Source organism: Cupressus sempervirens, chromosome 10 (assembly GCF_028749045.1).
Source record: "Cupressus sempervirens isolate cs-2001-9-10 chromosome 10, ASM2874904v1, whole genome shotgun sequence".
Taxonomy (NCBI): Eukaryota; Viridiplantae; Streptophyta; class Pinopsida; order Cupressales; family Cupressaceae; genus Cupressus; species Cupressus sempervirens.
The window spans coordinates 356157098-356229186 of record NC_143127.1 but is presented as its reverse complement, the minus strand read 5'-3'; the positions used below and the strand labels follow the sequence as shown (position 1 = coordinate 356229186).

The 72089-nt window shown below is 33.6% G+C and overlaps 6 pseudogenes; all 6 read right to left on the bottom strand.

The window, feature by feature from the left end:
• Window positions 1–697, bottom strand: part of LOC149534076 (subtilisin-like protease 4 pseudogene) — a 2193-nt pseudogene extending 1496 nt beyond the window's left edge.
• A 4123-nt stretch (window positions 698–4820) lies between these two features.
• On the bottom strand, window positions 4821–7130 carry LOC149534075 (subtilisin-like protease pseudogene; annotated as a pseudogene).
• An 18691-nt stretch (window positions 7131–25821) lies between these two features.
• On the bottom strand, window positions 25822–28014 carry LOC149534074 (subtilisin-like protease 4 pseudogene; annotated as a pseudogene).
• A 4122-nt stretch (window positions 28015–32136) lies between these two features.
• LOC149534073 (subtilisin-like protease pseudogene) lies at window positions 32137–34446 on the bottom strand (annotated as a pseudogene).
• Window positions 34447–53137: 18691 nt separating this feature from the next.
• LOC149534072 (subtilisin-like protease 4 pseudogene) lies at window positions 53138–55330 on the bottom strand (annotated as a pseudogene).
• A 4122-nt stretch (window positions 55331–59452) lies between these two features.
• Window positions 59453–61762, bottom strand: LOC149534071 (subtilisin-like protease pseudogene; annotated as a pseudogene).
• Window positions 61763–72089: the final 10327 nt, after the last annotated feature.

Genomic DNA, 72089 nt, shown 5'->3' with positions numbered 1-72089 from the left:
CAAAGAGTCCAGCCCTTGCAACAGGGCTCCTAGCCACAGTGGAGGCAGTATGAGTGCGGTGTCCCACTGAGTCTCTCATCGTTCCTTCCCTCGTGAAATTTCTCACCCTGATCAGATTGTTGTTGCAACTTGACTTATATAAATCAAGCAAAGTCTGGCAGATTCCTTTCCAGCGAGAAGGCACGGCATCGATGTTGGTGTCTGGCTTGAACGAAGGGCTCTCCGGCCACACACCCGTGTCTAGTAATCCAATTATGATGCCCTTGCTCATGTTAGAGCTTTTCCACATGCCATGGCTTGGTTCGAGGCCCATAAACCTGGCAGAATATGTTGTCTACAAGTGCACCACCTTATCAGGAGTCGCGTGCACAAAACTTGGGATCTTTCTCATCACCTCAAGTTTTGATCTTGTTAACCACGCAGCAAATCCAGTCATGACATTCTCATACACATGCACTAGATTTGCATCTCCATTTGCTGCTTTTGCTTTGTGTAGGAACGACGAATACCACATTTTCAGCTCGTCAAGGCTCTGTGGGCTTTCTTCTGGTTGCGCCACACGGATGATATAGATCTGTGACTCTTCGCTTGCCTCTACGAGAACATCTGGGTGGTACATAGTTATCATGATCGCCATGGATACAAAGAATAACTTCATCACGTATTCAGAAAATGATCTTCTTGCCAAAATGCCCATGTTTGCTAGGATCGGGAGAAATTAACTGGAAAGTATAAGATTCCAAGGTGAACCTCTGGTATTTTTCTGCAAAATAAACTAGAATTGTAGCCATAACACACTAGCCTTGTCTAGGTCATCGACTTCCAGTTTGGGCTACGACTTTTGGTTGGCAGATTATTGGCTACTAAAGTATCTTCTCTTTTCTTCATGTACATTTATTGGCAGATTAAAAACATTCAGAGTGGCACAAAGCATATTTAAGAAGCTGGGAATAGTTTATTATTATTATATTTATATTTTGTAAATACAATTTACATAGTAAAGATGTAGAGATTTCGATTTTATTCAAAAATTAGTATTAAATTTTTATTTTTTTAAAAGGCCTATAGTGAAAAAAAAGAAAATAATTGCTCTTATACTTTATTGTATGATGAATGATAATGTGATCAAGTATGCTTCTTAATAATTTATAATTGCCTCTTAATATGACACAAATAAGTTGAATAGGAAAAATATGTATTTTTCAAATTAGTTATATGTAATAAATTTACATGTTTAATGTTTTGAATATCTTAGATATTATATAATTAATCATATATATTAATTTAGATAATATATAATCTAGTAACAATGAGTATCACACATAAAAGAAATCTATTGAAATTTATTGAATATAAACATCTTAATTAGAATATTATATTATTATTATTATTACTATATATATTATAATATTACTTATAGTATTATTATTATTGCAAACATTATATTATAATTACTATATTAATATTATTATATTCATAATCTAGTATCAATAAATTCATCATCATTAATATGGTAATAAATCTTAAGGTTTGAAATAGACCTTTTGAACATGACAGTATTCATTTTAAATTAAATGACTTGATAAGTTTCTGATTAGGGAGGAAATAAATGTTCAAGGCACCTTGAAATCCTTTTACAATCAAGTTGTGACCTCAAGATTTGGAATCCTATTAAAACGAATAGATAAATAGATAAAACCATTGGGTTTCAATATTGCATCCAAAACCATCATTATGAATTGCCACAAAAGATTAATCATCAAAATGCTACGTGAAACTATGGCATTTTGAATAGCTCCCCAAACCAACATGGGTTTAACTAGGATCCCACAACAAGATTAGGTTTTAATGGCCCATAAAACCATTACAAGGTTTTGAAAAGTTCATGAAACTTTCACTATGAGCCTCATGAGATTAATAAAATAATATTAAAAAATAACAAAAATTAGATTTTGATTTATTAAGGGATCCAAAACTATATTGGGGTTTTCAAAGTTACCACAAGCCATCAAGTTGGGTTTTGAAATGGCTCCCAAAATTAATCTAAAGTCTAGATCAAAGTTGATCATCCAAAATGTCTACAACTTTCCCAACAAACCCTTATCCACATGTATAGGATTGGATCCCAAATTAATATACGGACTAAAAAAAATCACTAGAAGGGAGAATATAATTTTTTTCCACCTAGCATTCCAATAGTTGTGTGGTGCAATGAGTATCCGAGGGTACTCTTGTTGGAGGTAAACTAGATCCTTGTAGATAACCACATAGTGGAAATACAATTCAAAAGCAAGATATGTTACAAATCATAACACTTTATTCATAAATACAATTGTTTACATGCAATATGCCTAGCTATAAGGCCTTTCGAGTTAGGGCCAAATACAACAACAATTAAAAAATAGTTTTGCAAGATCCCACAAGATCCAACTCACAGTCGTAATACTAGCTAGTCTAGTTCCACACTCTATTAGGAAACCCAAAGGAAATATCAACTTGTGCTCGCAAGCCCACCAAGAAATCTCCTAGTTCAGCAAGCCTCAACTACTAGCCCTTCAAGGTTTGCTCATAAAATTCATCCTCTTTTTCAAGCTGGATGAATATACCACACTACCTTAAGACTCCAAAAACCACCCCTTACTTATACCCAACTAAGCCACAAGTTATCCTATCCCATTAAAAATTAAAATAAACCCTAATATTAAATATTTTTATAAGCCACAATTCTGCTAAATTATTAGAAGATTATTAGTACAATATTAGTACAATCTTGTACTAATATTAACTTCTTCTTTTCACTTCTAATTTATCAGTACAATCTTCTAATAAATTTGGATTCTCACAGGTATCTGCTAAATTATTTTTATAAGCCACAATTCTGCTAATTTATTAACCAATTGAAAGCCTCTCTTGCATAGGTTATTGATACTATGTATTTTATTCTAAACCATTATTGCATAGAAGATTCCAATTTTTTGAGTTAAACCTTTAAACCAACAAGAATCCTAAAAGGTAGGGTCATAACTCAAAAGGAGTTATGAAATGCTAGAGTAAATAGAAAAACAACCATAAGGATTAAATAACCAAACATGAGAGGTGAAGTCATCCATTTTGATCCTCCAAGAATAAAGCTCCACCTAGATCTTCAACATGTTGGGATTGATGCACATAAGGTTCACCCATTAACCATTAATCTATTAATCAAAAACTATACTAGCATAAAAATGCTTGCAATAATTAAGCAGATCTGAATCGTCAAATCCTTCCATCAAGAAACTTTCTCTAAGCCAAGAATCTTCAAAGAATCTAATCCATTTGCAATAATCGGCTACATTAGCATAAAGTTTTAATTAAGGCTAGGGTTGATGTCAATTGAGTTTATGTTAAAAAATACATTAAGTTCAAGTTATTATTCAAGATAGGGTTTAGTTATGGTTAGGATTGATGTTTTGGTTAACTTATTATTAGCATTCAATTATGGCTATATTAGGGTTATATTTAAGATAAGGTTATGCATAAGATTAATACTACCTTATCATTAAAGATATTATTTTAGGTCAATACTTGAAGTTAATGTTAAGGATGATATTGTCAACTAAACTATTAACATGATTGAATTATAATTTAGCTAGACATCTAATAGTAGTTATAATAAAAAAGTATATCTAGCCTTAAATAAAACCTACAACTAAATTGAGTTTAAATTATAATAATTAATTGCAAAGCATTATTTTCCCTTTTATGCCCATTTTGGCTTAAAGGGTTGGCTATCCTTTTGCCTCATTTTAGTTATTTATGTGATTATTTTAATAATATATACATAAACATATAATCAATTATATAACTCCATTATATTTTAATAAAATAAACTAAAATTGTAAACAAATAATTGTTGATAATTAATAGATTTTTCTTTTGAATAATTGATTTTGTAAATAAATTACTTTTTATATCGACTATTTTTAATACCATTTTAAGGACATGCAAAAGTCAATAAGAATTTTATGATTAATCTAAGACAATCTAAAATTGGATAAATAAATTTGAAAAAATAAAATTAATGATATTTTAAAGGAATAGAAGACTATGATTTTTAATTAATGTTACTATTCTAAAATTATTCTTTTGACTTAAATCTCATTTAAGCTCCTATTTGAGTCCATATAGCAATTTACTTAATCATAATTATAACTATAAACTATACCTAACATTAATTGTAAATTTTGAGGGTAATAACAGAAGTATTAATACAAATAACTGAAATAATAACTAAGAGTGTCACTTTTATAATAAAATCCGTTTTCCCAAAACCGATTGATTAAGACAACAAAATATTCTAATGTGTGGAGAACTTTCCTATGATTTATAATCATATTCCTAAAATTAAAACAATAATATGATATTTTTCTTATTGTAGTCAAACTCTCTATAAATTAGAACAATTTATGTTACATGTTAGAAATATCTAAATATGTTGTTGATCTTGCAAATAAAATTACATTTTCAATTTATGAAATATTTTTTTATATGCTCATATATTTATTCTAAAATAATATTTTTAATAATAATTCCGTTAATTGAAATTTGTTTAAAATTTGTACCTTTTATTTAAGAATGGAATTGTAACATCTAATATATTAGCTAGCATGCTAATATGTTTGAATTAGATATAACAATTGACCTTTTGAATTGGATGGCTTGTTTTTATTGCTGACAGAAAAAACTGAGCCAGTCACGAGCTGGTCCTGAATTCGATTACATAAATGGATATGGACATGAGACCTCCTGACTCAAAAATGGTTATTGTCATCGCATGTAATTTAGCTTGTGTCCCAGATGACGGAAACAGGGCTTCTTACGCTGTAACCATGAGCGCCGCTTGAAACCCACGTAATTGAGCCTTGCGAGAACCTTGATCTCATAGGATTAGTTTTGTTTGCTGAAAATGTGACGCTATAACTCTTCTTCTCCATCACTGCCCCAAACGATAAAGACGTTGGATTCACAATCATGTCAACCCCTCTGGGAGGAACAATGTTCACGGTGTACATGGATTGGGCAGTCCCGACATTCGTTACGGTTCTTGTCAAGGTGACAGAATAATTTAGGTTATTGAAAACCAGAGAGAAGGATGGATAATTGAGATTACCCGGAAGAGTGCTACTTTCATTATTGGAAGGGCACGCAATATTCTTGCTTAAGATGACCTGAATCTGCGATTCTGTGTAGTTCAGCCCACAGAGATAAGGAACATAATCTTTGGCGCTAAGGTCATATATAAGACCCGGATCGGCAGCTCTTTCGGGGTTTATATGTCCAGCGCCCGTAGCAAATATATCTGCCGGTGCGAAATTGTTTCCACCGTCAAGAATCGGCCCGCCATTCTTATCGAGGTGCTCTGCAGTTGTAATAAGCGCAGACTTAATGGCCGCGGGAGTCCATTCCGGGTGAACGGCTTTGAGCAGAGCAGCAACCCCGCTGACATGCGGAGTGGCCATTGACGTGCCGTACAAGATGTTGAACATCACTCTTCTGTCATCTTCACTGCTATCATGAGGATCTGGACTGAGATCCGAAGGCCAAGCTGCTATGACGGCAAATCCAGGGGCGATCAGGTCGGGTTTCAGAATTTCGGGGCTGACCGTGTTGGGCCCGCGGGATGAAAATGAGGCCACTGCGGGCGCCGAGATATTGTTGGCGTCGCCGAAGACAGTGCCTTGGAACTCAATAGCCGCCGTGGGGGTATTTGTACAATTCATATAGGCTGCCAGGGCAAGTGCTGCCTTATTACCAAGCGTTGTTGACGGCAAGACAGGAGCGTACAATCGAATTTCCTCGTCATCGTTAACGAATATCACGCCCGCCCCTCCGGCCTCTCGAACGGCTTGACCCTGCTCCACTAGATCGCCAGGTCCGCCTCTTATGCACACCACGAGCTTTCCTTTTACTACATCTCGGTTGAGAAATTGACCCCCACAGGTATCTACCTGAACAAGGCTCAGTTCATTGGTCTGGTCGTGGCCCATGCCGTTGAAGAGTGACTCGCCGTACAGAACTGTTCCGTCTCCGAGCTTGAGATTCGCGACGAAATGTCTGTCCATGGAACTCGCGCCGACGGTCATGATCCAAGGCGCGCCGTTGTAAAGATACGACGGCTCCGTCGGCCCCTCGTTTCCTGCTGCGCAGCTCACAAAGATGCCCCTTTCCATCGCTCGGAAGGCCCCGATGGCGATCTCGTCCTCGTAAAACGGAATAGCGCCGCTGCCGAGAGAGAGCGAGAGCACGTCCACGCCCTCAGATATGGCGGCGTCCATCGCCGCCAGAACATCTGATGTCCTACATCCCCCCTCCTTGCAAACCTTGTAAACGGCGATGTGAGCACCCGGCGCCATTCCCTGCGCGGTTCCTTGAGAACTGCCAAAGAGTCCCGCATTTGCAACGAGGCTCCCCGCGGCAGTGGATGCAGTGTGAGTGCCGTGTCCGTCCAAGTCCCTCGCCGTCTTATCCTCGGTGTAAATTCTCGCTCCGATGAGTTTGTTGTTGCAACTGGACGCATTGAAATCTGTTGTGGTCTCGCAGACTCCTTTCCACCGAGAAGGGACAGCACCGGTATTGAGGTCTGGCTGAAACGAAGGGCTCTCCGGCCACACGCCACTGTCCAGCACGCCAATTATGGTGCCCTTGCCCGCGTTAGATCTCGGCCAGAGTCCCTTGCTTGAATCCAGGCCCAGAAACTTTGCAGAATATGTTGTCTGCAAGTGCAGCATTCTATCAGGATACGCATCCACGAAACCTGGGATCTCTCGCATCGCCTCAATTTCTGATTTTGTTAGTCGGGCGGAAAATCCAGTCATGACATTCTCATACGCGTGCAGTAGATTTTGACTAGAACTTCCTCCTCGCTCTTCTTCCGCTGCTTCTTTGGGCAAAAACGATGAATACCACATCCTCAGCTCCTCAACGCTATGTGGACTTATGTCCGGCTGCTCCACACGAACGATATAGATCCGCGATTCCTCGCTTTCCTCTGCAAAAACATCTGGATCGGACATAAGTATTACGGTCGCTATTATCACGAACAGGAGCTTCTTCATCTGTCCATTAAACGATCTTCTCGCCAGAATGCCCATCTTAGATGATGCCCAGAGATATTCAACCCAATGGATAACAATGCGATCTAGGTCTCTGTTAGTTATGCACCTCAAAAGCTTCCAGCGGTGTAAAATGCCAAATGTTTGAATCAGTAATCTTGTTATAACACACCAACCTTCCTATGGGCATCCCCTCACAGTTTGGGCTACGATATTAGCTGGCTTCGTAACAAGTTTTACTGATTCTCTCGCCATACATGTCCCTGACCAATTTTCTTTGCCAACTTTCCTAACTTTACAGTACCTATTATCTCTGCATTAAAACGCGCCATTTTACGAGATCGTCTTATCTTTCGTTTTTGCGTTTTTGTTATTCCCACAATATCCTAGAATTCGTGGAATGTCCTCTTTTTCTGATATTTTCTTCGTTTTCGATTTAACAACATTGTTCTTCTAATACTTTGGAATATATTTATTCTTCCCTTATTTAGAGATATATTTGAAGGGAAATAAAAAATATTCTATTCAAATAAATTTTTGGAATTGAGAACAAATACGTAAGAAATGTATAAAAATCTCTGCAATAGCTGTCTTCTTAACAAGTTCGATTGATCCTCTTCCTTCTGTTTTAGAAAATTGTTATTATACAAATATCGCAGAATTAGTGGAATTATTATCCAAATATCTTAGAGGTAAATAAAAAACTATCATAATGAATTATATCAATCAAAAAAATCATAATGAAATAAATTTTTAGAATTGTTTACAAATATGTAAATTTTTGGAGTTGTTTACAAATATGCATGTAAGGAATTTAGATTAATTAATGAAACAATTAAGTATATATGTTTTAAAATTAAAAACACGTCATAATTTTTGTATTATTTCAGAATTTTTTAACATTTTTCTTTTTTAAGATTTATATTTGCAGAGAAATAAAAATTATATTGAAATAAATCGCAAAAATTGAGAACAAATATGTCACATGATCAAATAAATAATGAAATCAATAGATACATGTTTTAAAATTAAAAAAAACATCATAATTTTTTGTATTAATTAGTTTTTAAACATTTTCCCTTTTTAAGACAAATTGACAAATTGACCTTAATGTCAACAATCTCCCCATTTGGCATTAGTGACAAGAACACTTATCAAACCAAAATGTAAATTCTTGAAATTATAAGTCAAAAACTTCATTTATCAACATTTCGTGTCTTCAACTCGATTTTGACTTCATGTTGATGTAGCTCAGTAAATTACGATATTTTTATATTTTTTCAAAATTTCATATTTCTTGCTTATTTGTACATTACTATACTACTCCCCCATACATATATCTCTCCTATACATATATCTAGAGTATGATAATCTTCTCTATATACATATATATACTTCTCCCCCTTTACCAATAATATCCTCCCCCATTTTGACATAAATGCCAAAGGTGTACAAAATCTACAAGTTCATAGAAAAATGTGACAAGAAATCAGAATGTACTTTCAGAATTAGTACCATAGTATTGTTCAAATTCTCTTGCAATACCTTAATTGCATGGTTAAGATTGTAATATAATCTTAATCATAACTATAATCCTAATCTTAATAAGAACCCTAATCTTAATCATAATCCTAGAATTTATAGCATGGTAAAGATTGTAAGGTATATATCATGGTTAAGGTTAGTGTAAAGGATTAAGAAAATATTAGTGCAAGGCTTGATTGAATAATTGAGGTTAGTGTTTAGGTTCGAAAAGTGATGGATTTTGGTTAGGGTTCAAGGTTAAGGTTATGGTTTGAATCATGCTTAGCTCTAGGGTTAGGGTTAGATTTTTTTTATTAGTGATTGAACTATAGCATTAATCCCAAGATCGTGATATTAATACTAACCCTAATCCTAGATGCTAAATCCTATGGTTCTAACCCTAACCCTAAACATTTAATAATATTCATATGCCAACCTATACCCTAATACTAATATTGACAACCCTAGATCTAAAATACTAAAGTCTAATCCTAGTCCTAATCATATTGATTGAACACTAATCCTTATTACTTAATCATAACCTAGATGTTAAATGTTAATTATAACATTATTCCAAAATTCTAACCCTTATAAAGAATCTAACCTAACATAATATTATAATCCTAAAATATAAATTTTAGATGCTAATCTAAATCCTAATTCTAAAATTTAAACCAATAAACCTAAATACTAAGGTAAACCATAATCATAAATGTTCAATCCTAATACTAAATGGCCAACCTAATCTTATATTCTAATAATCTAAATGCTAAATCACAATCCTAATTGTAACCTAGTACTAATTATTATATGAATCCATATCTTAAACCTAATCTTAATGATAACTATAAATATGTACTATGTCGAACTCTAATCCTTATTCTAAACCATAATCCTAAGCCTTGAGAAATTCTAACCCCATTCCTAAATCCTAAGTGTTATGTTTATTGTTCTAGGGCCATATAGTTAAGGAAAGGCTTAAAATTATCATTGGGGTCAGAATTTATGTTAGACTTATAGTTATGATTAAAAATATGATTAAATTTAGAATTGTGATTAGGGCTTAGATATAGCTAGCATTATGGCGGGGATTATTTTTATGACTAATGCTTAGGGTTGGACTTAGGATTATGTTTAGGGATAAGGTTTAAGATGACGGTTAATATGTTGGTTAATGCTAGGGTTTATATCATGGTTAGCATTTGGCTTATTAATAAGGTTAGAGATAGACATGTGGGTAGGGTTAGTGCTTAGGGTAAGGATTATGGTTAAAAATGGGGTTTACGTCATGGTTAGGGATAAAGTGAGTATTAAGGTTAGCGAAGGATTAAATTTTTGGTTAGGAATTATGATTTGGGTTTTAGGGTATGTGTCATAGTTAGAGATAGGGTTTGGGATATTTTGGTTAGAAGTTTAATAATTATCAATAGGGTTAGGGTTTTTGGTTAGAAGTATAATCAAGGTTAATGTTTTAATTAATGATCTTTTAGGGTATTTGTGTGAATTGTACTTTAGGTTAGAGTTAGGGTTGGGTTTTGATAACATGTCATGTTAGATTTGGTGCTATTCATAAGGTTAGAATTATGATTAAGGTTAGGGCTATGGTTAGGGTTCTCATTACACTTTGATTAAGGTTGGGGGAATATAATCAAGAAATTTTAATTCCTTACTATTGATTTATTTATTGATTTGTAATGTAAGGATATAGATATATTTTCCCCTTTACATGTGAACCATATTGATTCACATTAAAATAGCTCATAAAAGATTATCGATAATAGAAAATGATTTTATTTTTTCAAAATTTTGTAAAACAAATAATTTTGGTAACTAATTTTTTAAAGAATAATAAATATATTTTTAACAATAATACTATTATGATTAAAAAAATGAAAAAAAAAAAATATTAATTTATTTAAGAGTTTTTAAGTCTAAAGAAATTTAGAAACATTTTAATTTTTTTTGTATACTTTTCTAAATATTTTATAGATTTATCCAAAATCAGATGTAGAGAGATATTATTTTCCATTATTTTAGAAGCATCCAACTTCTATGTTTTGATGTTTTAAATTAAGAATAAAAATATGTCCACTTCGCACTATTTAGAAACATATAATTTCTGTAGTTTGATATTTTGAATGTAGAACAAAATTATTTTCTTGTAGAAAAGTACAAAATAAAATAGAAACATTCTAAATAAAAATCAGAGTTTTAAAATAATTTTGCATGTTTAAAGTCATGCTTTTATATTATTTTACTAAAGTTGTTATATATTTCTTGATATTCAGACAAATTATATATTCTTAATATAAAACACCAATTTTAAGAATATGCTCAACATGAAATCACCATCCAAAGAAATAAATTATTGCAAAGTGTTATAATAAAAGCACATTAGAATTTGATTTAAGTAAAAAAATTCAATAATTGTGGTTCCATAGTACAACTCATATGGAACATTTATAACAGAAGGAAGCTAAAATGAGAACCCGAGAAAGCTAAGGTTTTTAATAATGAACTATAGAATACTTAGAGATTTACTACATGCAAATCATTTTAAAATGATTTAAAAAGTTAAGTTACCTTAATAAAACCTTTCAAATTTTGTTGCATACAGATCATTTAAAATCATACAAAGCATAGTTTTTCAAATATATATAAATTGACCACAACCAAAAAGAGACCAAATAAACACTAGCCAACAACAAAAACCATGAACTAGTAGCAAAGCACCACACTAACAATCCCAGCAACCAATCTAAACCATCAACTACCAACTCGCAAACACAATCCAACACCATCAGTTTCAAGCACACTAAACATAGGGACCTAATACACACCAGCTCAAGTCAACATAACAAAGGCCAACCAATTACTTTTGTGTCTCCTTGAGATGATCCATCACGTATAACTTGGGGGGATGAAAAGGCCTCGTCTCATTCAACCCATGGGAGGCCTCTTGATTATTTTATTCCTTTTAAGAAGTCTCCTCCTTGCACTTCCTCTTTGAAGATCTTTCCTCAAGATGGGCCTTCAAATTGTTGATGTATTCCTCCACTTTGGCTTGCACTAAATTGTTTTGGGAAACAAACTTGTTCATTTATTCCCCAAGGTTATCCTTAGCATTTTTAATAGCTACCAAGGCACTTAGCATTTCATTTGTTTCTTCCTTTGAGAGAGCTTTATTAGAACACTTGTTTCTCTTATTAATTCTCTCCCTTATCAAAATGGATGAAAATATCCAATAATGTTGATTTCTAGTTACAAAAATCATGACCAAAGTATGTCAAGCTTCAAAATCTAAATTATTTTTTAGGTTTTTACTTAAAACTCATATGGGTAACATAACATAATGCTAACCTCTATTACTATAAAACCATCCAATTTTTTTCATAATAAAGATAGTCATTAACTATATTCTATTCACACTTTTTTAACTGTTAATTGTTTATTCTAATCATTGTTGTCAACCTATGGTGCACATTGATAATTTTATGAGTTTCATAAATGTGTAGTTAATATTGTTATTCTTATCGATCCTCTATGTACACAAAATGTTCTTAGTATATGGGAAGTTGAAATATGTAAGAAAAACTATTTGATGTTTGATATGGTAGAATGTGTATTTGGACTCCTATATTTGATGATACAATGCTATACTAATGTCTTGTGGTGATGGTAAGTCATTCTACATGTAATATATTAGAAAGGTGTCAAGCATAGGAAGCTAGTAGATGTAGGAAATAGCATCAAAATTCCTTATTATAGATTCCTTTATATTTCTTAGGATAAGAAATTGGTGAATTATGGTTTAGGTGTTATTATAAATGATTTGTGAATGTCGACTATCCTAGTTTTTAGCCCATCAAAGTTTGGTGATTAAAGTTACAATTTTATATTTGTTTTTGAATAATTTGCGTTTTATTAGTAATTTTTAAATTTATTAATGCTATGGCTCATTGTTAAAAATGTTGTGGACTAGTCAATAGAATGCTTCATGTTGATGTTTCTATATGTATAATTAATATTCAATCTTTCGATTTGGGATTTAGATTTTTGGTACGAGGTAAAATAGATCAACATGAGAGGAAATTGAAATGAATATTATAAGGAATGGTACTATATGTGTTCAATTTTTTCTTGCCTTATTTTGATATGTTTGTATAGCTAGAAGTAGAAGAATGAGCATTTACTCGAGTATTTACAAAGTGTCAGGACAGTGTACACTATGGAAGCACAATTAGAAGAGGAGGAAAAATTATAACAAATTTTTTTACTCACCTCAAATCAAAGATGGATGTCTCAAATATTAGTTTATTTAAATAAATTTTAGTATAATGTTCTACTATAAATTCACAACCTCTCAATTATATTAGGACCAAAATCCTTACAACATCTAGGTGATCTTGTGATTTTGTAAAATAACTTATCCAAACTTAAACATATTTGATTTTCAATTTATTAATAACAATATCGCAAAGTCAAAGGAGACCCTCCCTAAGTATTTTAATCTTCGAACAAAATCTAAAACTCCAAGTTGTAGGAAAAAGCAAAGGCAAGCTTTTGATTGTAGAGTTGAGTGAAGCAAAATAGAGGCTATGGAAAGGGGAAAAAAAGAGAATGTCCAAATTACAAAGAAATAATGACTAATTCTAAAGTTGCAAGTGAAGAAGAGGTGAATAGTCTAGAAATAGAGGAGGATGGTGAGAGCAATTACTTTGGTGGGTCGGTTGAGAAAATGTTCCAACCACTAAGAATATGACCTTCCCCTATTTTAATCCATTCAGAGGAAGTTAAAGAAAGTATGCAGACAAGTGAAGATGAGAATGCCAAGTGAAGATTTCTGGGAAGATTGTACTGATAAATTAGAAGTGAAAAGAAGAAGTTTATCCAAATTTACCATTTCCCAAATTATCCTTTTTCAATTAAAGTTGGGAATAGATATTATAGATATAGAGGAGGCTGAGATAGACATTTCAACTTTCGAAGAAATTGAACTTGCAAACCTTGTCATAGATTGGGATTCTATGGAAGAAGATGATATTCTTCAAAAACCAACTAATGTGATTGAAAAGACAAAGTCTTGGTTGAAATTGAAAAAGGGAACCTGTGCTAGCGTCAGGGTTGATTTTTTTTCTAATATTGGTTTCCCTACTACAGGTAGTAGAAGGTCATCAAGAATTTCTAAGAAAAAGTTTCACAATCATCCCCTTGTGCAAAAAACCTATTCCAGTAGAAAGACCAAAATGTTAACTCCATCAAGCCCTCACCAAGTTATTCAAGTTGACAATGAGAAAGAAAAAGATCAACGTGAAGAACTCATTGATAATAGCCAGAGGGTTCAAATGATTGTGGGTTCATCTCCTCCAAGGCTACAGACTGTAACTACTTTGGAAGGGGTTGTTGGATCACAACAGGATGTTGTATCTCCTAACTAGCTTGTGGCCTCGATGAATAGGGAAACAAGTTTAGTTCTACTATCTTTTCTTGTTGATGATATTGTGAGTAAGTACACTAATAAGGCTTCCAAACCCAAAATGACCAAAAACATTACTCGGATAACTTTTGATAGTGCAACTAGGAGGAGCATTGCTGAGGTAGCTACTTATAATCATAAAGAGGGAGCTAAAAAATTGCATTTGAGAAATTTTGAAGTTACGCACATAGATTTAGAGGTAATGAACTATGAGACAAAGGAACACTGGAGAGAGGTGTTCACAAAATAAATTGTGTTGCAATCACAAAAAGAAGGAATTGAGAAGAAAAGGCTAAAAGCCAAAAATAATGCAATGGCTGAATATATAAACTCATTGAAGGAACAAAGTTTAGTTCTTGGTAATCAATCACAAATTACCTTCGATTCCAATGCCCCTGAAAATCAATAGCTATTAGAGGATTTGAAGAAAGGAAAAATGATTATGTTTGTAGTATCTAGTTGGATGAGCCTCGTAATGAGCCAAGTTGCCAAAGTCATGCGAAATTTGCATGAGATTGCTTCCCTAGCAGGGGTTGCTCTTGATGAATCTTATGTTCAATCTGGGACATGGAAAGCATAAGTTGAAAAATTATTAGCCATGGTGTCTCAACTAGTGGAAGTAGAAGAGTTTGGACCAGAGAAATTCCTTGAAGAAAACTCATTGCAACATGTATATGCAAGTCTGATTCAAGTTTTGAGGAAAAACATTGCTAGAGAGAGTCCACCTATACTTCTGGGATTTCAAGGCATTTTTGGAGTAAGTAGGAAAATATTTCTAGTCCATTGGTTCACCTCTACCTAACCTCCTTAAAGAAGGAGGCTTTCATGTAGAGACAATGGTCAAGCAACATGAAGAATGTATGAAGTCTATAAAAGACAAAATTGATCTTACATCGTTTGACTTCTCCAAAGTGGCCAAGAGTGAAGTGATGTTAGGAACCTACACCTTGCAACTACCAAGTTACTTGGACACTATAAATAAAATGAAGCTAGACAAGGATATTTGGAAAAACCACCTTCAAAGCATCAATAATCTGAACACGATCACCATGACTAAATTTATGAATGCATTTAGGATATGGAAGCTAGTGTGTGGGTAGGGTGATGGTGAAGATGTTGAAGACAATGAGGAGGAAACCACTTGACCAATCAATGGCTATTTTATGCTTTTTGTTAAATTTTCTTGAAATTTTTTTTAGTTATGATTTCTATCAGTTAAATTTTGGGTATGTGTACCCTATTTTTAATGTTGGTTTTCATAACTACTTCTAACTATCCAAGAATCAAGTTTTTAGGGAGATTCTTGGATAGCTTTTTATTTAAGTTTAAAACATAGTAGTGCTATGGGTTGGCATTTTTTGATGGATATCATGTTGTGACCAATTTCCTAAAGGCTTTAGTGTTATGAAAATTCTCTAAGTTTCTCTAATATCATATATGAATAGTATTGTTCCTTTTGAAAGGAAATGGTTGAATGTTCAAAGATGTAAGCTTTATATTAGTTCATTATTGATTTTGTATTGAATTAGTATTGAATTATTGAACAATTCATTATTTGCTAGATATTTCTCCCCTCGTGGTGATTGTATTTTAAGTTTGTTTATTTTCTAGAATGTGATTCATAGAGAAACTGTGTGTTCTCTTCTTTGTATGCATTTATTTTTTAGCATATTGTTATTAATTATATTTTTCACCCTATCCAAGAGTATATGGGAAGCCTTATTAATTTCAAGTTAAAAATAATCTTCTTTTGAAAAGTGGTTTTGATTAAAAATCCAATAAGGGAGTTGAACCTTACTTAAATTCAAAGAGGAATTGTGAATGTAAAATTTCCTCAACTATTGGGAAGTTTTATTTGACTTATGAACTTGGGCATAGAATCTTTTATTATTTTTATGTAAATTAAAAGAAAAATTTGTTCACAAAGAAATACGAAGAGATGGACACTACTAATCTATTTGAAAATGGAGACTCCAATGAATTTAATGCAACAATTGTGGATTTAATGGAAAAGAATAGAACTCTAGTTGAAGAGATCATAAATGTTAAAATAGAGCAAGAATCACAAGCCATATTACTATGTGAGGTGACTAAACAAAAAAAGAAAGATATGGAGGAAAAAGTCATGATTGAATATGAAAAAAGAATTTTGACTAGCAGACTTGAAGATAAATCATTAGGGGCAACTAGGATTGCTAACATGCAATTAGAAACTTTGGGTCACATAATGAAGGTAAACCATGAACTGAACGCCAAAGACATTGACATAATAAAAATGAAGTTGTAGAATGAACACTTGAGCAATGATCTGAAAAGGGAAAAGGATTTTTTTGAAAGATTCAATAAACCAAATGAAGCTATCAAATCTAACAATGATACATCTGGACTAAGGTACACAAGTACTAAAGAAGGAGAATCATCCAAAAGTGTTGAAGAAAGAGGTAACAAAGGCAAGAACTCAAAACCTACTTGTCACAATTGTGGTAAGAAAGGACATACTACCAATGTGTGCAGGAGAAAGACTATAAATTAGAATGTTAAGCAGAAGAGCATGGGTCACTACCATAAGTGCAACAAACAAGGTCATCAAGCACATGAATTCAGAACCAAGACCATGGACACTCAAAGATTTGAAGGATACTATTATAACTGTCAAAAAAATGGTCATAGAGCTTTTCAGTGTAGATCCAAACCCATGTGGTCATCAAACAAGAAAATAGAGGTAAAGAACAATGGTAACTCTTATAATTGGGATTATAATACAAGGTATAGTTGTTACTAATGTCAAGAGTATGGACATGTTCATAAGAACTGTATTAAAACACACTTCAAGAGTGACTACAAAAGGTGGTTGAGTCAAACCACATGTTTTTGTTGTTTGAAGACTCGTCACATCAGTCGATATTATCCAACAAGATCAAAGGCACCAAGTTGTGAGTCTACCAAAGGCAAAGGCAAGGCATGCATTGAAAATGTTAGAAATGAGATGAACAAGACATGGAAGAGAAAGGAGGATTACAAAACATAAAGTATAGATGGGATCACTTTGCCCAATGGGTCAGGTGATCACACCTCATCAAACTAAAAAATCAAGAGGTATCTGGGATTGATATTTAAAATGTTATACAATACATTAGTTCCAAGGACCTAACTCTAAAAAGATTACATATGCATGAATAAAGATGTAAAGTGTTATTAGAAATCAAGGAAAAATCTTTAAGTTTTGTCAATTTTTCATGTTACTGCCAAGCATGAAAAGTCTCCTATGGATGATAAGTAAAATATTTGTCAATGTCAAGCTAACAAAATTGGTTGGTTCAGACCGAGCTCATAATGATTGCCGAATGAATGGAAAGACATGTTGATGTCGAGTGAGCCATAAATCATTTGATGTCAAGCTTACAGCTATGTAAGCACTTAACACTAATCATAGTGTTTTTGAGGGATATTATGGTCAATTTCTTCTTATTTAACATCATTTAAATTTTAGAAAGAAAGTGAAGAGCTAAAGGAAATCTGGAGAATACCATCTAAAATGCTTGTAGAAGATTTGAATGACTATTCGACACTATTTCATCATGATTTGTAATGTGTTTATTGTATGCTAAGTTATACAGTTTATAATTTCATAAACCCTAGATTTATGTGATGGTGTCTAGTTCTTCAAAAGAAAAGGGTCTAGAGGGAAAAGAGGTCTTAAATGTTTAGTTAACTAGCAATTCCATTAAATAACCTATTTTCAAGGCTATTGTAGATATGGCATATAAATAGGATTGCTCTGATGCATTGTCTATGATACAACCATGAGTTTTAATGATTCAAGATGTTAGAAATTGTTATACTTATAAGATTGGAAGTATATGTGACATGGAAATTAGAGAAGAGTATGGAAGACTATGTGAAAATGGAGCTTTTAAGGAACAATACAACATTGTTGAGAAGAAAGGGTTAACTCATTTGCTAGATTTCCCAAATGTTTCCAAAACTAAATGGATTAGGATTGTCTTAAGAAAAATTCATGATAGGCCAGTATGGATAGAGAATGGGTCGATTAAAATTTAAAAAAAAAATATTCATGGGGTAACAGGGTATCTGACCCTAGATAAGCCAAAAACTATGAGAAGTGAGTCAAAGGAAGTTATTGAAAAGAACATAGGAACCGTATGGAACAAAAGGGGTATGACCATTGATACAATCACAAATCCCCTAATAGATTTTGTATTGAGGGTAATAGAACATAAGTTTTATTAGTCAAGAAGATTAAATAGTGTACCTTGAATTATAGTGGACATGGCCTAAAAAATTGTCAAGAAAGATCATAATTATGATCCTGTCAAGTTACAGTTACAACAATTAATTGAAAACCTAGGAGCAATAAGGAAAATAAAGAGTTCTCAATACAAATTTGGATATATTTTGATATGTATTCTATTCTATGTGTAGAATACATTTCCAACATTTGGCAAGGTTGAATGGAAGACAAATAGATCAATTGCAATATAGACAGGAGAGTTCATTGAACAATTAGGAAATAACTTTGAGTTAGTAATGGCTAGTTATCTTGAAGATTTCAAACAATCTATGAAGAAGAGATTAATGATTCCAGTCTCATTAGTGGAGAAACATTATGATGATGTTTGCTTCCTGGTTGACACTCATCATTCATATGTACAAGAAACAATTCCTAGAGTGAGATGGCTAAGGTTATTAGGATATGAGATAAATGTTGATGAGGCCTCTATAGAAATCACACCATTACTTGCAGAAGAAGTGAAAAAAGAAGCCAAAACATTTAATAACTATGAATAGGCCAAATCTAAAATCACTATGGACTTGAAGACTACATCTGTAATAAAGAAGAAGAATAAATTGGTGAAGAAACTAAAATAAAAATTTGGTTAAGGAGCTGAGGAAGACGATGAAGAAGAAGAAGAAGAAGAAGAAGAAGATAGATACGTTCAAACACCACTAGCTCTAACAAAAGGTCAAGGAGAGGATTAGCAGGAAGAGGAGATAGAAATTCCAAAAGGTGTGGAGGGAGAAGAAGTCAAGGAAGCACCTAATCCTATTGACAAAAAGAAAAGAAAGGAAAAGACACCTGTAGTGACAAGACCAAAGAAGGTTGCAAAACCTAATCAACCAAAAACAACAACACCTACCACAAGGGCTAGTACAAGAGTAACTACACAGAAGGCTAAAGAGATAGCTAAACCTAAAGAGAAAGAAGGTGGATCACAAAAACGACCAAGAAGAAACTATGTTACTCAGGCTAAATCTGATAAGGAGAAGATTGAATCTGATGACAATAGCCGATTCCAAGAGGTGAGTCATAGTCCCTCCTTGGACTTAGATAAATTATGTGTGAACATTAGAAACAATGCTGACTTGTCAAGTTTCTCTCACATTGATTTTGATAACCTTGGAAAGACTGAGAATATTAAAGTAGAGGAGACAATAAATGCCATGACGGCTACTTTTAAGAAAACTCTTCTAGAAATTTCCAACTCCATCCCTAAGAGTTTATATGATAGAGTTGAGTAGAAATGGCACTATTGTTTAGACATAGAGAAGAAAATTAGGAAGATGAACCTCACTCAAGTTATGCCAAAACTTAGTAATGCAAAAATGTCTAAAGCCATAAATAAATATGCTATGATATTTGTATCTAAGTATAGGTAGGTCATTTAGAATAATATAGAACAAGATAGATGATGTTGTAAAGAAGTCAAAACAAATGTGGAAGATTACATATGGACTAGAAATAGTCAAAGATGATGAACAAGAACCTATTGAGGTAGAAGATGATGAAGAGGATAACAATGAAGAAGGTACATTTCAGGGAGGCACTGATATGAATATAGATGATAAAACAAAAAATAAGCAAGAGAAACAATGAGAACACAATGTACAAGATACAAAAATGCCAAGTGCTAACCCTCCATAAGTGTAAGTACTACAACTATCATAGTGAAGGATGTTTCTGATCCTACTAATGAGAACATCAATCCCCTAATAGAAGAATATTTGAAAAGGACACTTGACTAATCCACGCTACAAGCCAAATTATGTCACAAGGATATATTGGTGAGTGTAGATGAAATTCAGAAGTTAGAATTTATGACTGTAGGAGAGGAAGTTAAAACACAAGACACACCTATAGTCACTCCTCAAGTGATAAGTGTACAACCTTCACTGCACTTAGTTGTATATCAAAGGAAGGATAGAACAAGATGCACTATTAGTACACCCATGGAAAGCACTCTAGTCTCACAAAATGTTCAAGGACCTAAAAAGGACAAGGTTGAGATAGTTGGACAAGATAAGGTGGAAACACCAGTCAATAATGGGACACTAAGTCAAATAGGTCAAATAGATGTGCCTGCACCTCTAGCACAAGTTCAAGGTGCAATTAATATCGAAAAGGTAGAAAAGGACAATCTTGAAGAGACAAATGCATCACCCAAGCCAAAGGAACTCAAAGTACTTTGAGCATTGATAATATTTCCAGAATCAGGAACTCCTTCCAGTCAAACTCTTTAGAGGCTGAGCATAGATGCAATACTTTTGCAATTTTTAGTGGCAAGTCCTAGCTCATCAAAGGCAAAAGAGGTAATAACTTATGGAGATGTTAGTCAAGATGAAGAAATTGGATTACAAAAGTGTGATTATGCAGCAATAACAATTGAGCAGATGGGTATACCTCAAGAGGCCCTAGCAAGAAAGAAACACCAAGAACTGCTCAAAAGGGAGCATACCCAGAAGCAAGCTTTGATTGAGATCAAAGAAATTTTATTAGATGCATTCATTCTACCTACTCAAGATGAAACAAATCCAATCATTGAACAATTGACCAACATAGTTGAAAGAGTAAGTGATACAGACCTAGATACTAATGAAAAATTATTAGAATGGTCTGAGAAGAAGTTTCAAACTAAAGTGAGTGAGAAGATATCTAGTAAAATAGCACTAACACAATTTGCATTGGCTACTAAGATAGAAAGTGTAAATAATGTATTAGAGAACATTTTGTCCTTGTACACCAAATTGTGTAGTCCTACACTCTTCACACAAGAGATAAGGAATCACATCCTGAGCTTAGAAATTCACATGCAGTCATTTGGAGCCAAATTGTTCATGACTCTAGCTCAAAGTGAGAAACATTTCAAGACCCTCTTGCAAACCCAAAGTTAGTTAGCAACACTACAAGCAGATGAAGCCAACATAAGGGCTAAACCAATTAGCATCCAGTCGACATTGACTCCTCACATGGAGATTTTACACAAGGAGCCAGGCTATGCAGAAACACTTACCAAGAAAGACCCCAATATTTCTACATTAGAGGCTTAGTACACCTTGCTACCGAGCTATCCATCCAAATTAAGTCTTTGGAGGTAGCTTGTGATAATTGGGATGTAACTCTTAAAATTATTCTTAAGGTCCATAAATCTTTTTTGGACAAAAACACTATTAGTGTATAACCCGTTGACATCAGTGTCAAAAAGGGGGAGTAAGAGCTGAGGGTGAGCATAAAGAAAGAAATAAAGAGAAGAGCAAGAATTGGGGAGTAAGAGAAAGCAAGCAGAAAATAGAGAAAGAGTATTAGTTGAGGCAAACCTACTTAGCAGGAGAAAGAATTTGAAGATTTTGATATAGAATAAAGTACAAAATAGATCAAACAACTCAAGGGAAGTTATAAGGGTATGTGCAGGATCATGGTGTGCCAAAAAGTGGCAATCTGAAAAATATGTAGTTCTGAAATGCCTCAAAGAATTTCAAAATCTATTCCAACTTTTTTCCCACCCATCCTGATACTAAATGAAAATAGTTAATACCTTTATAATTCCTACTATATCTTTCGATACCAATCTTATATGGTCATCTTTAAAACATCTCAAAAATGTGTTTTTTGCATGTTCTTATGTGTTTTTTACTTCAAGCATGTAGCTGACATCTTTTTTAAACCAAAATTTGATGTAATGAAAAGGGTTTCTTAAGAATGTTCTTAGCTTTTCATAAATGTAAGGTTTGTCAAATTACGAGTTTAGTAAGTAATTATTACTTATTTTCTAATGGAGTTAGCTGCAAAGTGTTGATTGACATACTAGTTGAAAAATAGCTATAACTTTCAAACCTTATAAGTTTGTGAAATCCAAAAGATGCATCACATTCTATGCTTCAACTAGTATAAGAAAAAAAAAAATCTTAATTTTGATTTTTTTTGAACTAGTTAAGGTGGTCAGACACGGGAGTTTTTTAATTCTGAAAATAGTATAGTAGAAAATTCATAATTAATTATTTATTTGGAATAAAAATTCCCAAAAATATGTGTCACATCTAGGCATGAGTCTAATTTTTATATCTAAAATTATATTTAAAAATATTATCATTTCATTATGATTAAGGTGGTCAGACATACACCTACTTTTTATTTTTGCCCTAAAATTTTTGTAGTACTGCATTAAAATCCAAACTTTTGGCCAATCAAATATTTTTTTCTCTAGATAAGGCCTTGTATTTTAGAAACTAGATTCAATTTTCTACAGATTATTTTCTTACAACTTTTTGATATAAAGTCTAGAACCACTTTAAAATTATGTGGCAAGTTGACATAACCCTGATTTGTTGGTTTTTCACTGCCACTTAAGGCCATAGTTCGGTACACCATGATCTTGCACATACCCATAATATTTTGAGGTATAAGTCATGTTGTAAACATTTTGATATTTTGAAAATGTGTGTAGAAGCCGAATAAGAGTTCATTTTATGCTCATAAGAATAAAGAGTATTAATGTATGACCAAGTGTTTTTGACACTCATGTCAAAGGGGGAGATTGTTAATCTTAGATTGGTATTGAATAATGAGTGTCTATAGACTTAATTTATTTACTTACTTCATGCCAAACAAGTAATATATGCCAAGAAAAACATGTAAATTTAGTGCATGTCGAGTAAATAGCGAGTGTCAAGTCGCTCAGGAGCCGAGTAGATAGTATACGCCAAGTGATTCAGGAGCCGAGAAAGAAGTACATGATGAGTAATTCAGATTTTGAGTGATAGCATTGAAGTCATAGTATGTGTCGAGTACTAGGGGTTTCAGATGACACGTAACATAGTTTTTCATAGTTGTTTATATTGGCACAAACAACTATGTCAACCATTTTTGGGCTGACCTAAGTATTGAATTATGATATTTGGTTATAAGGATGAATCTCAATTAGGAATCCCTATGTATTGCATGCACCCAATCAGGTAAAGGGAAGGTTTAAGCTACACTATGGATGAATCACAACTATTGATTCATACGTAACCCTAAGTCACCTAGGTCTTCTTAAGGAGGATGAACCCTAAACTTCATGTGTGTGAGTAGGGGAATGAATGAATAATCAAGGAGAGTTTTGAATGCATAAACCAAGACATTCATGGTGACCAAGGTATTATGATTTGAATTGCAAAATCAATTAAAGGAGAATAGAGAAAGGAAATAGTGAATAATAGAGAAACATCTGATCAAGAAGAACCAAGTACATAGTAGAATAGAGGTGATATATCATCAAGCATCAGAGTGCTAACTACAGGATCATTGCTAAGACATTCTAACAGGTGAATTAGTTAAATCTCTTTATAAAGTAGTCCTAAGAGGCTGTATTGAAATCCTCTAACAAAGTGCTTACATAATTGGGAGTTAAAGTCCTTTAACTAGGAACACTTCTAATAGGGTGTTGAAATCCTTTAACAAGGTAAGACCTAATAGTCTTTGTAAGCCTTTGATAGGGTAGACCTTTCACAAGGTAGATGATGTTTCATGATCAAACATTGTAACCTTCATTAGATACACTTTATTACTACAGTAGTGAAGATTTGTGGGTGTCATCCCCAACCCAATTTTACCCTCTCATTGGAGGGTTTCTAAGTAATCATATCTTGTGTCATGAATGTGTGAATGCTTACTTACATGCTTTAGATATATATTCTTTACATGGTATTTCAATTTACTTATTCTTTACAACTTTTCACTCTTTTGAAGTGAGCCATGTTAGGAGCCAACCCTATTAAAGGCTACAAAATACACTATTAGGTGTGACCTTGTTAAATGATTTGAATGACCCTATTAGGAGTTGCCTAGATAAAGGTATTAAGACACTTCAATCTAGAAATGCCACCTTGCTAGAGGATTTACAAAATGAATGTTAAGTCAACTCTGTTAAGATATTTCTTCACTGCTACAATTGTTAAAGAGTCACAATGATTGACTTGATTAATCAAGCAACTGATTTGTAGATTTAGATCATTTTTTTGGCTTATCCTCTAAGTCCTCCTTGATCAGAATAATCTTTGTAGCTCTTTGGATGTTGTGCTCTTAATTAGATATCCTTCTTTATTCACATCTTAAATTTTTCCACAACTCGACCTTTCATATATATGAAATCCATTGTCAAGTCGGCTCTAATACCTTTAAAAATAAGCAATAGATATCCAGTAAGTTGACTTACATAAACAACACAATAAACAAAACTATTCTATTGTAGGTTAGCTAAAATTAAAATTGGGTCACTCAATTACCACTGAGTTCCTTGGTAACCGACCTTACTTGGCTTACACTGAACCCCTTTGGTAACCAACTTGACTCAGTTAACACTAAAATCCTTCAATGATTGATCTAGCTTAGTTTGCACTTGATCACTTAACTTGGCTTCTTCTGAACTTATGCTTGGCTGATAGTGGAGTCATTAGAGGTCAGTGACTACTAGTAGTGCTCGTTTAGAGTGTAACATTTGTGTAACATCAATGACAATATACAATTTAATAACTATTTTCAACAACATTATCAAGTATAATTTCTCAATGAATTAGATGATATTTTCTCATAGTAATCAACAATAGATTAAGGGACAACTAAAGTTAAGCTCTTGTGTCTATTATATCCTATATCTTGATGACATTTGAGTAGACTAGTAAACAATCTTAAAATAGTTAATAGCATATTTAAAAACATGTAGAGCACCAAGGATATATAAAAACAAATAGTTTTTGCATTCACAAAATGAATATAAGCATTGAAGTGAATGAAAAGTTTCCATTTGTGATAAGGAAAACACACTAGTTTGCATTCTAAACAAAATATAAGAACATTAGTGAAAAGAAAAGAATGTTTCCATTTCCAATAAGCAAAGAAAAGAAATTTGGTTTTTTTATTGGAAAAGGAAGAAATGGACTCTTATAATTTTTGTTATGCATATAATCTTAATACTACATTTGTAAATTTATGAAAAATAATAAATCAATTTTTAAAAAAATTATGAAATATAGTACAAATTAAAATAATTGTCATTTAGTGCGTTGGTGGTGCAAGTACAATGTTTTTATGCCCACTAAATTTTACACATCACACTTTGATAAAGATATATGATCCTATGTTTTATAGTCTAAAACTTGTGTCATAAATCTTAGATCCCAAATTTTTTAACCTCATATGAAATAAATTTAGTGTTAACAAATAAGAAAGAAAGTTACTTAATATTTAGAAAATGAAAATTTTAGATTTCTTCTAAATGTTATCTAAAATATTGATATTCAAAATATACACAATTAATATTTTTTAAAAATTAAAAAATTCACATCGACTATATTTTTGCAAAATTTATCCAATGTTTTAATTGAATCTTAAATAGTTCACTTATATTAATATGAATATGAGACCTCGAATTCGAAGATAGTCATTGACATCACTAATCAGTTTGTCCTCCACGAGACTGCCATAGGGCTTCTTATGCTATAACCATGAGCGCTTGAAACCCACCTAATTGAGCCTTGGGAGAAGCCCGATTTTGAAGGATCAAATGCTTTTGCTACAAATGTGATGCTATAATTCCTTTTCTCCATCGCTGCCCCAAACGATAAGAAAGTTGGATTCACACTCACATCGACTCCCCTGGGCGGATCAATTTTGACGGTGTACTTGGACTCCGCGGCTCCAACATTAGTCACAACTCTTCTCAAGGTGACAGAACTTGTTTCATTTAAAACAAGAGGAAAAGATGGATAATTGAGGTTACCCGAAAGAGTGCTTTCATGATTCGAAGGGCACACAACATTCTTGTTTAGGATCAAGCGAAGTTGGGATTCTGTGTAATTTAGCCCACAAAGATAAGGAATATAATCTTTAGGGCTAAGGTCATAAACAAGGCCTGGATTGGCTGCTCTTTCAGGATTTATGTGCCCAGCACCCATAGCAAAAATATCTGCGGGCATGAAATTCTTTCCACCATCAAGAATTGGCCCGCCCTTCTTATCCAAGTAATCTGCAGTAGTAACAAGTGCGGACTTAATGTCTGTCGGGCTCCATTCCAGGTGAGCATTTTTAAGGAAAGCAGCCACCCTGCTCACATGTGGAGTGGCCATTGATGTACCGTACAAGATATTGAAACTTACTGTTTGCTTATCTTCAGGGAGGCCCGAAGCACTCTGATTTGAAGGCCAAGCTGCAATTATGGCAAATCTAGGAGCTATTACGTCGGGCTTCATACTTTTTGGGCTTATTAGGTTGGGTCCATGCGACAAAAATGATGCCATCATCGACGCTGAAATATTGTTGGCGGCGCCCAAGACAGTGCCCTCGGACTGAATAGCCTCCTTAGGGTTCTTAGTAGAATTTATATAGGCCGCCAAGGCAAGTCCTACCTTAAACCCAAGGGATGTCGATGGCAAAAGCTGAGGGAACAATATGAATTCCTCCCCAGTAAGATTATCATTAACGAATATGACGCCAACACCTCTGGCCTCTCGAGTAGCTTCTCCCTGCTACAATGGAGAACCAAGACTGCCTGGCGAGCACACCACCAGCTTTCCTCTTATAAGACGTGAATCCAGAGAACCATCCTTGCACAAATCCGTCTCCATGAGCCTCAATTCTTTCGTTTGGTGCACCATCATCATACATGGTGCACCGTTAGAGAGATATGAGGGCTCCTACGACCCTTCATTTCCCATCGTGCAACTCACAAAAATGCTCCTTTCCATGGCGTGAAAGGCACTGATTACAAGCTCGTCCAAATAAAATGCAAATGGCTCGCCACCAAGAGAGATAGAGAGCATGTCCACACCGTCGGAAATGGCGCCGTCCATCCCCGCTAGAACATTAGATTCTAAGCAATCCAACCCCATGCAAACCTTGTAGACAGCAACATGAGCACCCGACACCATTCCCTGCGTGGTTCCTTGAGCGTTGCCAAAGAGTCCAGCCCTTGCAACAGGGCTCCTAGCCACAGTGGAGGCAGTATGAGTGCGGTGTCCCACTGAGTCTCTCATCGTTCCTGCCCTCGTGAAATTTCTCACCCTGATCAGATTGTTGTTGCAACTTGACTTATATAAATCAAGCAAAGTCTGGCAGATTCCTTTCCAGCGAGAAGGCACGGCATCGATGTTGGTGTCTGGCTTGAATGAAGGGCTCTCCGGCCACACACCCATGTCTAGTAATCCAATTATGATGCCCTTGCTCATGTTAGAGCTTTTACACATGCCATGGCTTGGTTCGAGGCCCATAAACCTGGCAGAATATGTTGTCTACAAGTGCACCACCTTATCAGGAGTCGCGTGCACAAAACTTGGGATCTTTCTCATCACCTCAAGTTTTGATCTTGTTAACCACGCAGCGAATCCAGTCATGATATTCTCATACACATGCACTAGATTTGCATCTCCATTTGCTACTTTTGCTTTGTGTAGGAACGACAAATACCACATTTTCAGCTCGTCAAGGCTCTGTGGGCTTTCTTCTGGTTGCGCCACACGGATGATATAGATCTGTGACTCTTCGCTTGCCTCTACGAGAACATCTGGGTGGTACATAGTTATCATGATCGCCATGGATACAAAGAATAACTTCATCACGTATTCAGAAAATGATCTTCTTGCCAAAATGCCCATGTTTGCTAGGATCGGGAGAAATTAACTGGAAAGTATAAGATTCCAAGGTGAACCTCTGGTATTTTTCTGCAAAATAAACTAGAATTGTAGCCATAACACACTAGCCTTGTCTAGGTCATCGACTTCCAGTTTGGGCTACGACTTTTGGTTGGCAGATTATTGGCTACTAAAGTATCTTCTCTTTTCTTCATGTACATTTATTGGCAGATTAAAAACATTCAGAGTGGCACAAAGCATATTTAAGAAGCTGGGAATAGTTTATTATTATTATATTTATATTTTGTAAATACAATTTACATAGTAAAGATGTAGAGATTTCGATTTTATTCAAAAATTAGTATTAAATTTTTATTTTTTTAAAAGGCCTATAGTGAAAAAAAAGAAAATAATTGCTCTTATACTTTATTGTATGATGAATGATAATGTGATCAAGTATGCTTCTTAATAATTTATAATTGCCTCTTAATATGACACAAATAAGTTGAATAGGAAAAATATGTATTTTTCAAATTAGTTATATGTAATAAATTTACATGTTTAATGTTTTGAATATCTTAGATATTATATAATTAATCATATATATTAATTTAGCTAATATATAATCTAGTAACAATGAGTATCACACATAAAAGAAATCTATTGAAATTTATTGAATATAAACATCTTAATTAGAATATTATATTATTATTATTATTACTATATATATTATAATATTACTTATAGTATTATTATTATTGCAAACATTATATTATAATTACTATATTAATATTATTATATTCATAATCTAGTATCAATAAATTCATCATCATTAATATGGTAATAAATCTTAAGGTTTGAAATAGACCTTTTGAACATGACAGTATTCATTTTAAATTAAATGACTTGATAAGTTTCTGATTAGGGAGGAAATAAATGTTCAAGGCACCTTGAAATCCTTTTACAATCAAGTTGTGACCTCAAGATTTGGAATCCTATTAAAACGAATAGATAAATAGATAAAACCATTGGGTTTCAATATTGCATCCAAAACCATCATTATGAATTGCCACAAAAGATTAATCATCAAAATGCTACGTGAAACTATGGCATTTTGAATAGCTCCCCAAACCAACATGGGTTTAACTAGGATCCCACAACAAGATTAGGTTTTAATGGCCCATAAAACCATTACAAGGTTTTGAAAAGTTCATGAAACTTTCACTATGAGCCTCATGAGATTAATAAAATAATATTAAAAAATAACAAAAATTAGATTTTGATTTATTAAGGGATCCAAAACTATATTGGGGTTTTCAAAGTTACCACAAGCCATCAAGTTGGGTTTTGAAATGGCTCCCAAAATTAATCTAAAGTCTAGATCAAAGTTGATCATCCAAAATGTCTACAACTTTCCCAACAAACCCTTATCCACATGTATAGGATTGGATCCCAAATTAATATACGGACTAAAAAAAATCACTAGAAGGGAGAATATAATTTTTTTCCACCTAGCATTCCAATAGTTGTGTGGTGCAATGAGTATCCGAGGGTACTCTTGTTGGAGGTAAACTAGATCCTTGTAGATAACCACATAGTGGAAATACAATTCAAAAGCAAGATATGTTACAAATCATAACACTTTATTCATAAATACAATTTTTTACATGCAATATGCCTAGCTATAAGGCCTTTCGAGTTAGGGCCAAATACAACAACAATTAAAAAATAGTTTTGCAAGATCCCACAAGATCCAACTCACAGTCGTAATACTAGCTAGTCTAGTTCCACACTCTATTAGGAAACCCAAAGGAAATATCAACTTGTGCTCGCAAGCCCACCAAGAAATCTCCTAGTTCAGCAAGCCTCAACTACTAGCCCTTCAAGGTTTGCTCATAAAATTCATCCTCTTTTTCAAGCTGGATGAATATACCACACTACCTTAAGACTCCAAAAACCACCCCTTACTTATACCCAACTAAGCCACAAGTTATCCTATCCCATTAAAAATTAAAATAAACCCTAATATTAAATATTTTTATAAGCCACAATTCTGCTAAATTATTAGAAGATTATTAGTACAATATTAGTACAATCTTGTACTAATATTAACTTCTTCTTTTCACTTCTAATTTATCAGTACAATCTTCTAATAAATTTGGATTCTCACAGGTATCTGCTAAATTATTTTTATAAGCCACAATTCTGCTAATTTATTAACCAATTGAAAGCCTCTCTTGCATAGGTTATTGATACTATGTATTTTATTCTAAACCATTATTGCATAGAAGATTCCAATTTTTTGAGTTAAACCTTTAAACCAACAAGAATCCTAAAAGGTAGGGTCATAACTCAAAAGGAGTTATGAAATGCTAGAGTAAATAGAAAAACAACCATAAGGATTAAATAACCAAACATGAGAGGTGAAGTCATCCATTTTGATCCTCCAAGAATAAAGCTCCACCTAGATCTTCAACATGTTGGGATTGATGCACATAAGGTTCACCCATTAACCATTAATCTATTAATCAAAAACTATACTAGCATAAAAATGCTTGCAATAATTAAGCAGATCTGAATCGTCAAATCCTTCCATCAAGAAACTTTCTCTAAGCCAAGAATCTTCAAAGAATCTAATCCATTTGCAATAATCGGCTACATTAGCATAAAGTTTTAATTAAGGCTAGGGTTGATGTCAATTGAGTTTATGTTAAAAAATACATTAAGTTCAAGTTATTATTCAAGATAGGGTTTAGTTATGGTTAGGATTGATGTTTTGGTTAACTTATTATTAGCATTCAATTATGGCTATATTAGGGTTATATTTAAGATAAGGTTATGCATAAGATTAATACTACCTTATCATTAAAGATATTATTTTAGGTCAATACTTGAAGTTAATGTTAAGGATGATATTGTCAACTAAACTATTAACATGATTGAATTATAATTTAGCTAGACATCTAATAGTAGTTATAATAAAAAAGTATATCTAGCCTTAAATAAACCCTACAACTAAATTGAGTTTAAATTATAATAATTAATTGCAAAGCATTATTTTCCCTTTTATGCCCATGTTGGCTTAAAGGGTTGGCTATCCTTTTGCCTCATTTTAGTTATTTATGTGATTATTTTAATAATATATACATAAACATATAATCAATTATATAACTCCATTATATTTTAATAAAATAAACTAAAATTGTAAACAAATAATTGTTGATAATTAATAGATTTTTCTTTTGAATAATTGATTTTGTAAATAAATTACTTTTTATATCGACTATTTTTAATACCATTTTAAGGACATGCAAAAGTCAATAAGAATTTTATGATTAATCTAAGACAATCTAAAATTGGATAAATAAATTTGAAAAAATAAAATTAATGATATTTTAAAGGAATAGAAGACTATGATTTTTAATTAATGTTACTATTCTAAAATTATTCTTTTGACTTAAATCTCATTTAAGCTCCTATTTGAGTCCATATAGCAATTTACTTAATCATAATTATAACTATAAACTATACCTAACATTAATTGTAAATTTTGAGGGTAATAACAGAAGTATTAATACAAATAACTGAAATAATAACTAAGAGTGTCACTTTTATAATAAAATCCGTTTTCCCAAAACCGATTGATTAAGACAACAAAATATCTAATGTGTGGAGAACTTTCCTATGATTTATAATCATATTCCTAAAATTAAAACAATACTATGATATTTTTCTTATTGTAGTCAAACTCTCTATAAATTAGAACAATTTATGTTACATGTTAGAAATATCTAAATATGTTGTTGATCTTGCAAATAAAATTACATTTTCAATTTATGAAATATTTTTTTATATGCTCATATATTTATTCTAAAATAATATTTTTAATAATAATTCCGTTAATTGAAATTTGTTTAAAATTTGTACCTTTTATTTAAGAATGGAATTGTAACATCTAATATATTAGCTAGCATGCTAATATGTTTGAATTAGATATAACAATTGACCTTTTGAATTGGATGGCTTGTTTTTATTGCTGACAGAAAAAACTGAGCCAGTCACGAGCTGGTCCTGAATTCGATTACATAAATGGATATGGACATGAGACCTCCTGACTCAAAAATGGTTATTGTCATCGCATGTAATTTAGCTTGTGTCCCAGATGACGGAAACAGGGCTTCTTACGCTGTAACCATGAGCGCCGCTTGAAACCCACGTAATTGAGCCTTGCGAGAACCTTGATCTCATAGGATTAGTTTTGTTTGCTGAAAATGTGACGCTATAACTCTTCTTCTCCATCACTGCCCCAAACGATAAAGACGTTGGATTCACAATCATGTCAACCCCTCTGGGAGGAACAATGTTCACGGTGTACATGGATTGGGCAGTCCCGACATTCGTTACGGTTCTTGTCAAGGTGACAGAATAATTTAGGTTATTGAAAACCAGAGAGAAGGATGGATAATTGAGATTACCCGGAAGAGTGCTACTTTCATTATTGGAAGGGCACGCAATATTCTTGCTTAAGATGACCTGAATCTGCGATTCTGTGTAGTTCAGCCCACAGAGATAAGGAACATAATCTTTGGCGCTAAGGTCATATATAAGACCCGGATCGGCAGCTCTTTCGGGGTTTATATGTCCAGCGCCCGTAGCAAATATATCTGCCGGTGCGAAATTGTTTCCACCGTCAAGAATCGGCCCGCCATTCTTATCGAGGTGCTCTGCAGTTGTAATAAGCGCAGACTTAATGGCCGCGGGAGTCCATTCCGGGTGAACGGCTTTGAGCAGAGCAGCAACCCCGCTGACATGCGGAGTGGCCATTGACGTGCCGTACAAGATGTTGAACATCACTCTTCTGTCATCTTCACTGCTATCATGAGGATCTGGACTGAGATCCGAAGGCCAAGCTGCTATGACGGCAAATCCAGGGGCGATCAGGTCGGGTTTCAGAATTTCGGGGCTGACCGTGTTGGGCCCGCGGGATGAAAATGAGGCCACTGCGGGCGCCGAGATATTGTTGGCGTCGCCGAAGACAGTGCCTTGGAACTCAATAGCCGCCGTGGGGGTATTTGTACAATTCATATAGGCTGCCAGGGCAAGTGCTGCCTTATTACCAAGCGTTGTTGACGGCAAGACAGGAGCGTACAATCGAATTTCCTCGTCATCGTTAACGAATATCACGCCCGCCCCTCCGGCCTCTCGAACGGCTTGACCCTGCTCCACTAGATCGCCAGGTCCGCCTCTTATGCACACCACGAGCTTTCCTTTTACTACATCTCGGTTGAGAAATTGACCCCCACAGGTATCTACCTGAACAAGGCTCAGTTCATTGGTCTGGTCGTGGCCCATGCCGTTGAAGAGTGACTCGCCGTACAGAACTGTTCCGTCTCCGAGCTTGAGATTCGCGACGAAATGTCTGTCCATGGAACTCGCGCCGACGGTCATGATCCAAGGCGCGCCGTTGTAAAGATACGACGGCTCCGTCGGCCCCTCGTTTCCTGCTGCGCAGCTCACAAAGATGCCCCTTTCCATCGCTCGGAAGGCCCCGATGGCGATCTCGTCCTCGTAAAACGGAATAGCGCCGCTGCCGAGAGAGAGCGAGAGCACGTCCACGCCCTCAGATATGGCGGCGTCCATCGCCGCCAGAACATCTGATGTCCTACATCCCCCCTCCTTGCAAACCTTGTAAACGGCGATGTGAGCACCCGGCGCCATTCCCTGCGCGGTTCCTTGAGAACTGCCAAAGAGTCCCGCATTTGCAACGAGGCTCCCCGCGGCAGTGGATGCAGTGTGAGTGCCGTGTCCGTCCAAGTCCCTCGCCGTCTTATCCTCGGTGTAAATTCTCGCTCCGATGAGTTTGTTGTTGCAACTGGACGCATTGAAATCTGTTGTGGTCTCGCAGACTCCTTTCCACCGAGAAGGGACAGCACCGGTATTGAGGTCTGGCTGAAACGAAGGGCTCTCCGGCCACACGCCACTGTCCAGCACGCCAATTATGGTGCCCTTGCCCGCGTTAGATCTCGGCCAGAGTCCCTTGCTTGAATCCAGGCCCAGAAACTTTGCAGAATATGTTGTCTGCAAGTGCAGCATTCTATCAGGATACGCATCCACGAAACCTGGGATCTCTCGCATCGCCTCAATTTCTGATTTTGTTAGTCGGGCGGAAAATCCAGTCATGACATTCTCATACGCGTGCAGTAGATTTTGACTAGAACTTCCTCCTCGCTCTTCTTCCGCTGCTTCTTTGGGCAAAAACGATGAATACCACATCCTCAGCTCCTCAACGCTATGTGGACTTATGTCCGGCTGCTCCACACGAACGATATAGATCCGCGATTCCTCGCTTTCCTCTGCAAAAACATCTGGATCGGACATAAGTATTACGGTCGCTATTATCACGAACAGGAGCTTCTTCATCTGTCCATTAAACGATCTTCTCGCCAGAATGCCCATCTTAGATGATGCCCAGAGATATTCAACCCAATGGATAACAATGCGATCTAGGTCTCTGTTAGTTATGCACCTCAAAAGCTTCCAGCGGTGTAAAATGCCAAATGTTTGAATCAGTAATCTTGTTATAACACACCAACCTTCCTATGGGCATCCCCTCACAGTTTGGGCTACGATATTAGCTGGCTTCGTAACAAGTTTTACTGATTCTCTCGCCATACATGTCCCTGACCAATTTTCTTTGCCAACTTTCCTAACTTTACAGTACCTATTATCTCTGCATTAAAACGCGCCATTTTACGAGATCGTCTTATCTTTCGTTTTTGCGTTTTTGTTATTCCCACAATATCCTAGAATTCGTGGAATGTCCTCTTTTTCTGATATTTTCTTCGTTTTCGATTTAACAACATTGTTCTTCTAATACTTTGGAATATATTTATTCTTCCCTTATTTAGAGATATATTTGAAGGGAAATAAAAAATATTCTATTCAAATAAATTTTTGGAATTGAGAACAAATACGTAAGAAATGTATAAAAATCTCTGCAATAGCTGTCTTCTTAACAAGTTCGATTGATCCTCTTCCTTCTGTTTTAGAAAATTGTTATTATACAAATATCGCAGAATTAGTGGAATTATTATCCAAATATCTTAGAGGTAAATAAAAAACTATCATAATGAATTATATCAATCAAAAAAATCATAATGAAATAAATTTTTAGAATTGTTTACAAATATGTAAATTTTTGGAGTTGTTTACAAATATGCATGTAAGGAATTTAGATTAATTAATGAAACAATTAAGTATATATGTTTTAAAATTAAAAACACGTCATAATTTTTGTATTATTTCAGAATTTTTTAACATTTTTCTTTTTTAAGATTTATATTTGCAGAGAAATAAAAATTATATTGAAATAAATCGCAAAAATTGAGAACAAATATGTCACATGATCAAATAAATAATGAAATCAATAGATACATGTTTTAAAATTAAAAAAAACATCATAATTTTTTGTATTAATTAGTTTTTAAACATTTTCCCTTTTTAAGACAAATTGACAAATTGACCTTAATGTCAACAATCTCCCCATTTGGCATTAGTGACAAGAACACTTATCAAACCAAAATGTAAATTCTTGAAATTATAAGTCAAAAACTTCATTTATCAACATTTCGTGTCTTCAACTCGATTTTGACTTCATGTTGATGTAGCTCAGTAAATTACGATATTTTTATATTTTTTCAAAATTTCATATTTCTTGCTTATTTGTACATTACTATACTACTCCCCCATACATATATCTCTCCTATACATATATCTAGAGTATGATAATCTTCTCTATATACATATATATACTTCTCCCCCTTTACCAATAATATCCTCCCCCATTTTGACATAAATGCCAAAGGTGTACAAAATCTACAAGTTCATAGAAAAATGTGACAAGAAATCAGAATGTACTTTCAGAATTAGTACCATAGTATTGTTCAAATTCTCTTGCAATACCTTAATTGCATGGTTAAGATTGTAATATAATCTTAATCATAACTATAATCCTAATCTTAATAAGAACCCTAATCTTAATCATAATCCTAGAATTTATAGCATGGTAAAGATTGTAAGGTATATATCATGGTTAAGGTTAGTGTAAAGGATTAAGAAAATATTAGTGCAAGGCTTGATTGAATAATTGAGGTTAGTGTTTAGGTTCGAAAAGTGATGGATTTTGGTTAGGGTTCAAGGTTAAGGTTATGGTTTGAATCATGCTTAGCTCTAGGGTTAGGGTTAGATTTTTTTTATTAGTGATTGAACTATAGCATTAATCCCAAGATCGTGATATTAATACTAACCCTAATCCTAGATGCTAAATCCTATGGTTCTAACCCTAACCCTAAACATTTAATAATATTCATATGCCAACCTATACCCTAATACTAATATTGACAACCCTAGATCTAAAATACTAAAGTCTAATCCTAGTCCTAATCATATTGATTGAACACTAATCCTTATTACTTAATCATAACCTAGATGTTAAATGTTAATTATAACATTATTCCAAAATTCTAACCCTTATAAAGAATCTAACCTAACATAATATTATAATCCTAAAATATAAATTTTAGATGCTAATCTAAATCCTAATTCTAAAATTTAAACCAATAAACCTAAATACTAAGGTAAACCATAATCATAAATGTTCAATCCTAATACTAAATGGCCAACCTAATCTTATATTCTAATAATCTAAATGCTAAATCACAATCCTAATTGTAACCTAGTACTAATTATTATATGAATCCATATCTTAAACCTAATCTTAATGATAACTATAAATATGTACTATGTCGAACTCTAATCCTTATTCTAAACCATAATCCTAAGCCTTGAGAAATTCTAACCCCATTCCTAAATCCTAAGTGTTATGTTTATTGTTCTAGGGCCATATAGTTAAGGAAAGGCTTAAAATTATCATTGGGGTCAGAATTTATGTTAGACTTATAGTTATGATTAAAAATATGATTAAATTTAGAATTGTGATTAGGGCTTAGATATAGCTAGCATTATGGCGGGGATTATTTTTATGACTAATGCTTAGGGTTGGACTTAGGATTATGTTTAGGGATAAGGTTTAAGATGACGGTTAATATGTTGGTTAATGCTAGGGTTTATATCATGGTTAGCATTTGGCTTATTAATAAGGTTAGAGATAGACATGTGGGTAGGGTTAGTGCTTAGGGTAAGGATTATGGTTAAAAATGGGGTTTACGTCATGGTTAGGGATAAAGTGAGTATTAAGGTTAGCGAAGGATTAAATTTTTGGTTAGGAATTATGATTTGGGTTTTAGGGTATGTGTCATAGTTAGAGATAGGGTTTGGGATATTTTGGTTAGAAGTTTAATAATTATCAATAGGGTTAGGGTTTTTGGTTAGAAGTATAATCAAGGTTAATGTTTTAATTAATGATCTTTTAGGGTATTTGTGTGAATTGTACTTTAGGTTAGAGTTAGGGTTGGGTTTTGATAACATGTCATGTTAGATTTGGTGCTATTCATAAGGTTAGAATTATGATTAAGGTTAGGGCTATGGTTAGGGTTCTCATTACACTTTGATTAAGGTTGGGGGAATATAATCAAGAAATTTTAATTCCTTACTATTGATTTATTTATTGATTTGTAATGTAAGGATATAGATATATTTTCCCCTTTACATGTGAACCATATTGATTCACATTAAAATAGCTCATAAAAGATTATCGATAATAGAAAATGATTTTATTTTTTCAAAATTTTGTAAAACAAATAATTTTGGTAACTAATTTTTTAAAGAATAATAAATATATTTTTAACAATAATACTATTATGATTAAAAAAATGAAAAAAAAAAAATATTAATTTATTTAAGAGTTTTTAAGTCTAAAGAAATTTAGAAACATTTTAATTTTTTTTGTATACTTTTCTAAATATTTTATAGATTTATCCAAAATCAGATGTAGAGAGATATTATTTTCCATTATTTTAGAAGCATCCAACTTCTATGTTTTGATGTTTTAAATTAAGAATAAAAATATGTCCACTTCGCACTATTTAGAAACATATAATTTCTGTAGTTTGATATTTTGAATGTAGAACAAAATTATTTTCTTGTAGAAAAGTACAAAATAAAATAGAAACATTCTAAATAAAAATCAGAGTTTTAAAATAATTTTGCATGTTTAAAGTCATGCTTTTATATTATTTTACTAAAGTTGTTATATATTTCTTGATATTCAGACAAATTATATATTCTTAATATAAAACACCAATTTTAAGAATATGCTCAACATGAAATCACCATCCAAAGAAATAAATTATTGCAAAGTGTTATAATAAAAGCACATTAGAATTTGATTTAAGTAAAAAAATTCAATAATTGTGGTTCCATAGTACAACTCATATGGAACATTTATAACAGAAGGAAGCTAAAATGAGAACCCGAGAAAGCTAAGGTTTTTAATAATGAACTATAGAATACTTAGAGATTTACTACATGCAAATCATTTTAAAATGATTAAAAAAGTTAAGTTACCTTAATAAAACCTTTCAAATTTTGTTGCATACAGATCATTTAAAATCATACAAAGCATAGTTTTTCAAATATATATAAATTGACCACAACCAAAAAGAGACCAAATAAACACTAGCCAACAACAAAAACCATGAACTAGTAGCAAAGCACCACACTAACAATCCCAGCAACCAATCTAAACCATCAACTACCAACTCGCAAACACAATCCAACACCATCAGTTTCAAGCACACTAAACATAGGGACCTAATACACACCAGCTCAAGTCAACATAACAAAGGCCAACCAATTACTTTTGTGTCTCCTTGAGATGATCCATCACGTATAACTTGGGGGGATGAAAAGGCCTCGTCTCATTCAACCCATGGGAGGCCTCTTGATTATTTTATTCCTTTTAAGAAGTATCCTCCTTGCACTTCCTCTTTGAAGATCTTTCCTCAAGATGGGCCTTCAAATTGTTGATGTATTCCTCCACTTTGGCTTGCACTAAATTGTTTTGGGAAACAAACTTGTTCATTTATTCCCCAAGGTTATCCTTAGCATTTTTAATAGATACCAAGGCACCTAGCATTTCATTTGTTTCTTCCTTTGAGAGAGCTTTATTAGAACACTTGTTTCTCTTATTAATTCTCTCCCTTATCAAAATGGATGAAAATATCCAATAATGTTGATTTCTAGTTACAAAAATCATGACCAAAGTATGTCAAGCTTCAAAATCTAAATTATTTTTTAGGTTTTTACTTAAAACTCATATGGGTAACATAACATAATGCTAACCTCTATTACTATAAAACCATCCAATTTTTTTCATAATAAAGATAGTCATTAACTATATTCTATTCACACTTTTTTAACTGTTAATTGTTTATTCTAATCATTGTTGTCAACCTATGGTGCACATTGATAATTTTATGAGTTTCATAAATGTGTAGTTAATATTGTTATTCTTATCGATCCTCTATGTACACAAAATGTTCTTAGTATATGGGAAGTTGAAATATGTAAGAAAAACTATTTGATGTTTGATATGGTAGAATGTGTATTTGGACTCCTATATTTGATGATACAATGCTATACTAATGTCTTGTGGTGATGGTAAGTCATTCTACATGTAATATATTAGAAAGGTGTCAAGCATAGGAAGCTAGTAGATGTAGGAAATAGCATCAAAATTCCTTATTATAGATTCCTTTATATTTCTTAGGATAAGAAATTGGTGAATTATGGTTTAGGTGTTATTATAAATGATTTGTGAATGTCGACTATCCTAGTTTTTAGCCCATCAAAGTTTGGTGATTAAAGTTACAATTTTATATTTGCTTTTGAATAATTTGCGTTTTATTAGTAATTTTTAAATTTATTAATGCTATGGCTCATTGTTAAAAATGTTGTGGACTAGTCAATAGAATGCTTCATGTTGATGTTTCTATATGTATAATTAATAATCAATCTTTCGATTTGGGATTTAGATTTTTGGTACGAGGTAAAATAGATCAACATGAGAGGACATTGAAATGAATATTATAAGGAATGGTACTATATGTGTTCAATTTTTTCTTGCCTTATTTTGATATGTTTGTATAGCTAGAAGTAGAAGAATGAGCATTTACTCGGGTATTTACAAAGTGTCAGGACAGTGTACACTATGGAAGCACAATTAGAAGAGGAGGAAAAATTATAACAAATTTTTTTACTCACCTCAAATCAAAGATGGATGTCTCAAATATTAGTTTATTTAAATAAATTTTAGTATAATGTTCTACTATAAATTCACAACCTCTCAATTATATTAGGACCAAAATCCTTACAACATCTAGGTGATCTTGTGATTTTGTAAAATAACTTATCCAAACTTAAACATATTTGATTTTCAATTTATTAATAACAATATCGCAAAGTCAAAGGAGACCCTCCCTAAGTATTTTAATCTTCGAACAAAATCTAAAACTCCAAGTTGTAGGAAAAAGCAAAGGCAAGCTTTTGATTGTAGAGTTGAGTGAAGCAAAATAGAGGCTATGGAAAGGGGAAAAAAAGAGAATGTCCAAATTACAAAGAAATAATGACTAATTCTAAAGTTGCAAGTGAAGAAGAGGTGAATAGTCTAGAAATAGAGGAGGATGGTGAGAGCAATTACTTTGGTGGGTCGGTTGAGAAAATGTTCCAACCACTAAGAATATGACCTTCCCCTATTTTAATCCATTCAGAGGAAGTTAAAGAAAGTATGCAGACAAGTGAAGATGAGAATGCCAAGTGAAGATTTCTGGGAAGATTGTACTGATAAATTAGAAGTGAAAAGAAGAAGTTTATCCAAATTTACCATTTCCCAAATTATCCTTTTTCAATTAAAGTTGGGAATAGATATTATAGATATAGAGGAGGCTGAGATAGACATTTCGACTTTCGAAGAAATTGAACTTGCAAACCTTGTCATAGATTGGGATTCTATGGAAGAAGATGATATTCTTCAAAAACCAACTAATGTGATTGAAAAGACAAAGTCTTGGTTGAAATTGAAAAAGGGAACCTGTGCTAGCGTCAGGGTTGATTTTTTTTCTAATATTGGTTTCCCTACTACAGGTAGTAGAAGGTCATCAAGAATTTCTAAGAAAAAGTTTCACAATCATCCCCTTGTGCAAAAAACCTATTCCAGTAGAAAGACCAAAATGTTAACTCCATCAAGCCCTCACCAAGTTATTCAAGTTGACAATGAGAAAGAAAAAGATCAACGTGAAGAACTCATTGATAATAGCCAGAGGGTTCAAATGATTGTGGGTTCATCTCCTCCAAGGCTACAGACTGTAACTACTTTGGAAGGGGTTGTTGGATCACAACAGGATGTTGTATCTCCTAACTAGCTTGTGGCCTCGATGAATAGGGAAACAAGTTTACTTCTACTATCTTTTCTTGTTGATGATATTGTGAGTAAGTACACTAATAAGGCTTCCAAACCCAAAATGACCAAAAACATTACTCGGATAACTTTTGATAGTGCAACTAGGAGGAGCATTGCTGAGGTAGCTACTTATAATCATAAAGAGGGAGCTAAAAAATTGCATTTGAGAAATTTTGAAGTTACGCACATAGATTTAGAGGTAATGAACTATGAGACAAAGGAACACTGGAGAGAGGTGTTCACAAAATAAATTGTGTTGCAATCACAAAAAGAAGGAATTGAGAAGAAAAGGCTAAAAGCCAAAAATAATGCAATGGCTGAATATATAAACTCATTGAAGGAACAAAGTTTAGTTCTTGGTAATCAATCACAAATTACCTTCGATTCCAATGCCCCTGAAAATCAATAGCTATTAGAGGATTTGAAGAAAGGAAAAATGATGATGTTTGTAGTATCTAGTTGGATGAGCCTCGTAATGAGCCAAGTTGCCAAAGTCATGCGAAATTTGCATGAGATTGCTTCCCTAGTAGGGGTTGCTCTTGATGAATCTTATGTTCAATCTGGGACATGGAAAGCATAAGTTGAAAAATTATTAGCCATGGTGTCTCAACTAGTGGAAGTAGAAGAGTTTGGACCAGAGAAATTCCTTGAAGAAAACTCATTGCAACATGTATATGCAAGTCTGATTCAAGTTTTGAGGAAAAACATTGCTAGAGAGAGTCCAACTATACTTCTGGGATTTCAAGGCATTTTTGGAGTAAGTAGGAAAATATTTCTAGTCCATTGGTTCACCTCTACCTAACCTCCTTAAAGAAGGAGGCTTTCATGTAGAGACAATGGTCAAGCAACATGAAGAATGTATGAAGTCTATAAAAGACAAAATTGATCTTACATCGTTTGACTTCTCCAAAGTGGCCAAGAGTGAAGTGATGTTAGGAACCTACACCTTGCAACTACCAAGTTACTTGGACACTATAAATAAAATGAAGCTAGACAAGGATATTTGGAAAAACCACCTTCAAAGCATCAATAATCTGAACACGATCACCATGACTAAATTTATGAATGCATTTAGGATATGGAAGCTAGTGTGTGGGTAGGGTGATGGTGAAGATGTTGAAGACAATGAGGAGGAAACCACTTGACCAATCAATGGCTATTTTATGCTTTTTGTTAAATTTTCTTGAAATTTTTTTTAGTTATGATTTCTATCAGTTAAATTTTGGGTATGTGTACCCTATTTTTAATGTTGGTTTTCATAACTACTTCTAACTATCCAAGAATCAAGTTTTTAGGGAGATTCTTGGATAGCTTTTTATTTAAGTTTAAAACATAGTAGTGCTATGGGTTGGCATTTTTTGATGGATATCATGTTGTGACCAATTTCCTAAAGGCTTTAGTGTTATGAAAATTCTCTAAGTTTCTCTAATATCATATATGAATAGTATTGTTCCTTTTGAAAGGAAATGGTTGAATGTTCAAAGATGTAAGCTTTATATTAGTTCATTATTGATTTTGTATTGAATTAGTATTGAATTATTGAACAATTCATTATTTGCTAGATATTTCTCCCCTCGTGGTGATTGTATTTTAAGTTTGTTTATTTTCTAGAATGTGATTCATAGAGAAACTGTGTGTTCTCTTCTTTGTATGCATTTATTTTTTAGCATATTGTTATTAATTATATTTTTCACCCTATCCAAGAGTATATGGGAAGCCTTATTAATTTCAAGTTAAAAATAATCTTCTTTTGAAAAGTGGTTTTGATTAAAAATCCAATAAGGGAGTTGAACCTTACTTAAATTCAAAGAGGAATTGTGAATGTAAAATTTCCTCAACTATTGGGAAGTTTTATTTGACTTATGAACTTGGGCATAGAATCTTTTATTATTTTTATGTAAATTAAAAGAAAAATTTGTTCACAAAGAAATACGAAGAGATGGACACTACTAATCTATTTGAAAATGGAGACTCCAATGAATTTAATGCAACAATTGTGGATTTAATGGAAAAGAATAGAACTCTAGTTGAAGAGATCATAAATGTTAAAATAGAGCAAGAATCACAAGCCATATTACTATGTGAGGTGACTAAACAAAAAAAGAAAGATATGGAGGAAAAAGTCATGATTGAATATGAAAAAAGAATTTTGACTAGCAGACTTGAAGATAAATCATTAGGGGCAACTAGGATTGGTAACATGCAATTAGAAACTTTGGGTCACATAATGAAGGTAAACCATGAACTGAACGCCAAAGACATTGACATAATAAAAATGAAGTTGTAGAATGAACACTTGAGCAATGATCTGAAAAGGGAAAAGGATTTTTTTGAAAGATTCAATAAACCAAATGAAGCTATCAAATCTAACAATGATACATCTGGACTAAGGTACACAAGTACTAAAGAAGGAGAATCATCCAAAAGTGTTGAAGAAAGAGGTAACAAAGGCAAGAACTCAAAACCTACTTGTCACAATTGTGGTAAGAAAGGACATACTACCAATGTGTGCAGGAGAAAGACTATAAATTAGAATGTTAAGCAGAAGAGCATGGGTCACTACCATAAGTGCAACAAACAAGGTCATCAAGCACATGAATTCAGAACCAAGACCATGGACACTCAAAGATTTGAAGGATACTATTATAACTGTCAAAAAAATGGTCATAGAGCTTTTCAGTGTAGATCCAAACCCATGTGGTCATCAAACAAGAAAATAGAGGTAAAGAACAATGGTAACTCTTATAATTGGGATTATAATACAAGGTATAGTTGTTACTAATGTCAAGAGTATGGACATGTTCATAAGAACTATATTAAAACACACTTCAAGAGTGACTACAAAAGGTGGTTGAGTCAAACCACATGTTTTTGTTGTTTGAAGACTCGTCACATCAGTCGATATTATCCAACAAGATCAAAGGCACCAAGTTGTGAGTCTACCAAAGGCAAAGGCAAGGCATGCATTGAAAATGTTAGAAATGAGATGAACAAGACATGGAAGAGAAAGGAGGATTACAAAACATAAAGTATAGATGGGATCACTTTGCCCAATGGGTCAGGTGATCACACCTCATCAAACTAAAAAATCAAGAGGTATCTGGGATTGATATTTAAAATGTTATACAATACATCAGTTCCAAGGACCTAACTCTAAAAAGATTACATATGCATGAATAAAGATGTAAAGTGTTATTAGAAATCAAGGAAAAATCTTTAAGTTTTGTCAATTTTTCATGTTACTGCCAAGCATGAAAAGTCTCCTATGGATGATAAGTAAAATATTTGTCAATGTCAAGCTAACAAAATTGGTTGGTTCAGACCGAGCTCATAATGATTGCCGAATGAATGGAAAGACATGTTGATGTCGAGTGAGCCATAAATCATTTGATGTCAAGCTTACAGCTATGTAAGCACTTAACACTAATCATAGTGTTTTTGAGGGATATTATGGTCAATTTCTTCTTATTTAACATCATTTAAATTTTAGAAAGAAAGTGAAGAGCTAAAGGAAATCTGGAGAATACCATCTAAAATGCTTGTAGAAGATTTGAATGACTATTCGACACTATTTCATCATGATTTGTAATGTGTTTATTGTATGCTAAGTTATACAGTTTATAATTTCATAAACCCTAGATTTATGTGATGGTGTCTAGTTCTTCAAAAGAAAAGGGTCTAGAGGGAAAAGAGGTCTTAAATGTTTAGTTAACTAGCAATTCCATTAAATAACCTATTTTCAAGGCTATTGTAGATATGGCATATAAATAGGATTGCTCTGATGCATTGTCTATGATACAACCATGAGTTTTAATGATTCAAGATGTTAGAAATTGTTATACTTATAAGATTGGAAGTATATGTGACATGGAAATTAGAGAAGAGTATGGAAGACTATGTGAAAATGGAGCTTTTAAGGAACAATACAACATTGTTGAGAAGAAAGGGTTAACTCATGTGCTAGATTTCCCAAATGTTTCCAAAACTAAATGGATTAGGATTGTCTTAAGAAAAATTCATGATAGGCCAGTATGGATAGAGAATGGGTCGATTAAAATTTAAAAAAAAATTATTCATGGGGTAACAGGGTATCTGACCCTAGATAAGCCAAAAACTATGAGAAGTGAGTCAAAGGAAGTTATTGAAAAGAACATAGGAACCGTATGGAACAAAAGGGGTATGACCATTGATACAATCACAAATCCCCTAATAGATTTTGTATTGAGGGTAATAGAACATAAGTTTTATTAGTCAAGAAGATTAAATAGTGTACCTTGAATTATAGTGGACATGGCCTAAAAAATTGTCAAGAAAGATCATAATTATGATCCTGTCAAGTTACAGTTACAACAATTAATTGAAAACCTAGGAGCAATAAGGAAAATAAAGAGTTCTCAATACAAATTTGGATATATTTTGATATGTATTCTATTCTATGTGTAGAATACATTTCCAACATTTGGCAAGGTTGAATGGAAGACAAATAGATCAATTGCAATATAGACAGGAGAGTTCATTGAACAATTAGGAAATAACTTTGAGTTAGTAATGGCTAGTTATCTTGAAGATTTCAAACAATCTATGAAGAAGAGATTAATGATTCCAGTCTCATTAGTGGAGAAACATTATGATGATGTTTGCTTCCTGGTTGACACTCATCATTCATATGTACAAGAAACAATTCCTAGAGTGAGATGGCTAAGGTTATTAGGATATGAGATAAATGTTGATGAGGCCTCTATAGAAATCACACCATTACTTGCAGAAGAAGTGAAAAAAGAAGCCAAAACATTTAATAACTATGAATAGGCCAAATCTAAAATCACTATGGACTTGAAGACTACATCTGTAATAAAGAAGAAGAATAAATTGGTGAAGAAACTAAAATAAAAATTTGGTTAAGGAGCTGAGGAAGACGATGAAGAAGAAGAAGAAGAAGAAGAAGAAGATAGATACGTTCAAACACCACTAGCTCTAACAAAAGGTCAAGGAGAGGATTAGCAAGAAGAGGAGATAGAAATTCCAAAAGGTGTGGAGGGAGAAGAAGTCAAGGAAGCACCTAATCCTATTGACAAAAAGAAAAGAAAGGAAAAGACACCTGTAGTGACAAGACCAAAGAAGGTTGCAAAACCTAATCAACCAAAAACAACAACACCTACCACAAGGGCTAGTACAAGAGTAACTACACAGAAGGCTAAAGAGATAGCTAAACCTAAAGAGAAAGAAGGTGGATCACAAAAACGACCAAGAAGAAACTATGTTACTCAGGCTAAATCTGATAAGGAGAAGATTGAATCTGATGACAATAGCCGATTCCAAGAGGTGAGTCATAGTCCCTCCTTGGACTTAGATAAATTATGTGTGAACATTAGAAACAATGCTGACTTGTCAAGTTTCTCTCACATTGATTTTGATAACCTTGGAAAGACTGAGAATATTAAAGTAGAGGAGACAATAAATGCCATGACGGCTACTTTTAAGAAAACTCTTCTAGAAATTTCCAACTCCATCCCTAAGAGTTTATATGATAGAGTTGAGTAGAAATGGCACTATTGTTTAGACATAGAGAAGAAAATTAGGAAGATGAACCTCACTCAAGTTATGCCAAAACTTAGTAATGCAAAAATGTCTAAAGCCATAAATAAATATGCTATGATATTTGTATCTAAGTATAGGTAGGTCATTTAGAATAATATAGAACAAGATAGATGATGTTGTAAAGAAGTCAAAACAAATGTGGAAGATTACATATGGACTAGAAATAGTCAAAGATGATGAACAAGAACCTATTGAGGTAGAAGATGATGAAGAGGATAACAATGAAGAAGGTACATTTCAGGGAGGCACTGATATGAATATAGATGATAAAACAAAAAATAAGCAAGAGAAACAATGAGAACACAATGTACAAGATACAAAAATGCCAAGTGCTAACCCTCCATAAGTGTAAGTACTACAACTATCATAGTGAAGGATGTTTCTGATCCTACTAATGAGAACATCAATCCCCTAATAGAAGAATATTTGAAAAGGACACTTGACTAATCCACGCTACAAGCCAAATTATGTCACAAGGATATATTGGTAAGTGTAGATGAAATTCAGAAGTTAGAATTTATGACTGTAGGAGAGGAAGTTAAAACACAAGACACACCTATAGTCACTCCTCAAGTGATAAGTGTACAACCTTCACTGCACTTAGTTGTATATCAAAGGAAGGATAGAACAAGATGCACTATTAGTACACCCATGGAAAGCACTCTAGTCTCACAAAATGTTCAAGGACCTAAAAAGGACAAGGTTGAGATAGTTGGACAAGATAAGGTGGAAACACCAGTCAATAATGGGACACTAAGTCAAATAGGTCAAATAGATGTGCCTGCACCTCTAGCACAAGTTCAAGGTGCAATTAATATCGAAAAGGTAGAAAAGGACAATCTTGAAGAGACAAATGCATCACCCAAGCCAAAGGAACTCAAAGTACTTTGAGCATTGATAATATTTCCAGAATTAGGAACTCCTTCCAGTCAAACTCTTTAGAGGCTGAGCATAGATGCAATACTTTTGCAATTTTTAGTGGCAAGTCCTAGCTCATCAAAGGAAAAAGAGGTAATAACTTATGGAGATGTTAGTCAAGATGAAGAAATTGGATTACAAAAGTGTGATTATGCAGCAATAACAATTGAGCAGATGGGTATACCTCAAGAGGCCCTAGCAAGAAAGAAACACCAAGAACTGCTCAAAAGGGAGCATACCCAGAAGCAAGCTTTGATTGAGATCAAAGAAATTTTATTAGATGCATTCATTCTACCTACTCAAGATGAAACAAATCCAATCATTGAACAATTGACCAACATAGTTGAAAGAGTAAGTGATACAGACCTAGATACTAATGAAAAATTATTAGAATGGTCTGAGAAGAAGTTTCAAACTAAAGTGAGTGAGAAGATATCTAGTAAAATAGCACTAACACAATTTGCATTGGCTACTAAGATAGAAAGTGTAAATAATGTATTAGAGAACATTTTGTCCTTGTACACCAAATTGTGTAGTCCTACACTCTTCACACAAGAGATAAGGAATCACATCCTGAGCTTAGAAATTCACATGCAGTCATTTGGAGCCAAATTGTTCATGACTCTAGCTCAAAGTGAGAAACATTTCAAGACCCTCTTGCAAACCCAAAGTTAGTTAGCAACACTACAAGCAGATGAAGCCAACATAAGGGCTAAACCAATTAGCATCCAGTCGACATTGACTCCTCACATGGAGATTTTACACAAGGAGCCAGGCTATGCAGAAACACTTACCAAGAAAGACCCCAATATTTCTACATTAGAGGCTTAGTACACCTTGCTACCGAGCTATCCATCCAAATTAAGTCTTTGGAGGTAGCTTGTGATAATTGGGATGTAACTCTTAAAATTATTCTTAAGGTCCATAAATCTTTTTTGGACAAAAACACTATTAGTGTATAACCCGTTGACATCAGTGTCAAAAAGGGGGAGTAAGAGCTGAGGGTGAGCATAAAGAAAGAAATAAAGAGAAGAGCAAGAATTGGGGAGTAAGAGAAAGCAAGCAGAAAATAGAGAAAGAGTATTAGTTGAGGCAAACCTACTTAGCAGGAGAAAGAATTTGAAGATTTTGATATAGAATAAAGTACAAAATAGATCAAACAACTCAAGGGAAGTTATAAGGGTATGTGCAGGATCATGGTGTGCCAAAAAGTGGCAATCTGAAAAATATGTAGTTCTGAAATGCCTCAAAGAATTTCAAAATCTATTCCAACTTTTTTCCCACCCATCCTGATACTAAATGAAAATAGTTAATACCTTTATAATTCCTACTATATCTTTCGATACCAATCTTATATGGTCATCTTTAAAACATCTCAAAAATGTGTTTTTTGCATGTTCTTATGTGTTTTTTACTTCAAGCATGTAGCTGACATCTTTTTTAAACCAAAATTTGATGTAATGAAAAGGGTTTCTTAAGAATGTTCTTAGCTTTTCATAAATGTAAGGTTTGTCAAATTACGAGTTTAGTAAGTAATTATTACTTATTTTCTAATGGAGTTAGCTGCAAAGTGTTGATTGACATACTAGTTGAAAAATAGCTATAACTTTCAAACCTTATAAGTTTGTGAAATCCAAAAGATGCATCACATTCTATGCTTCAACTAGTATAAGAAAAAAAAAAAACTTAATTTTGATTTTTTTTGAACTAGTTAAGGTGGTCAGACACGGGAGTTTTTTAATTCTGAAAATAGTATAGTAGAAAATTCATAATTAATTATTTATTTGGAATAAAAATTCCCAAAAATATGTGTCACATCTAGGCATGAGTCTAATTTTTATATCTAAAATTATATTTAAAAATATTATCATTTCATTATGATTAAGGTGGTCAGACATACACCTACTTTTTATTTTTGCCCTAAAATTTTTGTAGTACTGCATTAAAATCCAAACTTTTGGCCAATCAAATATTTTTTTCTCTAGATAAGGCCTTGTATTTTAGAAACTAGATTCAATTTTCTACAGATTATTTTCTTACAACTTTTTGATATAAAGTCTAGAACCACTTTAAAATTATGTGGCAAGTTGACATAACCTTGATTTGTTGGTTTTTCACTGCCACTTAAGGCCATAGTTCGGTACACAATGATCTTGCACATACCCATAATATTTTGAGGTATAAGTCATGTTGTAAACATTTTGATATTTTGAAAATGTGTGTAGAAGCCGAATAAGAGTTCATTTTATGCTCATAAGAATAAAGAGTATTAATGTATGACCAAGTGTTTTTGACACTCATGTCAAAGGGGGAGATTGTTAATCTTAGATTGGTATTGAATAATGAGTGTCTATAGACTTAATTTATTTACTTACTTCATGCCAAACAAGTAATATATGCCAAGAAAAACATGTAAATTTAGTGCATGTCGAGTAAATAGCGAGTGTCAAGTCGCTCAAGAGCCGAGTAGATAGTATACGCCAAGTGATTCAGGAGCCGAGAAAGAAGTACATGATGAGTAATTCAGATTTTGAGTGATAGCATTGAAGTCATAGTATGTGTCGAGTACTAGGGGTTTCAGATGACACGTAACATAGTTTGTCATAGTTGTTTATATTGGCACAAACAACTATGTCAACCATTTTTGGGCTGACCTAAGTATTGAATTATGATATTTGGTTATAAGGATGAATCTCAATTAGGAATCCCTATGTATTGCATGCACCCAATCAGGTAAAGGGAAGGTTTAAGCTACACTATGGATGAATCACAACTATTGATTCATACGTAACCCTAAGTCACCTAGGTCTTCTTAAGGAGAATGAACCCTAAACTTCATGTGTGTGAGTAGGGGAATGAATGAATAATCAAGGAGAGTTTTGAATGCATAAACCAAGACATTCATGGTGACCAAGGTATTATGATTTGAATTGCAAAATCAATTAAAGGAGAATAGAGAAAGGAAATAGTGAATAATAGAGAAACATCTGATCAAGAAGAACCAAGTACATAGTAGAATAGAGGTGATATATCATCAAGCATCAGAGTGCTAACTACAGGATCATTGCTAAGACATTCTAACAAGTGAATTAGTTAAATCTCTTTATAAAGTAGTCCTAAGAGGCTGTATTGAAATCCTCTAACAAAGTGCTTACATAATTGGGAGTTAAAGTCCTTTAACTAGGAACACTTCTAATAGGGTGTTGAAATCCTTTAACAAGGTAAGACCTAATAGTCTTTGTAAGCCTTTGATAGGGTAGACCTTTCACAAGGTAGATGATGTTTCATGATCAAACATTGTAACCTTCATTAGATACACTTTATTACTACAGTAGTGAAGATTTGTGGGTGTCATCCCCAACCCAATTTTACCCTCTCATTGGAGGGTTTCTAAGTAATCATATCTTGTGTCATGAATGTGTGAATGCTTACTTACATGCTTTAGATATATATTCTTTACATGGTATTTCAATTTACTTATTCTTTACAACTTTTCACTCTTTTGAAGTGAGCCATGTTAGGAGCCAACCCTATTAAAGGCTACAAAATACACTATTAGGTGTGACCTTGTTAAATGATTTGAATGACCCTATTAGGAGTTGCCTGGATAAAGGTCTTAAGACACTTCAATCTAGAAATGCCACCTTGCTAGAGGATTTACAAAATGAATGTTAAGTCAACTCTGTTAAGATATTTCTTCACTGCTACAATTGTTAAAGAGTCACAATGATTGACTTGATTAATCAAGCAACTGATTTGTAGATTTAGATCATTTTTTTGGCTTATCCTCTAAGTCCTCCTTGATCAGAATAATATTTGTAGCTCTTTGGATGTTGTGCTCTTAATTAGATATCCTTCTTTATTCACATCTTAAATTTTTCCAGAACTCGACCTTTCATATATATGAAATCCATTGTCAAGTCGGCTCTAATACCTTTAAAAATAAGCAATAGATATCCAGTAAGTTGACTTACATAAACAACACAATAAACAAAACTATTCTATTGTAGGTTAGCTAAAATTAAAATTGGGTCACTCAATTACCACTGAGTTCCTTGGTAACCGACCTTACTTGGCTTACACTGAACCCCTTTGGTAACCAACTTGACTCAGTTAACACTAAAATCCTTCAATGATTGATCTAGCTTAGTTTGCACTTGATCACTTAACTTGGCTTCTTCTGAACTTGTGCTTGGCTGATAGTGGAGTCATTAGAGCTCAGTGACTACTAGTAGTGCTCGTTTAGAGTGTAACATTTGTGTAACATCAATGACAATATACAATTTAATAACTATTTTCAACAACATTATCAAGTATAATTTCTCAATGAATTAGATGATATTTTCTCATAGTAATCAACAATAGATTAAGGGACAACTAAAGTTAAGCTCTTGTGTCTATTATATCCTATATCTTGATGACATTTGAGTAGACTAGTAAACAATCTTAAAATAGTTAATAGCATATTTAAAAACATGTAGAGCACCAAGGATATATAAAAACAAATAGTTTTTGCATTCACAAAATGAATATAAGCATTGAAGTGAATGAAAAGTTTCCATTTGTGATAAGGAAAACACACTAGTTTGCATTCTAAACAAAATATAAGAACATTAGTGAAAAGAAAAGAATGTTTCCATTTCCAATAAGCAAAGAAAAGAAATTTGGTTTTTTTATTGGAAAAGGAAGAAATGGACTCTTATCATTTTTGTTATGCATATAATCTTAATACTACATTTGTAAATTTATGAAAAATAATAAATCAATTTTTAAAAAAATTATGAAATATAGTACAAATTAAAATAATTGTCATTTAGTGCGTTGGTGGTGCAAGTACAATGTTTTTATGCCCACTAAATTTTACACATCACACTTTGATAAAGATATATGATCCTATGTTTTATAGTCTAAAACTTGTGTCATAAATCTTAGATCCCAAATTTTTTAACCTCATATGAAATAAATTTAGTGTTAACAAATAAGAAAGAAAGTTACTTAATATTTAGAAAATGAAAATTTTAGATTTCTTCTAAATGTTATCTAAAATATTGATATTCAAAATATACACAATTAATATTTTTTAAAAATTAAAAAATTCACATCGACTATATTTTTGCAAAATTTATCCAATGTTTTAATTGAATCTTAAATAGTTCACTTATATTAATATGAATATGAGACCTCGAATTCGAAGATAGTCATTGACATCACTAATCAGTTTGTCCTCCACGAGACTGCCATAGGGCTTCTTACGCTATAACCATGAGCGCTTGAAACCCACCTAATTGAGCCTTGGGAGAAGCCCGATTTTGAAGGATCAAATGCTTTTGCTACAAATGTGATGCTATAATTCCTTTTCTCCATCGCTGCCCCAAACGATAAGAAAGTTGGATTCACACTCACATCGACTCCCCTGGGCGGATCAATTTTGACGGTGTACTTGGACTCCGCGGCTCCAACATTAGTCACAACTCTTCTCAAGGTGACAGAACTTGTTTCATTTAAAACAAGAGGAAAAGACGGATAATTGAGGTTACCCGAAAGAGTGCTTTCATGATTCGAAGGGCACACAACATTCTTGTTTAGGATCAAGTGAAGTTGGGATTCTGTGTAATTTAGCCCACAAAGATAAGGAATATAATCTTTAGGGCTAAGGTCATAAACAAGGCCTGGATTGGCTGCTCTTTCGGGATTTATGTGCCCAGCACCCATAGCAAAAATATCTGCGGGCATGAAATTCTTTCCACCATCAAGAATTGGCCCGCCCTTCTTATCCAAGTAATCTGCAGTAGTAACAAGTGCGGACTTAATGTCTGTCGGGCTCCATTCCAGGTGAGCATTTTTAAGGAAAGCAGCCACCCTGCTCACATGTGGAGTGGCCATTGATGTACCGTACAAGATATTGAAACTTACTGTTTGCTTATCTTCAGGGAGGCCCGAAGCACTCTGATTTGAAGGCCAAGCTGCAATTATGGCAAATCTAGGAGCTATTACGTCGGGCTTCATACTTTTTGGGCTTATTAGGTTGGGTCCATGCGACAAAAATGATGCCATCATCGACGCTGAAATATTGTTGGCGGCGCCCAAGACAGTGCCCTCGGACTGAATAGCCTCCTTAGGGTTCTTAGTAGAATTTATATAGGCCGCCAAGGCAAGTCCTACCTTAAACCCAAGGGATGTCGATGGCAAAAGCTGAGGGAACAATATGAATTCCTCCCCAGTAAGATTATCATTAACGAATATGACGCCAACACCTCTGGCCTCTCGAGTAGCTTCTCCCTGCTACAATGGAGAACCAAGACTGCCTGGCGAGCACACCACCAGCTTTCCTCTTATAAGACGTGAATCCAGAGAACCATCCCTGCACAAATCCATCTCCATGAGCCTCAATTCTTTCGTTTGGTGCACCATCATCATACATGGTGCACCGTTAGAGAGATATGAGGGCTCCTACGACCCTTCATTTCCCATCGTGCAACTCACAAAAATGCTCCTTTCCATGGCGTGAAAGGCACTGATTACAAGCTCGTCCAAATAAAATGCAAATGGCTCGCCACCAAGAGAGATAGAGAGCATGTCCACACCGTCGGAAATGGCGCCGTCCATCCCCGCTAGAACATTAGATTCTAAGCAATCCAACCCCATGCAAACCTTGTAGACAGCAACATGAGCACCCGACACCATTCCCTGCGTGGTTCCTTGAGCGTTGCCAAAGAGTCCAGCCCTTGCAACAGGGCTCCTAGCCACAGTGGAGGCAGTATGAGTGCGGTGTCCCACTGAGTCTCTCATCGTTCCTTCCCTCGTGAAATTTCTCACCCTGATCAGATTGTTGTTGCAACTTGACTTATATAAATCAAGCAAAGTCTGGCAGATTCCTTTCCAGCGAGAAGGCACGGCATCGATGTTGGTGTCTGGCTTGAACGAAGGGCTCTCCGGCCACACACCCGTGTCTAGTAATCCAATTATGATGCCCTTGCTCATGTTAGAGCTTTTACACATGCCATGGCTTGGTTCGAGGCCCATAAACCTGGCAGAATATGTTGTCTACAAGTGCACCACCTTATCAGGAGTCGCGTGCACAAAACTTGGGATCTTTCTCATCACCTCAAGTTTTGATCTTGTTAACCACGCAGCGAATCCAGTCATGATATTCTCATACACATGCACTAGATTTGCATCTCCATTTGCTACTTTTGCTTTGTGTAGGAACGACGAATACCACATTTTCAGCTCGTCAAGGCTCTGTGGGCTTTCTTCTGGTTGCGCCACACGGATGATATAGATCTGTGACTCTTCGCTTGCCTCTACGAGAACATCTGGGTGGTACATAGTTATCATGATCGCCATGGATACAAAGAATAACTTCATCACGTATTCAGAAAATGATCTTCTTGCCAAAATGCCCATGTTTGCTAGGATCGGGAGAAATTAACTGGAAAGTATAAGATTCCAAGGTGAACCTCTGGTATTTTTCTGCAAAATAAACTAGAATTGTAGCCATAACACACTAGCCTTGTCTAGGTCATCGACTTCCAGTTTGGGCTACGACTTTTGGTTGGCAGATTATTGGCTACTAAAGTATCTTCTCTTTTCTTCATGTACATTTATTGGCAGATTAAAAACATTCAGAGTGGCACAAAGCATATTTAAGAAGCTGGGAATAGTTTATTATTATTATATTTATATTTTGTAAATACAATTTACATAGTAAAGATGTAGAGATTTCGATTTTATTCAAAAATTAGTATTAAATTTTTATTTTTTTAAAAGGCCTATAGTGAAAAAAAAGAAAATAATTGCTCTTATACTTTATTGTATGATGAATGATAATGTGATCAAGTATGCTTCTTAATAATTTATAATTGCCTCTTAATATGACACAAATAAGTTGAATAGGAAAAATATGTATTTTTCAAATTAGTTATATGTAATAAATTTACATGTTTAATGTTTTGAATATCTTAGATATTATATAATTAATCATATATATTAATTTAGCTAATATATAATCTAGTAACAATGAGTATCACACATAAAAGAAATCTATTGAAATTTTTTGAATATAAACATCTTAATTAGAATATTATATTATTATTATTATTACTATATATATTATAATATTACTTATAGTATTATTATTATTGCAAACATTATATTATAATTACTATATTAATATTATTATATTCATAATCTAGTATCAATAAATTCATCATCATTAATATGGTAATAAATCTTAAGGTTTGAAATAGACCTTTTGAACATGACAGTATTCATTTTAAATTAAATGACTTGATAAGTTTCTGATTAGGGAGGAAATAAATGTTCAAGGCACCTTGAAATCCTTTTACAATCAAGTTGTGACCTCAAGATTTGGAATCCTATTAAAACGAATAGATAAATAGATAAAACCATTGGGTTTCAATATTGCATCCAAAACCATCATTATGAATTGCCACAAAAGATTAATCATCAAAATGCTACGTGAAACTATGGCATTTTGAATAGCTCCCCAAACCAACATGGGTTTAACTAGGATCCCACAACAAGATTAGGTTTTAATGGCCCATAAAACCATTACAAGGTTTTGAAAAGTTCATGAAACTTTCACTATGAGCCTCATGAGATTAATAAAATAATATTAAAAAATAACAAAAATTAGATTTTGATTTATTAAGGGATCCAAAACTATATTGGGGTTTTCAAAGTTACCACAAGCCATCAAGTTGGGTTTTGAAATGGCTCCCAAAATTAATCTAAAGTCTAGATCAAAGTTGATCATCCAAAATGTCTACAACTTTCCCAACAAACCCTTATCCACATGTATAGGATTGGATCCCAAATTAATATACGGACTAAAAAAAATCACTAGAAGGGAGAATATAATTTTTTTCCACCTAGCATTCCAATAGTTGTGTGGTGCAATGAGTATCCGAGGGTACTCTTGTTGGAGGTAAACTAGATCCTTGTAGATAACCACATAGTGGAAATACAATTCAAAAGCAAGATATGTTACAAATCATAACACTTTATTCATAAATACAATTGTTTACATGCAATATGCCTAGCTATAAGGCCTTTCGAGTTAGGGCCAAATACAACAACAATTAAAAAATAGTTTTGCAAGATCCCACAAGATCCAACTCACAGTCGTAATACTAGCTAGTCTAGTTCCACACTCTATTAGGAAACCCAAAGGAAATATCAACTTGTGCTCGCAAGCCCACCAAGAAATCTCCTAGTTCAGCAAGCCTCAACTACTAGCCCTTCAAGGTTTGCTCATAAAATTCATCCTCTTTTTCAAGCTGGATGAATATACCACACTACCTTAAGACTCCAAAAACCACCCCTTACTTATACCCAACTAAGCCACAAGTTATCCTATCCCATTAAAAATTAAAATAAACCCTAATATTAAATATTTTTATAAGCCACAATTCTGCTAAATTATTAGAAGATTATTAGTACAATATTAGTACAATCTTGTACTAATATTAACTTCTTCTTTTCACTTCTAATTTATCAGTACAATCTTCTAATAAATTTGGATTCTCACAGGTATCTGCTAAATTATTTTTATAAGCCACAATTCTGCTAATTTATTAACCAATTGAAAGCCTCTCTTGCATAGGTTATTGATACTATGTATTTTATTCTAAACCATTATTGCATAGAAGATTCCAATTTTTTGAGTTAAACCTTTAAACCAACAAGAATCCTAAAAGGTAGGGTCATAACTCAAAAGGAGTTATGAAATGCTAGAGTAAATAGAAAAACAACCATAAGGATTAAATAACCAAACATGAGAGGTGAAGTCATCCATTTTGATCCTCCAAGAATAAAGCTCCACCTAGATCTTCAACATGTTGGGATTGATGCACATAAGGTTCACCCATTAACCATTAATCTATTAATCAAAAACTATACTAGCATAAAAATGCTTGCAATAATTAAGCAGATCTGAATCGTCAAATCCTTCCATCAAGAAACTTTCTCTAAGCCAAGAATCTTCAAAGAATCTAATCCATTTGCAATAATCGGCTACATTAGCATAAAGTTTTAATTAAGGCTAGGGTTGATGTCAATTGAGTTTATGTTAAAAAATACATTAAGTTCAAGTTATTATTCAAGATAGGGTTTAGTTATGGTTAGGATTGATGTTTTGGTTAACTTATTATTAGCATTCAATTATGGCTATATTAGGGTTATATTTAAGATAAGGTTATGCATAAGATTAATACTACCTTATCATTAAAGATATTATTTTAGGTCAATACTTGAAGTTAATGTTAAGGATGATATTGTCAACTAAACTATTAACATGATTGAATTATAATTTAGCTAGACATCTAATAGTAGTTATAATAAAAAAGTATATCTAGCCTTAAATAAACCCTACAACTAAATTGAGTTTAAATTATAATAATTAATTGCAAAGCATTATTTTCCCTTTTATGCCCATGTTGGCTTAAAGGGTTGGCTATCCTTTTGCCTCATTTTAGTTATTTATGTGATTATTTTAATAATATATACATAAACATATAATCAATTATATAACTCCATTATATTTTAATAAAATAAACTAAAATTGTAAACAAATAATTGTTGATAATTAATAGATTTTTCTTTTGAATAATTGATTTTGTAAATAAATTACTTTTTATATCGACTATTTTTAATACCATTTTAAGGACATGCAAAAGTCAATAAGAATTTTATGATTAATCTAAGACAATCTAAAATTGGATAAATAAATTTGAAAAAATAAAATTAATGATATTTTAAAGGAATAGAAGACTATGATTTTTAATTAATGTTACTATTCTAAAATTATTCTTTTGACTTAAATCTCATTTAAGCTCCTATTTGAGTCCATATAGCAATTTACTTAATCATAATTATAACTATAAACTATACCTAACATTAATTGTAAATTTTGAGGGTAATAACAGAAGTATTAATACAAATAACTGAAATAATAACTAAGAGTGTCACTTTTATAATAAAATCCGTTTTCCCAAAACCGATTGATTAAGACAACAAAATATCTAATGTGTGGAGAACTTTCCTATGATTTATAATCATATTCCTAAAATTAAAACAATACTATGATATTTTTCTTATTGTAGTCAAACTCTCTATAAATTAGAACAATTTATGTTACATGTTAGAAATATCTAAATATGTTGTTGATCTTGCAAATAAAATTACATTTTCAATTTATGAAATATTTTTTTATATGCTCATATATTTATTCTAAAATAATATTTTTAATAATAATTCCGTTAATTGAAATTTGTTTAAAATTTGTACCTTTTATTTAAGAATGGAATTGTAACATCTAATATATTAGCTAGCATGCTAATATGTTTGAATTAGATATAACAATTGACCTTTTGAATTGGATGGCTTGTTTTTATTGCTGACAGAAAAAACTGAGCCAGTCACGAGCTGGTCCTGAATTCGATTACATAAATGGATATGGACATGAGACCTCCTGACTCAAAAATGGTTATTGTCATCGCATGTAATTTAGCTTGTGTCCCAGATGACGGAAACAGGGCTTCTTACGCTGTAACCATGAGCGCCGCTTGAAACCCACGTAATTGAGCCTTGCGAGAACCTTGATCTCATAGGATTAGTTTTGTTTGCTGAAAATGTGACGCTATAACTCTTCTTCTCCATCACTGCCCCAAACGATAAAGACGTTGGATTCACAATCATGTCAACCCCTCTGGGAGGAACAATGTTCACGGTGTACATGGATTGGGCAGTCCCGACATTCGTTACGGTTCTTGTCAAGGTGACAGAATAATTTAGGTTATTGAAAACCAGAGAGAAGGATGGATAATTGAGATTACCCGGAAGAGTGCTACTTTCATTATTGGAAGGGCACGCAATATTCTTGCTTAAGATGACCTGAATCTGCGATTCTGTGTAGTTCAGCCCACAGAGATAAGGAACATAATCTTTGGCGCTAAGGTCATATATAAGACCCGGATCGGCAGCTCTTTCGGGGTTTATATGTCCAGCGCCCGTAGCAAATATATCTGCCGGTGCGAAATTGTTTCCACCGTCAAGAATCGGCCCGCCATTCTTATCGAGGTGCTCTGCAGTTGTAATAAGCGCAGACTTAATGGCCGCGGGAGTCCATTCCGGGTGAACGGCTTTGAGCAGAGCAGCAACCCCGCTGACATGCGGAGTGGCCATTGACGTGCCGTACAAGATGTTGAACATCACTCTTCTGTCATCTTCACTGCTATCATGAGGATCTGGACTGAGATCCGAAGGCCAAGCTGCTATGACGGCAAATCCAGGGGCGATCAGGTCGGGTTTCAGAATTTCGGGGCTGACCGTGTTGGGCCCGCGGGATGAAAATGAGGCCACTGCGGGCGCCGAGATATTGTTGGCGTCGCCGAAGACAGTGCCTTGGAACTCAATAGCCGCCGTGGGGGTATTTGTAGAATTCATATAGGCTGCCAGGGCAAGTGCTGCCTTATTACCAAGCGTTGTTGACGGCAAGACAGGAGCGTACAATCGAATTTCCTCGTCATCGTTAACGAATATCACGCCCGCCCCTCCGGCCTCTCGAACGGCTTGACCCTGCTCCACTAGATCGCCAGGTCCGCCTCTTATGCACACCACGAGCTTTCCTTTTACTACATCTCGGTTGAGAAATTGACCCCCACAGGTATCTACCTGAACAAGGCTCAGTTCATTGGTCTGGTCGTGGCCCATGCCGTTGAAGAGTGACTCGCCGTACAGAACTGTTCCGTCTCCGAGCTTGAGATTCGCGACGAAATGTCTGTCCATGGAACTCGCGCCGACGGTCATGATCCAAGGCGCGCCGTTGTAAAGATACGACGGCTCCGTCGGCCCCTCGTTTCCTGCTGCGCAGCTCACAAAGATGCCCCTTTCCATCGCTCGGAAGGCCCCGATGGCGATCTCGTCCTCGTAAAACGGAATAGCGCCGCTGCCGAGAGAGAGCGAGAGCACGTCCACGCCCTCAGATATGGCGGCGTCCATCGCCGCCAGAACATCTGATGTCCTACATCCCCCCTCCTTGCAAACCTTGTAAACGGCGATGTGAGCACCCGGCGCCATTCCCTGCGCGGTTCCTTGAGAACTGCCAAAGAGTCCCGCATTTGCAACGAGGCTCCCCGCGGCAGTGGATGCAGTGTGAGTGCCGTGTCCGTCCAAGTCCCTCGCCGTCTTATCCTCGGTGTAAATTCTCGCTCCGATGAGTTTGTTGTTGCAACTGGACGCATTGAAATCTGTTGTGGTCTCGCAGACTCCTTTCCACCGAGAAGGGACAGCACCGGTATTGAGGTCTGGCTGAAACGAAGGGCTCTCCGGCCACACGCCACTGTCCAGCACGCCAATTATGGTGCCCTTGCCCGCGTTAGATCTCGGCCAGAGTCCCTTGCTTGAATCCAGGCCCAGAAACTTTGCAGAATATGTTGTCTGCAAGTGCAGCATTCTATCAGGATACGCATCCACGAAACCTGGGATCTCTCGCATCGCCTCAATTTCTGATTTTGTTAGTCGGGCGGAAAATCCAGTCATGACATTCTCATACGCGTGCAGTAGATTTTGACTAGAACTTCCTCCTCGCTCTTCTTCCGCTGCTTCTTTGGGCAAAAACGATGAATACCACATCCTCAGCTCCTCAACGCTATGTGGACTTATGTCCGGCTGCTCCACACGAACGATATAGATCCGCGATTCCTCGCTTTCCTCTGCAAAAACATCTGGATCGGACATAAGTATTACGGTCGCTATTATCACGAACAGGAGCTTCTTCATCTGTCCATTAAACGATCTTCTCGCCAGAATGCCCATCTTAGATGATGCCCAGAGATATTCAACCCAATGGATAACAATGCGATCTAGGTCTCTGTTAGTTATGCACCTCAAAAGCTTCCAGCGGTGTAAAATGCCAAATGTTTGAATCAGTAATCTTGTTATAACACACCAACCTTCCTATGGGCATCCCCTCACAGTTTGGGCTACGATATTAGCTGGCTTCGTAACAAGTTTTACTGATTCTCTCGCCATACATGTCCCTGACCAATTTTCTTTGCCAACTTTCCTAACTTTACAGTACCTATTATCTCTGCATTAACACGCGCCATTTTACGAGATCGTCTTATCTTTCGTTTTTGCGTTTTTGTTATTCCCACAATATCCTAGAATTCGTGGAATGTCCTCTTTTTCTGATATTTTCTTCGTTTTCGATTTAACAACATTGTTCTTCTAATACTTTGGAATATATTTATTCTTCCCTTATTTAGAGATATATTTGAAGGGAAATAAAAAATATTCTATTCAAATAAATTTTTGGAATTGAGAACAAATACGTAAGAAATGTATAAAAATCTCTGCAATAGCTGTCTTCTTAACAAGTTCGATTGATCCTCTTCCTTCTGTTTTAGAAAATTGTTATTATACAAATATCGCAGAATTAGTGGAATTATTATCCAAATATCTTAGAGGTAAATAAAAAACTATCATAATGAATTATATCAATCAAAAAAATCATAATGAAATAAATTTTTAGAATTGTTTACAAATATGTAAATTTTTGGAGTTGTTTACAAATATGCATGTAAGGAATTTAGATTAATTAATGAAACAATTAAGTATATATGTTTTAAAATTAAAAACACGTCATAATTTTTGTATTATTTCAGAATTTTTTAACATTTTTCTTTTTTAAGATTTATATTTGCAGAGAAATAAAAATTATATTGAAATAAATCGCAAAAATTGAGAACAAATATGTCACATGATCAAATAAATAATGAAATCAATAGATACATGTTTTAAAATTAAAAAAAACATCATAATTTTTTGTATTAATTAGTTTTTAAACATTTTCCCTTTTTAAGACAAATTGACAAATTGACCTTAATGTCAACAATCTCCCCATTTGGCATTAGTGACAAGAACACTTATCAAACCAAAATGTAAATTCTTGAAATTATAAGTCAAAAACTTCATTTATCAACATTTCGTGTCTTCAACTCGATTTTGACTTCATGTTGATGTAGCTCAGTAAATTACGATATTTTTATATTTTTTCAAAATTTCATATTTCTTGCTTATTTGTACATTACTATACTACTCCCCCATACATATATCTCTCCTATACATATATCTAGAGTATGATAATCTTCTCTATATACATATATATACTTCTCCCCCTTTACCAATAATATCCTCCCCCATTTTGACATAAATGCCAAAGGTGTACAAAATCTACAAGTTCATAGAAAAATGTGACAAGAAATCAGAATGTACTTTCAGAATTAGTACCATAGTATTGTTCAAATTCTCTTGCAATACCTTAATTGCATGGTTAAGATTGTAATATAATCTTAATCATAACTATAATCCTAATCTTAATAAGAACCCTAATCTTAATCATAATCCTAGAATTTATAGCATGGTAAAGATTGTAAGGTATATATCATGGTTAAGGTTAGTGTAAAGGATTAAGAAAATATTAGTGCAAGGCTTGATTGAATAATTGAGGTTAGTGTTTAGGTTCGAAAAGTGATGGATTTTGGTTAGGGTTCAAGGTTAAGGTTATGGTTTGAATCATGCTTAGCTCTAGGGTTAGGGTTAGATTTTTTTTATTAGTGATTGAACTATAGCATTAATCCCAAGATCGTGATATTAATACTAACCCTAATCCTAGATGCTAAATCCTATGGTTCTAACCCTAACCCTAAACATTTAATAATATTCATATGCCAACCTATACCCTAATACTAATATTGACAACCCTAGATCTAAAATACTAAAGTCTAATCCTAGTCCTAATCATATTGATTGAACACTAATCCTTATTACTTAATCATAACCTAGATGTTAAATGTTAATTATAACATTATTCCAAAATTCTAACCCTTATAAAGAATCTAACCTAACATAATATTATAATCCTAAAATATAAATTTTAGATGCTAATCTAAATCCTAATTCTAAAATTTAAACCAATAAACCTAAATACTAAGGTAAACCATAATCATAAATGTTCAATCCTAATACTAAATGGCCAACCTAATCGTATATTCTAATAATCTAAATGCTAAATCACAATCCTAATTGTAACCTAGTACTAATTATTATATGAATCCATATCTTAAACCTAATCTTAATGATAACTATAAATATGTACTATGTCGAACTCTAATCCTTATTCTAAACCATAATCCTAAGCCTTGAGAAATTCTAACCCCATTCCTAAATCCTAAGTGTTATGTTTATTGTTCTAGGGCCATATAGTTAAGGAAAGGCTTAAAATTATCATTGGGGTCAGAATTTATGTTAGACTTATAGTTATGATTAAAAATATGATTAAATTTAGAATTGTGATTAGGGCTTAGATATAGCTAGCATTATGGCGGGGATTATTTTTATGACTAATGCTTAGGGTTGGACTTAGGATTATGTTTAGGGATAAGGTTTAAGATGACGGTTAATATGTTGGTTAATGCTAGGGTTTATATCATGGTTAGCATTTGGCTTATTAATAAGGTTAGAGATAGACATGTGGGTAGGGTTAGTGCTTAGGGTAAGGATTATGGTTAAAAATGGGGTTTACGTCATGGTTAGGGATAAAGTGAGTATTAAGGTTAGCGAAGGATTAAATTTTTGGTTAGGAATTATGATTTGGGTTTTAGGGTATGTGTCATAGTTAGAGATAGGGTTTGGGATATTTTGGTTAGAAGTTTAATAATTATCAATAGGGTTAGGGTTTTTGGTTAGAAGTATAATCAAGGTTAATGTTTTAATTAATGATCTTTTAGGGTATTTGTGTGAATTGTACTTTAGGTTAGAGTTAGGGTTGGGTTTTGATAACATGTCATGTTAGATTTGGTGCTATTCATAAGGTTAGAATTATGATTAAGGTTAGGGCTATGGTTAGGGTTCTCATTACACTTTGATTAAGGTTGGGGGAATATAATCAAGAAATTTTAATTCCTTACTATTGATTTATTTATTGATTTGTAATGTAAGGATATAGATATATTTTCCCCTTTACATGTGAACCATATTGATTCACATTAAAATAGCTCATAAAAGATTATCGATAATAGAAAATGATTTTATTTTTTCAAAATTTTGTAAAACAAATAATTTTGGTAACTAATTTTTTAAAGAATAATAAATATATTTTTAACAATAATACTATTATGATTAAAAAAATGAAAAAAAAAAAATATTAATTTATTTAAGAGTTTTTAAGTCTAAAGAAATTTAGAAACATTTTAATTTTTTTTGTATACTTTTCTAAATATTTTATAGATTTATCCAAAATCAGATGTAGAGAGATATTATTTTCCATTATTTTAGAAGCATCCAACTTCTATGTTTTGATGTTTTAAATTAAGAATAAAAATATGTCCACTTCGCACTATTTAGAAACATATAATTTCTGTAGTTTGATATTTTGAATGTAGAACAAAATTATTTTCTTGTAGAAAAGTACAAAATAAAATAGAAACATTCTAAATAAAAATCAGAGTTTTAAAATAATTTTGCATGTTTAAAGTCATGCTTTTATATTATTTTACTAAAGTTGTTATATATTTCTTGATATTCAGACAAATTATATATTCTTAATATAAAACACCAATTTTAAGAATATGCTCAACATGAAATCACCATCCAAAGAAATAAATTATTGCAAAGTGTTATAATAAAAGCACATTAGAATTTGATTTAAGTAAAAAAATTCAATAATTGTGGTTCCATAGTACAACTCATATGGAACATTTATAACAGAAGGAAGCTAAAATGAGAACCCGAGAAAGCTAAGGTTTTTAATAATGAACTATAGAATACTTAGAGATTTACTACATGCAAATCATTTTAAAATGATTAAAAAAGTTAAGTTACCTTAATAAAACCTTTCAAATTTTGTTGCATACAGATCATTTAAAATCATACAAAGCATAGTTTTTCAAATATATATAAATTGACCACAACCAAAAAGAGACCAAATAAACACTAGCCAACAACAAAAACCATGAACTAGTAGCAAAGCACCACACTAACAATCCCAGCAACCAATCTAAACCATCAACTACCAACTCGCAAACACAATCCAACACCATCAGTTTCAAGCACACTAAACATAGGGACCTAATACACACCAGCTCAAGTCAACATAACAAAGGCCAACCAATTACTTTTGTGTCTCCTTGAGATGATCCATCACGTATAACTTGGGGGGATGAAAAGGCCTCGTCTCATTCAACCCATGGGAGGCCTCTTGATTATTTTATTCCTTTTAAGAAGTCTCCTCCTTGCACTTCCTCTTTGAAGATCTTTCCTCAAGATGGGCCTTCAAATTGTTGATGTATTCCTCCACTTTGGCTTGCACTAAATTGTTTTGGGAAACAAACTTGTTCATTTATTCCCCAAGGTTATCCTTAGCATTTTTAATAGCTACCAAGGCACCTAGCATTTCATTTGTTTCTTCCTTTGAGAGAGCTTTATTAGAACACTTGTTTCTCTTATTAATTCTCTCCCTTATCAAAATGGATGAAAATATCCAATAATGTTGATTTCTAGTTACAAAAATCATGACCAAAGTATGTCAAGCTTCAAAATCTAAATTATTTTTTAGGTTTTTACTTAAAACTCATATGGGTAACATAACATAATGCTAACCTCTATTACTATAAAACCATCCAATTTTTTTCATAATAAAGATAGTCATTAACTATATTCTATTCACACTTTTTTAACTGTTAATTGTTTATTCTAATCATTGTTGTCAACCTATGGTGCACATTGATAATTTTATGAGTTTCATAAATGTGTAGTTAATATTGTTATTCTTATCGATCCTCTATGTACACAAAATGTTCTTAGTATATGGGAAGTTGAAATATGTAAGAAAAAATATTTGATGTTTGATATGGTAGAATGTGTATTTGGACTCCTATATTTGATGATACAATGCTATACTAATGTCTTGTGGTGATGGTAAGTCATTCTACATGTAATATATTAGAAAGGTGTCAAGCATAGGAAGCTAGTAGATGTAGGAAATAGCATCAAAATTCCTTATTATAGATTCCTTTATATTTCTTAGGATAAGAAATTGGTGAATTATGGTTTAGGTGTTATTATAAATGATTTGTGAATGTCGACTATCCTAGTTTTTAGCCCATCAAAGTTTGGTGATTAAAGTTACAATTTTATATTTGCTTTTGAATAATTTGCGTTTTATTAGTAATTTTTAAATTTATTAATGCTATGGCTCATTGTTAAAAATGTTGTGGACTAGTCAATAGAATGCTTCATGTTGATGTTTCTATATGTATAATTAATAATCAATCTTTCGATTTGGGATTTAGATTTTTGGTACGAGGTAAAATAGATCAACATGAGAGGACATTGAAATGAATATTATAAGGAATGGTACTATATGTGTTCAATTTTTTCTTGCCTTATTTTGATATGTTTGTATAGCTAGAAGTAGAAGAATGAGCATTTACTCGGGTATTTACAAAGTGTCAGGACAGTGTACACTATGGAAGCACAATTAGAAGAGGAGGAAAAATTATAACAAATTTTTTTACTCACCTCAAATCAAAGATGGATGTCTCAAATATTAGTTTATTTAAATAAATTTTAGTATAATGTTCTACTATAAATTCACAACCTCTCAATTATATTAGGACCAAAATCCTTACAACATCTAGGTGATCTTGTGATTTTGTAAAATAACTTATCCAAACTTAAACATATTTGATTTTCAATTTATTAATAACAATATCGCAAAGTCAAAGGAGACCCTTCCTAAGTATTTTAATCTTCGAACAAAATCTAAAACTCCAAGTTGTAGGAAAAAGCAAAGGCAAGCTTTTGATTGTAGAGTTGAGTGAAGCAAAATAGAGGCTATGGAAAGGGGAAAAAAAGAGAATGTCCAAATTACAAAGAAATAATGACTAATTCTAAAGTTGCAAGTGAAGAAGAGGTGAATAGTCTAGAAATAGAGGAGGATGGTGAGAGCAATTACTTTGGTGGGTCGGTTGAGAAAATGTTCCAACCACTAAGAATATGACCTTCCCCTATTTTAATCCATTCAGAGGAAGTTAAAGAAAGTATGCAGACAAGTGAAGATGAGAATGCCAAGTGAAGATTTCTGGGAAGATTGTACTGATAAATTAGAAGTGAAAAGAAGAAGTTTATCCAAATTTACCATTTCCCAAATTATCCTTTTTCAATTAAAGTTGGGAATAGATATTATAGATATAGAGGAGGCTGAGATAGACATTTCAACTTTCGAAGAAATTGAACTTGCAAACCTTGTCATAGATTGGGATTCTATGGAAGAAGATGATATTCTTCAAAAACCAACTAATGTGATTGAAAAGACAAAGTCTTGGTTGAAATTGAAAAAGGGAACCTGTGCTAGCGTCAGGGTTGATTTTTTTTCTAATATTGGTTTCCCTACTACAGGTAGTAGAAGGTCATCAAGAATTTCTAAGAAAAAGTTTCACAATCATCCCCTTGTGCAAAAAACCTATTCCAGTAGAAAGACCAAAATGTTAACTCCATCAAGCCCTCACCAAGTTATTCAAGTTGACAATGAGAAAGAAAAAGATCAACGTGAAGAACTCATTGATAATAGCCAGAGGGTTCAAATGATTGTGGGTTCATCTCCTCCAAGGCTACAGACTGTAACTACTTTGGAAGGGGTTGTTGGATCACAACAGGATGTTGTATCTCCTAACTAGCTTGTGGCCTCGATGAATAGGGAAACAAGTTTAGTTCTACTATCTTTTCTTGTTGATGATATTGTGAGTAAGTACACTAATAAGGCTTCCAAACCCAAAATGACCAAAAACATTACTCGGATAACTTTTGATAGTGCAACTAGGAGGAGCATTGCTGAGGTAGCTACTTATAATCATAAAGAGGGAGCTAAAAAATTGCATTTGAGAAATTTTGAAGTTACGCACATAGATTTAGAGGTAATGAACTATGAGACAAAGGAACACTGGAGAGAGGTGTTCACAAAATAAATTGTGTTGCAATCACAAAAAGAAGGAATTGAGAAGAAAAGGCTAAAAGCCAAAAATAATGCAATGGCTGAATATATAAACTCATTGAAGGAACAAAGTTTAGTTCTTGGTAATCAATCACAAATTACCTTCGATTCCAATGCCCCTGAAAATCAATAGCTATTAGAGGATTTGAAGAAAGGAAAAATGATGATGTTTGTAGTATCTAGTTGGATGAGCCTCGTAATGAGCCAAGTTGCCAAAGTCATGCGAAATTTGCATGAGATTGCTTCCCTAGCAGGGGTTGCTCTTGATGAATCTTATGTTCAATCTGGGACATGGAAAGCATAAGTTGAAAAATTATTAGCCATGGTGTCTCAACTAGTGGAAGTAGAAGAGTTTGGACCAGAGAAATTCCTTGAAGAAAACTCATTGCAACATGTATATGCAAGTCTGATTCAAGTTTTGAGGAAAAACATTGCTAGAGAGAGTCCAACTATACTTCTGGGATTTCAAGGCATTTTTGGAGTAAGTAGGAAAATATTTCTAGTGCATTGGTTCACCTCTACCTAACCTCCTTAAAGAAGGAGGCTTTCATGTAGAGACAATGGTCAAGCAACATGAAGAATGTATGAAGTCTATAAAAGACAAAATTGATCTTACATCGTTTGACTTCTCCAAAGTGGCCAAGAGTGAAGTGATGTTAGGAACCTACACCTTGCAACTACCAAGTTACTTGGACACTATAAATAAAATGAAGCTAGACAAGGATATTTGGAAAAACCACCTTCAAAGCATCAATAATCTGAACACGATCACCATGACTAAATTTATGAATGCATTTAGGATATGGAAGCTAGTGTGTGGGTAGGGTGATGGTGAAGATGTTGAAGACAATGAGGAGGAAACCACTTGACCAATCAATGGCTATTTTATGCTTTTTGTTAAATTTTCTTGAAATTTTTTTTAGTTATGATTTCTATCAGTTAAATTTTGGGTATGTGTACCCTATTTTTAATGTTGGTTTTCATAACTACTTCTAACTATCCAAGAATCAAGTTTTTAGGGAGATTCTTGGATAGCTTTTTATTTAAGTTTAAAACATAGTAGTGCTATGGGTTGGCATTTTTTGATGGATATCATGTTGTGACCAATTTCCTAAAGGCTTTAGTGTTATGAAAATTCTCTAAGTTTCTCTAATATCATATATGAATAGTATTGTTCTTTTTGAAAGGAAATGGTTGAATGTTCAAAGATGTAAGCTTTATATTAGTTCATTATTGATTTTGTATTGAATTAGTATTGAATTATTGAACAATTCATTATTTGCTAGATATTTCTCCCCTCGTGGTGATTGTATTTTAAGTTTGTTTATTTTCTAGAATGTGATTCATAGAGAAACTGTGTGTTCTCTTCTTTGTATGCATTTATTTTTTAGCATATTGTTATTAATTATATTTTTCACCCTATCCAAGAGTATATGGGAAGCCTTATTAATTTCAAGTTAAAAATAATCTTCTTTTGAAAAGTGGTTTTGATTAAAAATCCAATAAGGGAGTTGAACCTTACTTAAATTCAAAGAGGAATTGTGAATGTAAAATTTCCTCAACTATTGGGAAGTTTTATTTGACTTATGAACTTGGGCATAGAATCTTTTATTATTTTTATGTAAATTAAAAGAAAAATTTGTTCACAAAGAAATACGAAGAGATGGACACTACTAATCTATTTGAAAATGGAGACTCCAATGAATTTAATGCAACAATTGTGGATTTAATGGAAAAGAATAGAACTCTAGTTGAAGAGATCATAAATGTTAAAATAGAGCAAGAATCACAAGCCATATTACTATGTGAGGTGACTAAACAAAAAAAGAAAGATATGGAGGAAAAAGTCATGATTGAATATGAAAAAAGAATTTTGACTAGCAGACTTGAAGATAAATCATTAGGGGCAACTAGGATTGGTAACATGCAATTAGAAACTTTGGGTCACATAATGAAGGTAAACCATGAACTGAACGCCAAAGACATTGACATAATAAAAATGAAGTTGTAGAATGAACACTTGAGCAATGATCTGAAAAGGGAAAAGGATTTTTTTGAAAGATTCAATAAACCAAATGAAGCTATCAAATCTAACAATGATACATCTGGACTAAGGTACACAAGTACTAAAGAAGGAGAATCATCCAAAAGTGTTGAAGAAAGAGGTAACAAAGGCAAGAACTCAAAACCTACTTGTCACAATTGTGGTAAGAAAGGACATACTACCAATGTGTGCAGGAGAAAGACTATAAATTAGAATGTTAAGCAGAAGAGCATGGGTCACTACCATAAGTGCAACAAACAAGGTCATCAAGCACATGAATTCAGAACCAAGACCATGGACACTCAAAGATTTGAAGGATACTATTATAACTGTCAAAAAAATGGTCATAGAGCTTTTTAGTGTAGATCCAAACCCATGTGGTCATCAAACAAGAAAATAGAGGTAAAGAACAATGGTAACTCTTATAATTGGGATTATAATACAAGGTATAGTTGTTACTAATGTCAAGAGTATGGACATGTTCATAAGAACTGTATTAAAACACACTTCAAGAGTGACTACAAAAGGTGGTTGAGTCAAACCACATGTTTTTGTTGTTTGAAGACTCGTCACATCAGTCGATATTATCCAACAAGATCAAAGGCACCAAGTTGTGAGTCTACCAAAGGCAAAGGCAAGGCATGCATTGAAAATGTTAGAAATGAGATGAACAAGACATGGAAGAGAAAGGAGGATTACAAAACATAAAGTATAGATGGGATCACTTTGCCCAATGGGTCAGGTGATCACACCTCATCAAACTAAAAAATCAAGAGGTATCTGGGATTGATATTTAAAATGTTATACAATACATCAGTTCCAAGGACCTAACTCTAAAAAGATTACATATGCATGAATAAAGATGTAAAGTGTTATTAGAAATCAAGGAAAAATCTTTAAGTTTTGTCAATTTTTCATGTTACTGCCAAGCATGAAAAGTCTCCTATGGATGATAAGTAAAATATTTGTCAATGTCAAGCTAACAAAATTGGTTGGTTCAGACCGAGCTCATAATGATTGCCGAATGAATGGAAAGACATGTTGAT